The following is a 72,089-nucleotide window of genomic DNA, read 5'->3' as shown; positions in this document are numbered from 1 at the left end:
TGTGAATGTAAAAGGTATGATCAGTAAGTTCGCAGATGACACAAAAATTGGTGGGGTGGTAAATAGCGAGGAGGGTAGCCTCAGTCTGCAGGACGATATAGATGGGTTGGTCAGATGGGCGGAACAGTGGCAAATGGAATTTAACCCTGAAAAGTGTGAGGTGATGCATTTTGGAGGGACTAACAAGGCAAGGGAATACACAATGAATGGTAAGACCCTAGGTAAGACAGAGGATCAGAGGGACCTTGGTGTGCATGTACATAGATCCCTGAAGGCAGCAGAACAGGTGGATAAGGTGGTTAAAAAGGCATATGGGATACTTGCCTTCATTAGCCGAGGCATAGAATATAAGAGCAGGGAGGTTATGATGGAGCTGTACAAAACGCTGGTTAGGCCACAGCTGGAATACTGTGTGCAGTTCTGGTCGCCACACTATAGGAAGGATGTGATTGCTTTGGAGAGGGTGCAGAGGACATTCACCAGGATGTTACCTGGGCTGGAGCGCTTCAGCTATGAAGAAAGACTGGACAGGCTGGGGTTGTTTTCCTTGGAGCAGAGAAGGCTGAGGGGGGACCTGATTGAGGTGTACAAAATTATGAGGGGCATAGATAGGGTAGATAGAAAGGAACTTTTTCCCTTGGTAGAGGGGTCAATAACAAGGGGGCATAGATTCAAGGTAAGGGGCAGGAGGTTTAGAGGGGATTTGAGGAAGAACTTTTTCACCCAGAGGGTGGTTGGCATCTGGAACTCACTGTCTGAAAGGGTGGTAGAGGCAGGAACCCTCACAACATTCAAGAAGCATTTGGATGAGCATTTGAAATGCCGTAGCATACAAGGCTACGGACCAAATGCTGGAAAATGGGATTAGATTAGACAGGGCTTGATGGCCAGCGCGGACGCGATGGGCCGAAGGGCCTCTTCCCGTGCTGTATAACTCTATGACTCTAGGGTCTTCTGACAGCGCTTCTCCTACCTCCACTTAAGTGAGGAGCAGTGTCTGAGGAGGCTACGCTTCACCAAGGAGGTGGTCACAGAACTTAGCCACCTCCTGCAACCAGACCTGCAGCCTGAGAGCAGGGTGACCACAGTGCTCCCAGTGGCAGTCAAGGTCACCGTGGCCGTCAATTTCTCCACCTTCTGATCCTTCTAGTCTGCAGCAGGAGACGTAGCTAACATCTCACAGTTCGTCGTCCATTGCTGCATCCGGAAGGTCACTGAGGCTCTCTACACCAGGAGAAAGGACTATGTTGGCTTCTCTCCCAGCAGAGAGAAGCAGGACAAGCATGCATGTGGCTTCGCCAGGATAGCAGGGTGCCATCGATTGCACACACATGGCTTTGTGGGCACTGTATAACAATCCTAATATCTTTCTTAATCACAAAGGCTACCATTCACTTAATGTGTAGCTGGTGTGAGGTCATGCACAGCGAATCCTCAATGTCAATGCCCACTATCCTGGCAGCAGTTATGAATCCTTCATCCTGCGTCAGTCCGGTGTGCCAGCAATCTTCCAGCCACCACGTCAAACCCAAGGGTGGCTGCTTGGAAACAGGAGCTATCCGCTCTCCACCCGGCTCAGGACTCTCCTCCGTAACCCCAACACTTGTGCCCAGCACTCATATAATGAGAGCCATGCTTCCACCAGGAACATCATCGAGCAGACCATCAGGCTACTGAAGTAATGGTTCCACTGCCTTGACCACTCGGGAGGTGCCCTCTAGTACTCAGCGGAGTGGGTGTCCCATTTCGTGGTGGTTTGTTCCATGCTCCACCACTTGGCCATCATAAGGATGCAGCCCTTGCCACCAGGGATTGCACCACCACCTCAGGAGGAGGACAAGGGAGAGGAGGATGAGGAGGAGGACGAGGAGGAAGAGGCCAAGGACGAGAACAAGGAGCAAAAGGAAGATGAGGGAGGGAGGAGGCGGGCAACCAATCGTCCATTCGGGTGGGCTGTCCGTGAGCGTCTCATCAGACTCTGATTCCAACGAATGTAACCCCAGATCCCCGTTGCTCAACACATCCCCATCATACCATTCCTGTCTCACGGAATATCGTAGCATTCTCCTGGGCACAAAGCTGAAATGAGAGACACCACAAAAGATTCCATACAAAATTAATAAATTTATCAATAATCACATCACATATATTTACAATAATAATACTATTAACTAATAATGCTTAAGCAATCCCTAGTGTCTGTCTTTCGTGTGGGTTTTCCCAACCTAGTGCTCCTACAAAGTGCTCCCCCAGTGGCTGCAGCATGGCTGGTGGAAGGCGTTTCCATGCAAGAGACTTCAGATGGCCTTGCAGGATGACCTCGAGCAGCTCTGGACCTAGAAGGCCCTGCTGTAGACTGCACCACCTCGGCATGTCACTTTAATATCAGTTGTACGGAGGTTCCTGGAATCTATCATCAGGGACAAAGTGACTGAGCCCTTGAACAAAGTATAAGCTGATCAAAAAGAGTTAGCATGTATTTGTGGTGGGTAGGTCATGTTTGACTAATCTAGTTGAATTTTTTGAGGAGGTCACGAGCATGAAATTGGAGGTAAACGTGTGACATGGGTTGGGAACTAGGAGACAGAGTGTAGGGATAAAGCGAATGTTCTCTGATTGGCAGGATGTGACAAGTGGTGTTCCACAGGGCACAGGGATCTGTACTAGGGTCTCAGCTTTTCACCATATATATTGATGACTTGGATGAAGGAATAGAGAGTCATATATCCAAGTTTGCTGATTATACTAAGTTAGGAGGCACAGTAAGTAGTGCAGATGGCAGCACAATGTTACAAAGAGATATAGACAGCACCTCCCAAGCCTGTGACCTCTACCACCTAGAAGGACAAGTGCAGCAGGCGCATGGGAATACCACCACCTCCAAGTTCCCCTCCAAGTTACACACCATCCTGACTTGGAAGTATATCGCAGTTCCTTCATCGTCGCTGGGTCAAAATCCTGGAACTCCCTCCCTAACAGCACTGTGGCAGTACCTTCACCACACGGACTGCAGCAGTTCAAGAAGGCGGCTCACCACCACCTTCTCAAGGGCAATTAGGGAGGGGCAATAAATGCTGGCTTTGCCAGCGACGCCCACATCCCAGGAACGAATAAAAAAAAGACCAACTAAGTGAGTGGGCAAAACTGTGGCAGATGAAGTTCAATGTGGGGAAGTTGAGGTCATCCATTTCAGATCCGGGAAAAACAAACCAGAATATTTCCACTACAAGCCCACTGACTCCCACAGCTACCTGGACTACACTTCCTCCCACCTTGCTTCCTGTAAGGACTCTATTCCATTCTTCCAGTTTCTCCATCTCCGCCGCATCTGTTCTGACGATGCCACCTTCCATACCAGTGCTTCCGATATGTCTTCCTTTTTCCTCAACCGAGGATTCCCCTCTATCGTGGTTGACACGGCCCTTGACCGTGTCCGTTCCATCTCCCGCACTTCTGCTCTCACCCCTTCCCCTCCCTCCCAGAACCACGATAGGGTTCCCCTTGTCCTCACCTTTCACCCCACCAGCCTCTACATTCAATGGATCATCCTCCGCCATTTCCGCCACCTCCAACGTGATCCCACCACCAAGTGCATCTTCCCCTCACCTCCTGTTTCAGCATTCCGAAGGGACCGCTCCCTCCGCAACACCCTGGTCCACTCCTCAATCACTCCCAACAGCCCCTCCCCTCCCCATGGAGCAACTGCAGGAGATGCAACACCTGCCCTTTTACCTCCTCCCTCCCCACTGTCCAGGGCCCCAAACACCCCTTCCAGGTGAAACAGCGATTTACTTGTACTTCTTGCAATTTAGCATACTGTATTCGCTGCTCACGATGCGGTCTCCTCTACATCGGGGAGACCAAACGCAGATTGGGCGACCGCTTTGCGGAACACCTCTGTTCAGTCCATAAGGGTGACCCCGAGCTTCCAGTTGCCTGTCACTTTAATTCTCAGCTCCACTCGCACTCTGACCTCACCATCCTCGGCCTCTTACACTGTTCCAATGAAGCTCAACATAAGCTCAAGGAACAGCACCTCATCTTTCGATTAGGCACTTTACAGCCTTCTGGACTCAACATTGAGTTCAACAATTTCAGATTATAACCCCTGCCCACATTTTTCAGGTGGCTGTTGTTGATTCTGCCATCCCCATTTGCAACATTTAATCTCTCCTGCCTCCTTCCCCAGCACAGACTGTTCCTTCAGCTCCTCCCTCCCCTCCCCTCCCCTCCCCCCTTTCCCTGTCTCTGCACCTGCTTAAAATCTGTTACATCTCGAACCTTTTCCAGTTCTGATGAAGGGTCACAGACCTGAAACGTTAACTCTGTTTCTCTCTCCACGGATGCTGCCTGGCCTGCTGAGTGCTTCCAGCATTTTCTGTTGATATTTCAGAATAGTTTCTTAATGGGGAGAGACTAGGAGCTGTAGAGGAGCAAAGGAATTGAGGTGCCCATGTGCACTAATCACTAAAAGCTCGTGCACAGAGACAAAAATAAATCAAAAAGGCTAATTGAATGTTGGCATTTATGTCAAGGGGTTTAGAATACAAAAGTGAGGAAGTTATGCTTTAGTTGTACAGCACCTTGATCAGGCCCCATTTGGAGTACTGCTTTCAGTTTTGGGCACCGCACCTCAGTAAAGATATAGGAGGCTAAATTGGATAGCCGGCGAAAACAGGCATGGGGATCACGATGCCTGATTAACCCGCAGCCGTTACTTCTGATGTAGGCTGCACGAGAGCCTAGTGCTACCTGCTAATTTAAATTATAGAAGCTTTCAGTCAGTGCTAAATGTGCTGTTGAATGGCTGCATGCCTCAGCAGGGAAGCCTAGGTTTCTGTGAGGCTAGCACCACTTAAAGCTAGCCTGCAATACTTAAAGCCAGCCTGCACCTCTTAAAGGGGAGGTGCATTCTGGTTGGAGCAGGTGCTGGCACTCTTTGTGGAGGAGAATCTGAGCTGGAAGAAGACTGAATAATGAGGCAACAGGGGAGAGAGTGTGCTCCAAGGTTTTCTGACGCTGCACTGGAGACCTTGGTGGAGGAGGTGGACAGGAGGAGAGGAGGCAGCAGGAGCTTACCAGCAGGGGACAGACATGGCTGCATGTCCCAACCCCAGGAGATGGTGGTTGCCATCATTGGAGTGTCCATCGCTGAGGCTGTGGCCTTTGGTGGGGCTGAAATTATCGAGGATGCAGGTATCCTCATACCTAACCCTCCTCCTCACATCCCACTTCCCCCTCATCCCACCATCTCTTCTGATTTACAAGCTGCAGATGGTATACAATTATAGAATAGTACAGCACAGAAGGAGGTCATTTGGCCCATCGAGTCTGTGCCATGTAGGCATGCACCTCTTGCTTGCCCCCCTCCCCTCACCACAACCCTACCCTTGTGCCTTTCTCCTTTCAGATACCCAAGAACTGCAACCTGGCCAGCTAGTGTTGGAGGAGCAAAACTGGAAGAGGAAGAAAGCAGTGATGCTGAAGACAAAGCACCATCACTTGATTTCGCACTTGCAGCCACCAGCTCAGGTAATGACAGTGCGCATAATTTAGAGGCTAGCTTTGAGGTGGTATCTGCATGTGGTGAGTTACTGGGCACAAGTGGCCTGCAGCCAGGGCAGGGGGTAAGGGTAGCACAGGTACCAGCTCCCCGGAGGGCAAGGTCACACACGAGTTCTTCTGCAGAGGACTCAGATGAGGACTTCGATGGGGCAGGCCACAGAAGAAGGCTGATGGGTATGCACAATGAAATGCTTGGTGAATTGGCAGGCCTGCAAGAAATCCGGCGTGTAATGTCGAGGAGCATGGAGGAGTCCGGCACCAACCTTGTACAGGGCTTTGCACAGAGCTAGGAGCCCATTCTTTCCAGCATGGAAGTGGTGGCCAACTCCATTAGTGCACTTGTTGACCCAACCAAGGTGCAGCACCTGATGGCCGATGTCTCAGCTTCCATTGCAGCAGAAGCAGAAGCCACCCAATGTCTGAGTGCTGCAGTGGAAGCTCAGACTTCTGTCATGGAAGGTCAGCTTGCTGCCATGCAAGCCCAGACTCTGCCATCATGGCTGTGGTTACTAGTGTTCAAAGGGGCTTGCAGGGTGTCACAGCAGTCCAGCAATCTGTCCTCCAACAGATTACTAGGATTGCTGAGGCACCTCCCCGGGGGATGGCAGTGGCTCCGTGGAGCACGAACCTGTGTCCTCTCTCAGGATGACAGCATTCGTCCTCCCACTTCTGCCACTCCGTCAGTGCCCTTGCTGTTGCCTGTCATCCAGCTAGCCCAGACTGCTGCCGCTCATGCTGAAATGGTGCAGTCCGAAGCCGGGCCTCCTAGGCCCAGAGATGCTGGAGGTCATCCTCCAAGGCCACCTGCAGTCTCCCTCACTAAAAGTCATCAGCCTTCCACCAGCCATGCTGCAGTCTCTGGGGGAGCACTGCATAGGAGCACTAGGACAGGCAAAGGCACACGATGACACACTAAGGGAAGGCACAAGCGGATGCTGTGATGGTCAGTAACAGAGGGAAGGTAAGGTGTGGGACACTTGTGCCAGAATTTTCTCGGGTTCGTGCGGGCGCAATCGGAGGTGGGTTGGGTGGGAAATTTGAAAAAAGTCCTAGCGGGTCGGGAACCCGCTGTCATCCCGCCCCCACATGCCTTTCCCTCAGGCGCGTTTGTCGGTGCAGCAGTGACCCGACTGGCAGAAGTGGGCAATCTAATTGAAATCATTATAAGCTTGTTGTCAGACACTTCTCCCTTTCCCCCCCTACATTTCAAATTTCCCTGCATGGCCACAGGATTCACGCAGCTCAGGAACAATGTCTATCAAACTGAGGTGGGAGTTGAGTGGCCATTGCGCCAGGTGATTACTTGACAGCATCAAATGTAATATAAAAGCTCCAACCTCACAGCTGATGACTTTCCTCAGGCAGACTTCATTGCCAGCACAGATTGAGCTTTCTGCAGGCTGCAAGTTTTTCCAGCAAAGTCTCCATCCAGTGTCACCTCATTGGAAGAACCTCTCTCACCAATGACAGATTGCTTCTGTCAAATCTACTTGACTTGCCATCTATTCCATCAGCATGGGTGCCATTTATAGTCTCTCACTTTGCTCCTCAGAATCTGACCATGATAAGCCCCAACACCAGCAGCACCAAGCACACCAGCAGCACCAACAACACCACCAACCTTCTCCGCAACCATCTGATGCTGCACAGGACAGAGGGCAGCAGCACCCGGAAGGCCAGGGATGGCTTCATCTGGCCAGATTTACTTCACTTGACGCTGTACACCCAAATGGCTGCCACATGCTGCGCCAGGTTGACACCACAGCACAGCAACACCATAAGGGACCCCTACAATGGCCAAGCCATTCCTTTCACACTGACCACCATTGCTGGAGGTTCCGTTATGTCTCACCAGTCACAAGCCACTTCCAAAGGTGCACACAAATGTGTCTAAGACAGGAAAGTGGTGAAAATAAAGATTTTAATGTTGACAATATATTAACGGAAACTTGCTATTAACATTGACTAAAACACCCAAGTGGCTACACTTGTGAATCTACTTCTGTATCATCTTTCTCTTCTGCGTGCTTCTACGAGGTGCTACCCCTGTGGCTTCAGCAGAGGTAGAGGCAGCCTGCTCACTTCCCTGCTGCGATTGCTTCAACACTCTTGGCAGATGTTCTCTGGGTTTTGGAGCCTGTGATGGCCCCGGCAAAGTCTGCTCCTCCTGCGACTGTGCAGGGGAAGACTTGGCCATCGCGATCTGAGGAAGCATGTGGGGCTCTGACTAAGAGGGTGGCAATGGGGGAGAGATGTAAGTGCATTGAAAGGATCCCACACTCTCACCGTCATCCCTCTCATGGGCCACTTCCCTGCTAGCAAGGAGCTGGAGAGCACCTTGCTGCACATCAGTGAGGCCATGAGGACCCACGTCTATGCTGACATCCTTCCTAGACAGGAGGTCTATGAGCCACTGCCATCTGTGCTCCATAGATAGTCATCTATTCTCCATAGATAACCACCTATTCTCCATAGATGGCATGTGCTCCTGTGAGAGGCGCTTTAGCTGCTCCATGCAGGTTGCCATCCTATCCATGGAAGAGCTTACAGTCACCATGGCCTGCGACATGGTGGTGCTCATGTTGGAGATGGACTCCTCCATTCTCTGCACATTTGTAGACATCGCGCTCGCAAAACCTGTCAGAACCTCCTTCACTTCTTGCTGCACGTCCAGGATTGCCCTCTGTCTGGATGGCCCCGAGGCTCAGCGTCTCCATGCAGCTGAGCAGAACTGAGAGCATCCTGCGCCCTCCAGAGAGGAGCCTCCAACATCTGCTCTTGCTCAGTTATGAGACACCAGGTGACTACACTACTCTATCTCACGTAGGACCCACCGAGGTGTGCTTATCTTCGTTGATGCTAGGTGCACTCATGTCTGGTGATGGTACGCCCTCAGAGGCTGGAGGCTCCTCTGAGGAATGGTTTTCCTCTTCCTCCTGGGCAGTGGCTCTTGATGGACCTGTGGGAGAGTAAAGAGATAAGTTAGATATGTTATATGAAGAATGGGTTCACATACCATTAAGCTCATGATGACCATTCAGTAGCTGATGGCATCAGTCCCCATATGAGTGACTGATGTATGCTATGCAGCTGTATGATATGTAATTCTGTCACCAGGTTGCTGAGATGTCCCCCTTGCTCCATCTCCAACTTCCAGCTACTCGGCCACTCCTGAGGCTTCCAACGCAGCCTCCTCTGCTGTTGTGAGGGTCGCAAATAACGGAAGGCCACCTCCAGTTCTCTCCCTCTTCCTCTTAGTCATAGTCATAGAGTCATAGAGTTTTACAGCACAGAAAGAGGCCCTTTGGTCCATCGTGTCCGCGCCGGCCATCAAGCCCTGTCTAATCTAATCCCATTTTCCAGCATTTGGTCCGTAGCCTTGTATGCTATGGCATTTCAAGTGCTCATCTAAATGCTTCTTGAATGTTGTGAGGGTTCCTGCCTCTACCACCCTTTCAGGCAGTGAGTTCCAGATTCCAACCACCCTCTGGGTGAAAAAGTTTTTCCTCAAATCCCCTCTAAACCTCCTGCCCCTTACCTTGAATCTATGCCCACTTGTTATTGACCCCTCTACTAAGGGGAAAAGTTCCTTTCTATCTACCCTATTTATGCCCCTCATAATTTTGTACACCTCAATCAGGTCCCCCCTCAGCCTTCTCTGCTCCAAGGAAAACAACCCCAGCCTGTCCAGTCTTTCTTCATAGCTGAAGCCCTCCAGCCCAGGTAACATCCTGGTAAATCTCCTCTGCACCCTCTCCAAAGCAATCACATCCTTCCTATAGTGTGGCGACCAGAACTGCACACAGTATTCCAGCTGTGGCCTTACCAGCATTTTGTACAGCTCCATCATAACCTCCCTGCTTTTATATTCTATGCCTCGGCTAATGAAGGCAAGTATTGTGCGCTCTCTTCTCCTGCAAGGAGGGAAAGAAGAGAAGGTGAGTGAGAGTGATGGAATGAGTGTAATGGATGAGTTACATCTTTAGAGGGAGACTATGATGGATTGGGGTGGCAATGCCAAGTGGGCTCCTTGCGTGTTGTTAGTTGGTATGTTTGCATTCGGATGAAGTTGAGTGTGAGGGATGGCGAGTAAAATGGGGATGTGATAATGTAGATAGAGAGAGAGGGATGGGTAGATGTGCAAGGTATGTTGGTGTGAGTAAGGATGTGCAGGAGTAGGGTTGGGAAGGCGGAGTGATGGGAATGTGATGAGAGGCACAGCAGGATGAACTTGAGTGTGACTTTGTACTCTACTTTCCTGATCTAATGACATTATTGAAACGTTCCCGGCACTGCCCCAGGTCCTCCTGTACACATCCCTGCCGGTGACCTCCTCTACTATTTGGAGCCAGGCTCTTTTTGTCTCCTGGGAAGGTCTTTTCCACCCATTGGAAGGGAAGAGGACCTCCCTGCGTGCTCGGACTCCCTCCACGAGGACATGGAAGGAGTAATCAGAGAACCTGGGTGCGGCCTTCTGCCTCTGTGCAGCCATCTCTCCAACTGTTTGGAGCAATGAAAACCTCCAGTGTGCTGCCTGCACATTCCTAGATGAACCTTCAAATGCAATGTGGCCATGGCCCCTTTAAAGATACCGGCTGAAAACGCATCACGGATGATGTCATCAGACCCACACCATTTAATTGGGCCGGGTAACGAGCAGGGTGGGCTTAATAGGCCCCATTATCGCAAAGTCGTTTTCTTCAGTGGGATGGAAGCAGCAACAGGGTCGCGACCCGCCACACCGACCGCCCATACCCGACCCACCCAGGTACAGAAAATTCCAGCCTTGGTGAATGTGGAACTGGGGTTGCGTTTACTGGTATCACAGCCAGGTGAGTCAGTCACGGACAGCCAGCCAGAAAGGGGCTGTCTGGGTTGCCTCCTCCCTTCCTCTTCCTCCTCCTCCTCCTCCTCCTGAACTGGTCACCGTATAGCTGGTGGCAATGACTGTGTCCTCATGATGGCAATGTTGAGCAGCATGCAGTAGGTTACCACAAATCTCGACACCCGCGCTGCCGAGTACCGCAGGGCTCCTCCTACCAGCAGTCCAGGCAGTGGAAGCGTTGCTTCAGCACGCCAATGGTCTGCTCAATTATATTTTTGCGGCAGCATGGCTTTTGTTGTTGGAATGCTACCCATGTATGCATGGGTTGCGCACCGGAGTCATGAGCCATGTCATAAATGGATAGCCTTTGTCACCCAGTAGCCACCCTCTAGTTTGTTGTGGTGGCTTAAATGCAGATGGCACAGTGGACTACCACAAAACGAAGGCACCATAACTACTGCTAGGATACCGGGCATTCACCTGCATAATTTGCTGAATATGGTCACACACCAGCTGGATATTGAGGGAGTGGAACCCCTTTCATAGAATCATAGAAGTTACGGCACAGAAGGAGGCCATTCGGCTCATCGTGTCTGTGCCAGCCAAAAAAGAGCTATCCAGTCTAATCCCACTTTCCACATAGCCTGGTAGGTTATGGCACTTCAAGTGCATATCCAAGTACTTTTTAAATGCGATGAGGGTTTCTGCCTCTACCACCCTTTCAGGCAGTGAGTTCCAGACCCCCACCACCCTCTGGGTGAAAAGAATTCTCCTCAACTCCCCTCTAATCCTTCTACCAATTACTTTAAACCTATGCCCCCTGGTTATTGACCTCTCAGAGTTTACATGCGGCACCTGCAAAGCGGCGTGCATGCATTCAATGGCACCCTGCAGCATGGGGAAGCCTGCAATCCTCACAAAGCCATGTGCTCACTTCACCAGCTGCTCTCTGGCCAGAGAGAATGAAATGTATTCAGAGCCTCAGTTACCTCCCTTATGCAATGGTGCACAGCAAACTGGGATATGTTGCAAATATCTCCTGCTCCAACCTGGAAGGAGCCTGATGCATAAAGGTCCATGGCCACCGTGACCTTCACAGCCACTGGCAATGCGGTCCCCACCCTGCTCTTAGGTTGCAATTGTGGCTGCAGCAGGTGGCAGATTTCAGTAAGGACGTCCTTGGTGAAGTGCAGACATCTCACACACAGTTCCTCGCTGAGGTTCAGGTACGAGTATTGCTCCCTGAACACACTGGGCGGATATGACCTCCTGCTGAGAGCCCTTCTCTCCTTCCTCCTCCTCCTCCCTTCCTCCAGCAACTTGTCCTGCTCTATATCGCCTCTGCTCCTCTTCTTCTTTCGTATGGTAGTAGCAAAACAAATCAAATGTCAATATCTAAGTTAGATACTCAGGCCAAAGCTTCTGGTGTAACAGCGTGGATATCTTGTAGGCTGCCTGTGAATTTCCTCTGAGGACAATGCTCAATGATGTGCTACAGGGTCTGATTAGGAGCTCCACAGTCGCATAATGGGGATGCTTTAATCTTCCATCTATGGAGAAGGTGACAGCATCTACCATAACCAGTTCTGAGGCGGTTGATAGTTGTCCACTGTTTGCGAGGAAGGTTTGCTCCTTCAGGTTGTACTGTGGGGTCCTCTATAAGGAATTCATTCTATATGTCACAGTTCTTCCAAGCATTTCACCATTGGTCATCAAGGCTGAGGGGAGATTGCTGAAGGGCTTCGGCGACAGTCCAAAATGGCCTTCTAGATTTGAGGTGGGTTGGTGGTAGGTTATTCAAGTCGACCTGAATCTTCGCTGGTGTAGCGGTTGTATTCCCTGGAGACTGCATATTCGCGGCGTAGGTGTGGTGGTGCGATGTTTGCAAGCACGGGCAGCCATGGTGTTGGTGTCAATAAAAGCATACCAGTGATAATTCTCATAGTAGAATTCAGCTGGACATCAACAGATTTGACATGCAGACTTGATAGCCATGCCGGAGGGCAGTACACCTCTGTAGAGTACACCAGGGGATGTGCTGCCATATGGAGCAATAGTGCTGTTGAAGTACAGATCAACCATGATATAACTGAATGGTGGAACAGGCTTGAGGGGCTGAATGGACTACTCTTGCTCCTATGTTCCTAGAACCTTGTTCAAGAGCTTCAACTTTAGACGTGCCAAAGGGTTAACAACAGTTCAAGTTCACAAGCTGCTCTTCTGCAATAATTAGTGTCTGTACATACAGTTCTGCATAAGTTCAAGACTTAGAAAGTCAGCCAGGAAACTATTATTAGTCATGAGAGATGTGCATACAAACATAAGATAGGAGAATGAAAATAGCATGGACTCCAACAACACTGGAAATCTAGTATAAGTAAATTCTTGACAAAGTCTTAATACAGACTCATTTTTCAGACGGGTAGGAAGGAACACTGAGAAAATTTAGGGACAGGTTGCGCGTACACACCTTTATTATTGATCCCACACTCCAACCTGGAACGTGAGCTGATATCAAACCCAATGCATTATTTTTGAGGATTTAACCCTTTCCCTTCCAATTGTTTTTGAGCTGTTTCATTTTAATTCTCTGCTGAATTACAGGGTTTGTGTTTCACAGCTAACAGCAGACAAAGGAAGGTTGTGGTACAAGTGCTGGATGTTGTGAAGTGCTCATGTATCCAAACAGGAATCCTCATTGTATTGTTACTTAATTACTTTATATCTACTGATGTGATTTGCTGGTTATTATGTTACTAAGCGTTCCTTTCAGTAACTGTCTATTTGATTAACACAGAGATATATTATCGTAGAATCACAGAATGATAAAGCACAAAAGGAGGCCATTTGGCCCATTGTGTCTGTGCTGGCTCTTTGAAAATGCTATCCAATTAGTCTCATTCCCCTGCTCTTTCCCCACAGCACTGCAATTTTTTCCTCTTCAAATATTTATCCAATTTCCTTTTGAAAATTACTATTGAATCTGTTTCCACCACCCTTTCAGGCAATGCATTCCAGATCATAACAACTCGCTGCATAAAAAATGTTTCCTCATGTTGCCGCTGGTTCTTTTGCCAATTATTTTAAATTTGTGTCCTTTGGTTACCGACCCTCCTGCAACTGGAAACAGTTTACATTGAATTACATAGAATATACAGCACAAAAACAGGCCATTTGCCCCAATTAGTCGGTGCTGGTGTTTATACTCCACACCAGTCTCCTCCCATTCCATCTACCTCATCTCAGCCTTTTAGCATATCTTTCTCCTTATTTACTCTATCTAATCCTTTCATGATTTTGAGCACCTCTATTAAATCTCCCCTTAACCTTATCTGTTCTAAGGAGAACAACCCCGGCTTCTCTAGTCTCTCTGCATAACTGAAGTCCCACATCCCTGGTACCATTCTAGTAAATCTCCTCTGCACCCTCTCCAAGGCCTTGACATTCTTCCTAAAGTGTGATGCCCAGAACTGGCCACAATGCTCCAGCTGGGGCCGAAACAGTGTTTTATGAAGGTTTAGCATAACTGCCTTGCTTTTGTACTCTATGCCTCTATTTATAAAGCTAAAGATCCCATATACCTTTTTAACAGCCTTCTTAACTTGTCCTGCCACCAGTCCTGTATTAAAGTTCAGGTCATTAAAATATATCAAAAAGAGCAGTGCTCCTAATACCTGAGGGACACCCCGTTCAGAAAAGGGAAGAGGGATAAAACCGACAACTACAGGCCAGTCTGTCTAATGTCAGCGGTGGGGCAACTTTTAGAGACAGTAATCCAGAATTAAATGAATTGTATACTTCATCCAGTCTGAAAACAACTGTTCACCATTACTCTCTGCTTTCTGTCCCTTAGCCAATTTCATATTCACGCAGCCACTGCCCCTTTAATCCCATGGACTTCAATTTTGCTAACAAGATTATTATGTGGCACTTTATCAAATGCCTTTTGAAAGTCCATATACACAAAATCAACCGCACCACCCTCATCAACCCTCTCTGTTACTTCATCAAAGAGCTCAATCAAGTTAGTCAAACATGATTTGCCTTTAATCCATACTGGGTTTCATTTATTAACCCAATATTTTTCCAAGTACCAATTAATTTCATTCTGGATTTCTGTCTCTAAACGTTTCCCCACCACCGACATTAGACAGACTGGCCTATAATTGCCAGGTTTATCCCTCTTCCCTTTTTTGAACAGTGGAGTAACATTTGCAATCCTCCAGTCCTCTGGCACCACTCCCATATCTAAGGAGGATTAGAAGATGATGACCAGAGCCTCTGCAATGTCCACCCTTACTTCCCTCAGAAACCCAGGATGCATCCCACCCAAACCGAGTGATTTTTCTAATTTGAGCACTGTCAACCTTATAAGTACCTCCTTCTTTATTTTTATCCTATCCAATTTCTCTAATACCTCCTCCTTCACTGTGACATTGGCAGCATCCTCTTTCGTGAATGTAGATGCAAAGTATTCATTCAGTACCTAGGCCATGCCCTTTTCCTCCACAAGAAGATCTTCCTTTTGGTCCTGAATCGGCCCCACCTTTCTTTTGACTATCCTTTTACTATTCATATGTTTATAAAAGACTTTTGGGTTCCCTTTTATGTTACCCGCTAATCTATTCTCATACTCTCTCTTTGCTCCTCTTACTTCCTTGTTCTGTTCTCCTCTGTACTTTCTGTATTCAGTTTGGTCCTCTACTGAATTATGAACATGACATTCCTTTTCTGTTTCATTTTCATCTCTATATCTTTAGTCATCCAGGGAGCTTTAGCTTCCTTTCCCCCTTGCGGGAATATGTCTAGTCTGTACCCGAACTATCTCCTCTTTGAAGGCCTCCCGTTGCTCATTTACTGTTTTATTGCCAATTTTTGATTCTAACCCACCTGGGCCACATCCCTTTTCAACTCACTGAAATTAGCCCTCCTCCAGTTGAGTATATATTCATGTTTGATTTTTCCTTGTCCTTTTCCTTAACTACTCTAAACCTAATGACATTGTGATCATTGTTTCCCAAATGCTCTCCCACTGAAACATACTCAACTTGCCCCACTTCATTCCCCAGAACCTGATCCAGCACTGCTTCCTTCCTCATTGGGCAGGAAACATATTGGTGAAGAAAGTTTTCTAGTACACATTTCAGGAATTCCTCCCCCTCTTTGCCCTTTAAACTGTTATTTTCCCAGTCTATATTAGGATAACTGAGGTAAATTATAAGAAATAAAAGTTACATGGATTTGTCTATGGAGCAAATAGTTTACTAATGTACAATGCATTCAACCGTGGGAGGATTTGCAATGGAGGCAAATGGTTAAATGTTCAATTGGATCACATGCTTGCATATGAATTAAATGATTGTGGGTTCAAGCACCACCCCAGTATTTGAGCTTGCAACCTAGGGAGACACTCTAGTGCAGTACCGAGGGAGTGCAGTATTTTGAGGTGTTAAACCTGTTCAGATGGATGTAAAAGTTCCCACAGCACTATTTGAAGAGAAGGGGGGTTCTCTCAGTGACCTGGTCCAACATTCCTCCCTCAACCAACAAAATAGATTAATTGGTCAGTCATCTCAGTTGTTGTTTGTGGGATCTTGTTGTCCACGTATTGACTGCCATGTTTGCCTATATAACAATTGTGACTGGACTTCAAAAAATAATGATTTGGCTGTGAAGCGCTTTGGGACATGACCGGGACTATATAAATGCAAGTTCTTTCTTTCAGAGTTTTTTTAATTGTAATGGTTTGTTGCAAGTTTATTGTTCATTTAATGATTATGTAACAAGTAGTAAATTCTTGGTAAAAGTTCTAATGGAGGTAAATTTCTGACCGTGTAACACATTGTTATGATATAGTGGTGCTGGTTTATACTTCCCCTTGTGCCTGTAAACAAGAGCTTACCAACCTCTTTGCATAACTGTCAATGATCTGACAAAATGACACTAGTCCCAGATAAATACTGTAGAAAACCAGAATGGGCTATATTTATTTATTTGTTCTCAGGGTATGGGTGTCGCTGGCAAAGCTGCATTTATTGCTCATCCTTAGTAGCCCTGAGAAGGTGGTAGGCCTTCTTCTTGAAGCGCTGCAATCCGTGTGGAGATGGCGCCCCCGCAATGCTGTTAGGTAGGGAATTCCAGGATACTGATCCAGCGACAATGAAGGAATGGCAAAATATTTTCTACTCGGGATGATGACTTGGGGGGGAACATGGAGGTGATGGTGGTCCCACAGCATTGCTGTGGTAGTGGTCACTGGGGGAGGGAGATGCTGTTGAAGTAAATTTGGTGAGTTACTGCATTGCATCTGTAGATAGTACATACTGCAGCCACGATTCTCCCAGCAGTCCCACCAGATATGCATTGTATGTCTACAGAACACAGGTGTAAGTGCCATTCTGGGCCTCATGTAGGTCTTGGAGGAGATTTCGAACTGTAATCAATCCATTCAATTGCTGCTCCAATAAGGGTCTGTCATCGAGGGAGCAACTTCCAAGTGAAGAGTGAGGCACCAAAAGCTTCGGACACAAGGGCCTCTTTTGATAATTTTGCAGAAACAAACAGCCATTCTGAAATCCTGGCAGGCGGGCAGGTTGATACCCAGTGCTGACATCAATGGCGCAGGTGTCCACATCTAATATTTAAATAATTCAATATTTAAGAGGGGGTCATGGCAGGGTCAAAGCAGCAGGCATAATTCTGCAACATTTTCCACCCAATGAACTCTGAACGGAGGTGGACCAATGGACTGAATGGCCTTTTATTACTCCAAACTTTCTTAAGTGTTGTTTTTTAAATGGAGTTACATTTAGTTGTAATTTAGTGCGCTCTCAGTGGGCTGAGAATAAATGAGACTACAGGATGAGGTAAGAAAGAACCCGTGGCGCTTTTAATGTGCAGGGGCAATCATCTCCACAGATGTGGTCCTCTAACACTCCCTATCTAACCAGGGAGAACTCCCCTGCTCTTCTTTGAATAATGCCATACGATGTTTTACGTCCACCTGAGGGGGCAGATGGGGCCTCGGTTTAACATCTCATCTGCAAAACAGCACCTCTGGCAGTGCAGTAGTCACTAGGTACTGTAATGAAGTGGCAGTCTAGATTATGTGCTCAAATCTCTGGAGTGGGACTTAGAATCATAGAATCATAGACACTTACAACACAGAAGGAGGCCATTCAGCCCGCCATGCCTGTTCTGGCTCTTTGAAAGAATGTCGTGCAGTCCAATACCTCTGCTTTTTGTCCGTAACCCTGTAAGTTCCTCATCCTCAAGGACCTGTCCAACTCCCTTTTAAAATTATTTATGGAATCAGCTTCCATCACGTTTTCAGGTAGAGTGTTCAAGATCCTGACAACTCTGATGAAAAGTATTCTCCTCAACTCCCCTCTAGATCTTTTTCCAATGATTTTGAATCTATGGCCTTGAGTTATTGACCCACTCATCACAGGGAATACTTTTTCTCTATTTACCCAATCAAAACATCTCATGGGCCCATATTTTCCGATCGCAGACCTCCTGTGGGCGGAGGCCTGTGATCTGGAAAAATCTGCGCCCTTACCTGAGGGCTCCTGGGGCGCGCACAGTTCCGATGGTGGGCCTCACCAAACTCCAAGTGTGCAGGGCCCACGTATCCCGGGGCGCATGTAGTTCGCAGCATCCTTGGGATCATGTGGGCCATGGGGAGCCAATCACAGAAGGGAATCTCCCTTCATACATTTGATAGGAAGACCTGTCAAATATATGAATGGAGATCAATGAAAAAACATAGTAAAACTTTAAATAATTTTTTTTTAATCACATTTTTAAAATGACTTGAAATTACAATAAATTAAGTATTTTAAACAAAAATTTTAATTTTTGAAAAAAATAATTAAAGTATTTTACGGGGCTAAAAATAAACTTACCTTTTTTTAAAGTATTTTTAAATGATACATTGGTGAAAATTTTTTAAAAAACTTTTTTTCTACTCTTATCCTGGTAAAAGATGGCCTTATGCCTGCTTTTACCAGGCGTAAGAATTGTAAGGGTTTTCTGCGGGCAGAGGGTCTCCAAAAAGCGGAACTATCCGCCCGCAGAGGCCCTTCTCCAGGGCAGCCGGAGGATCTGTCAAGAGGATTCTTGACAGATCGGAAATGCCGGTTTTCAGCGCATGCGCTGTGCATGCCTGAAACCGGCATTTCCGATGTCCCTACGGGTGGTTACACAACGCGTACTCACCCGTAGGGATCGGAATATCCGGCCCATCATCTTGAAAACCTCTATTGGGTCATCTCTTAACCTTCTCTGTTCCAAGGAGAACAGTCCTAACTTTTCCAACTTCCTCATAGCTGAAGTCCCTCATCCCTGGTAACATCTGGGTAAACCTCCTCTGCACCCTTTCTAATGGATTTACATCTTTCCTGAAGAGCGTTGCCCAGAATTGGCCACAATACTCCAGCTGAGGCCTAACCAGTGGTTTATAAAGTCCTAGCATGATCTCTTTGCTTTTATATTCTAGTCCTCTATTTATAAACCTAAGTAACCCATATGCTTTTTTAACCACCTAATCAACTTGCCCTGGCACCTTTAAGGATTTGTGTACATGGACACCAAGGTCTCTCTGCTCATCCACACTTTTCAAAATCGTGCCATTTATAGCATACTGTCTTTCTATATTAGTCTTCTCGAAGTGAATCACTTCACACTTCTCTGCATTGAACTCTATCAGCCATGCTTCTGCCCATTTCACCATTCTGTCTATGTCATCCTGAAGCCTATATCTAGCCTCATCATGATCTACTACTTTGTCAAGTTTTGTATCATCTGCAAATTTATAATGCTGCTCCCTACACCCGAGTCTAGGTTGTTTATAAAAATTGCAGAGTAATGGACCCAAAACTGACCCTTGGGGAACACCACTGCAAACCACCTCCCAGTCTGAAAAACATCCATCCATCACCACCCTTCACTTCCCATCAGTGAGCCAATTTTGTTTCCAAAACAACACTTTCCCCTTAATACAATAGGCTTCCGACTTCTTAATAAGCCTCCTGTGTGGCACTTTGTCGATAGCCTTCCGAAAGTTCATATATACAACATCTACTGCATTACCTTGATCAACCTTCTGTTACCTCATCAAAGAATTCAATCAAGTTAGTCAGAGATGATTTACCTTTAACAAATCCATGCTGGCTCTCCTTGATTAGCCTATGCCTTTCCCAATGAGAGTTTATTTTGATGTTGATAATGGTTTCCAATAACTTCCCCACCATTGATGTTAGGCTGACTGGCCTGTAGTTTCCTGGTTTATCCCTCTCCCCTTTCTTGAATAGTGGTATAATATTAGCAACCCTCCAGTCCTCCGGCACTACTCCTGTATCCAATGAGGATTTAAAGATTGTGACCAATGCCTCTGCTATTTCTACCTTTGCTTCTTTCAGCAAACTAGGATGCATTCCATCTGGACCAGGTGACTTACCAACTTTTAGTAATGCTAATCTTTTTAGTACATCTTCTCTATCTATTATTATCCTGTTCATAAATTCCATCTCCTCTTTTAGTGTAACATTCACAACATCCACTTCCTTTGTGAAGAGAGATGCAAAATACTCATTTAGTAATTTAGCCATGTCCTCTGCCTCGACATGAAGATTTTCCTTTGGGACCTTAATAGGCCCAACTTTTTCCCTGGCAAACCGCTTACGCTTTATATCCTAGAAATTCAGGAGTATAGCACTGGCCGTTAAGGCCCATTTTGATGAAAAAATGGCGACTGACTTGCCTGCTTCTGGCGGGTCCTGCGACGGCTGCCATTTTCGCCAGCACTCGCTAGAAAAATGGAAATGAGGAAGATCATGATGTCAATGCGTGTGCAACGCTGATTTGACACACTATCTGCCTTTTTCAATGTCGCTGCTCCATTTACTGCCCTCCCTTAATCACGACCAGCTGATCAAGCGTTCAGCAGCAGGAAGGAGCCTCCAGCAGCGCTACTTAAAGGGATCATCAACAACAGCTGACATGGTTTCTCAGTTTGATTGGCTCTGTCTAAGTTTCTGCAGCCCTTGCAGCTTTCTAAACTTGATTAAAGTTGCTGAGGTCACAGGGAATGTTGCTGCAAGTAGAGAATGCCATGATTCTCATTTAAAGGCTTCTGCTCACACCGCTTGCTCACACTCATGGGGGGCTCTACTTGCAGTCCACTTTGCATTCGAGTATCTTTGAGAGAGGGAGTGGAGGCAGTGAAGAAGAGGAGAAGATGCTTGCAGAGGGAGGAGGAGGAGGGCTCTCAGCAGGAGGCCTTAACCACCTGGGGTCTTTCGAGAGTACTTTTCTTACATCCACTTAAGCCAGAAGCAGTGTATTAGAAGGCTCCGCTTCACCAAGGAGGTGGTCACAGAACTCTGCCACCTCCTGCAACCAGACCTACAGCCTCAGAACAGGGTGACGACAGCTCTCCCAGTGGCCCTCAAAGTAACTGTGGCCCTCACTTTCTTTGCCAGCCGATCCTTCCAGTCTGCAGCAGGAGACATAGCTAACATCCCACAGTTCACCGTCCATCGCTGCATCTGGGAGGTCACAGAGGCTCTGTACTCCAGGAGAAGGGACTTCATTGTCTTCTCTCTGAACAGAGAGAAGCAGGACAAGCATGCACGTGGCTTTGCCAGGATAGCTGGCTTCCCCATGGTGCAGGGCGCCATTGACTTCACACAAATGGCTTTGTGGGCACCGTAACCAATCCTGAGATGTTCCGTAACTGCAAAGTCTACCACACACTTAATATGCAGTTGTTGTGGGACCACGCCCAGTGCATCATGATGGTGGCATAGTGGTTAGCACTGTTGCCTCACAGCGCCAGGGACCCGGGTTCAAATCCGGCTTCGGGTGACTGTCTGTTTGGAGTTTGCACATTCTCCCCGTGTTTGCGTGGGTTTCCTCCGGGTGCTCCGGTTTCCTCCCACAGTCCAAAGATGTGCAGGTTAGGTTGATTGGCTATGATAAATTGACCCTTAGTGTTAGAGGGATTAAATACGTGGGGTTACGGGGATAGGGTGGGATATGTGTTGGTGTTGGTGTAGGGGTTACAGGGATCGGGTGGGATATGTGTCGGTGCAGGCTCGATGGGCCAAAATGGCCTCTATCTGCACTGTGGGGTTTCTGTGATTCTGTGATCTGTGAATGCCTACTATCCTGGCAGCAGTAATGATGCCTTCATCCTGTGCCAGTCTGGTGGGCCAGCAATCTTCCAGCCACCACATCAAACCCGAGGGTGGCTGCTCGGATACAAGGGCTATCCGCTCTGCACCTGGCTGATGACTCCCCTCCACAACCCCAACACTCGTGGCCAGCTATGCTGCCACCAGGAACATCATCAAGCAGACCATCAGGGTGCTCAAGCAATGGTTCTGCTGCCTTGACCACTCGGGAGGAGGAGCACTCCAGTACTCGCCAGAGCAGGTGTCCCATTTCGTGGTGGTCTGCTGCATGCTTCACCACTTGGCCATCATGAGAGCGCAGCCCTTGCCACCAGGGATTGCGGGACCACCTCAGAAGAGGAGGAGGAAGAGGAAGAGGAGGACAAGGAGGAAGGGAGGAGGCAGGCAGCTGATTCCCATTCTGGACAGGCTGTCTGTGAACGCTTCATCAGACTCCGGTTCCAGTGAATGAAACATAGAAACATAGAAACATAGAAGATAGGAGTAGGAGTAGGCCATTCGGCCCCTCGAGCCTGCTCCGCCATTCAATGAGATCATGGCTGATCATCCAAATTCAGTACCCTGTGATGCGCTATCAATTACTCATAAAAGACTGAGAGTTAAGAGAGTAACTAAAGGCTTTTATTAACAAAAGAATGAAGGTCTGCCTCGAGTGGTCGACCGGTCCAGAATACAAAGGGGCTGGGGAGCAGTCACCTTTATACTAGGACTTGTGGGAGGAGTCAGCCGAGGCATGTCCAGGCATGTACACAGTGGAATACAAACAGTGGTTTACCACATTCACCCCTTGTTTAAAATTGAGTCCGGCGGGGTGAAGTGTATTAAAAGTTAGTGTATTGGAGTCTCTCTGGAGGTCTTGTCTGCCGCTGTGATCGGCGTGGCGACGGCAGGGGTAGTGGAGCTTCCGGCGTCGAGTCCCGCGTAGGCTGTGGCACAGGCGTGTCGTCCTCGTAGGTGTCGAGCGGGTCGCTGGGCCCAGGCCTGCCGTCTGCTGGGGCTGGGTATCGGATCGTGGGGGGGGGGTGGTAGTGAGTAGTGGGTTACTGCGGCCCCCGAGGGTGCAAGGTCTCTTATGGAGACTGTGTCCTCCCGCCCGTCCGGGTATGCAATGTAAGCATACTGGGGGTTGGCGTGGAGGAGGTCGACCCTCTCGACCAGGGGGTCCATTTTATGGGTCCTCACGTGCCTTCTCAGTAGGACCGGCCCTGGGGACGTCAGCCATGGCGGTAGCGATGTCCCCGATGTGGACTTCCTTGGGAAGACAAACATTTTCTCATGAGGGGTGGCGTTAGTGGCAGTGCAGAGCAGTGACCGAATAGAGTGGAGTGCATCGGGGAGCACATCCTGCCAGCGGGAGGTTGGAAGGCCCCTAGACTTTAAGGCTAGCAGGGCGGCCTTCCAAACTGTCGCATTTTCTCTTTCCACCTGTCCGTTCCCCCGGGGGTTGTAACTGGTGGTCCTGCTTGTGGCAATACCCCTAGTTAGCAGGTACTGACGGAGTTCGTCGCTCATAAACGATGAGCCCCGGTCGCTATGGATATAGCTGGGGAAACCAAACAGGGTGAAGAGGTCGTTCAGACATTTAATGACCGTGGCACTGGCCATGTCCGGGCAGGGGATGGCGAACGGGAAACGGGAGTACTCATCAATAATATTGAGGAAGTACACATTGCGGTCGGAGGAGGGGAGAGGCCCTTTAAAATCAACGCTCAGGCGCTCGAAGGGGCGAGTGGCTTTTATCAGGTGGGCCCTGTCTGGTCTATAAAAGTGCGGTTTGCACTCAGCGCAGACTTGGCAGTTCCTGGTCATGGTCCTGACCTCCTCAATAGAGTAAGGCAGGTTGCGGGCCTTGATGAAGTGGAAGAACCTGGTGACCCCCGGGTGGCAGAGGTCATTGTGGAGGGCCCGCAGTCTATCGATCTGCGCGCTGGCGCAGGTGCCACGCGATAGCGCATCCGGGGGTTCATTGAGCTTCTTGTCATTTTTGATTTTGCCCCTCTGCTTGTTGTTAAACATGAAAGCAACTGAACGTTGGTCAGTGAGCAGGGTAAATCGTTTTCCGGCCAGGTAGTGCCTCCAATGACGCACAGCCTCCACAATCGCCTGGGCCTCCTTCTCAACAGCGGAGTGTCTGGTCTCCGGGCCTTGGAGGGTTCGTGAAAAGAAGGCCACGGGTCTCCCCGCCTGATTGAGGGTAGCGGCCAGGGCAAAGTCGAACGCGTCGCTTTCCACCTGGAAGGGGATGGATTCGTCCATTGTGTGCATGGTGGCTTTGGCAATGTCTTCCTTGATACGGTGGAAGGCTAAGCGGGCCTCTGTCGTCAAGGGAAAAGAGGTGGACTTGATCAGCGGATGGGCCTTGTCCGCATAGTAGGGGACCCACTGGGCATAATAGGAGAAAAACCCTAGGCACCTCTTCAGGGCCTTGAGGCAGTGGGGCAGTGGGAGTTCCATAAGGGGACGCATCTGGTCGGGGTCGGGGCCGATGACTCCGTGTTCCACAACACAGCCAAGGATGGCGAGGCGGTTTGTGCGGAATATGCACTTCTCCTTGTTATATGTCAGGTTCAGGAGTTGGGCGGTACGGAGGAATTTTTCGAGGTTTGCGTCATGGTCCTGCAAGTCACGGCCGCAGATGGTCACATTGTCCAGATATGGGAAAGTGGCCTGCAACGCATTTTGATCTACCATCCGGTCCATCTCCCTTTGGAAGACGGAGACCCCATTGGTGACGCCAAAGGGAACCCTAAGGAAGTGATAGAGGCGGCCGTTTGCCTCAAAGGCAGTATACTGGTGGTCCTCAGGGCGGATAGGGAGCTGGTGGTACGCTGATTTCAGGTCAATGGTCGAGAAGACGCGGTACTGCGCGATCTGGTTGACCATATCAGCTATGCGGGGGAGTGGGTAGGCATCCAGCAGGGTGTAGCGATTTATTGTCTGGCTGTAGTCGATGACCAGGCGCTGCTTCTCGCCGGTCTTAACGACCACAACCTGGGCTCGCCAGGGGCTGGTGCTGCCCTCAATAATCCCTTCCTTCAGGAGCCGCTCCACTTCGGTTTTAATGAAAACCCTGTCCCCGGCACTGTATCGCCTGCTCTTTGTGGCGATGGGCTTACAGTCGGGGGTGAGGTTAGCAAACAGTGGGGGGGGGGTGACCCTGAGTGTGGAGAGGTTGCACCTGGTGCGCGGCGAGCAATTTGGGAGCTGCTGGCTGCGGACTGTGAGTGGGGGTAGGGGTCCACCGTACGCCATCGTAACACTTTTAAGGTGGCACTGAAAATCTAACCCCAGCAGGACGGCAGCGCAGAGGTCGGGCAGGACCAGAAGTTTAAAATGATCGTACACGGTCCCGTCTACTATGAGTGTCACTACGCAGTAGCCGCCGATGTCCGCCGACTGGGACTCGGAGGCCATAGAAATCCGCTGGTGCGCAGGCAGGACTGGGAGAGAGCAACGCCGCACCGTGTCGGGGTGGATGAAGCTCTCCGTGCTCCCAGAGTCAAAAAGGCAGATTGTATCGTGGCCATTTACCTTAATGTCCATTGTGGAGCTGGCCAGCTGGTGCGGTCTCGCTTGGTCCAGTGTAACGGATGCCAGCGTAGGGGTCGGTGTGTTGCTGCGGGTATCAGATGAGGCGGTGTTGGGGGCCTGCTGCGTTCCGGCTGTCGTCCAAGATGGCGGCGTCCATGATCCCCATGTGGCTGGAGGCGTCCAAAATGGCTGCTGTACCGGTGGTTCGCACATAGCCGGGGAGGCCCAAGATGGCGGCCCGCATGGCCCACACGCGGCGCTGCTGGGGTTTGGGGTGGCTTTGGCCCTGCAGACGCTAGCGTAGTGTCCCTTCTTCCCGCAGCCCGAGCAGATCGCGTTTTTCGCCGGGCAGCGCGCTCTGGGGTGTTTTGCCTGGCCACAGAAGTAGCATTTCTGGCCTTGGGGCACTGCTGTCTGGCCTTGGGACACTGCTGCGGTAGTTGGGCCGTTGCTGGGGTGTGGCTGGGGTGGCACGGCGCTATGAGGCGGTCCTACCGTGTCCCAGGCTGTCATTCCCCGCGGCGTCCACGGTGCAGAGGAGTAGGCATCCATGCCCCGGTAGGCTGCATCCAATGATAGTGCGAGTTCAGAGGCCTTGTTGAGGTCGAGGTCACTCTGCTCCAACAGTCGCTGTCGGGTGTAATTGGATCTGTGGCCCGCTACAAAAGCGTCCCGGATAAGTTCCTCCGTGTACACGGCGGCCTTTACATCCTTACAACCACAGGCCCGGCCAAGCACAGACAGTGCCTGAAGGTATTCCACGGTCGATTCCCCAGGTTGTTGTTTACGACTCCCCAGAAGGTGCCTGGCGTACACTTCGTTCACTGGGCGCGTGTACTGGTCCTTGAGGAGCTTGATAGCGTCCGCGTACGAGGTCGCGTCTTGGATGACCGAGTACACTCGGTGGTTCACTTTGGAGGTCAGGACATCCAGTTTGTCCTCGTCCGATTTGATTGCTGCGGAGGCGGTCAGGAATTTTTCGAAACACTTAAGCCAGTGAGTAAACTTGGTGGATGAGTCCGCCTACCGATGATCTAAGTCCAGGCATGCTGGTGTGAGGATCTTCTCCATTATAAAAATTTTGTTAATAAAATTGATGCGCTATCAATTACTCATAAAAGACTGAGAGTTAAGAGAGTAACTAAAGGCTTTTATTAACAAAAGAATGAAGGTCTGCCTCGAGTGGTTGACCGGTCCAGAATACAAAGGGGCTGGGGAGCAGTCACCTTTATACTAGGACTTGTGGGAGGAGTCAGCCGAGGCATGTCCAGGCATGTACACAGTGGAATACAAACAGTGGTTTACCACACCCTGTCCCTGCCTTCTCCCCATATCCCTTGATCCCTTTAGCCTTAAGAAATATATCCAACTCCTTCTTGAATATATTTAATGAACTGGCCTCCACTGCCCTCTGTGGCAGAGAATTCCACAGGTTCACCACTCTCTGGGTGAAGAAATTCCTCCTCATCTCAGTCCTAAATGGCTTACCTGTAGGGGTTCGCAAAATTCCCCTATTTTCCCTGAAGATCGGGAAATATTGGCCCACATCGTGGATGAAGAATTGTGTGTTTTGAATTGCCTCAGGTTTGGATCAATGTTTTTAAAGCATACTCAGAGCCATGAAAGACTGCTCTGAGATTGACAGCACGTGGACAACACCGGAATCGAGGAGTTCTGTGGAAAAATTCGCACACCTGAATGACAGTTCATTTTTATTAATAACATTGTTCCCTGGAGTTTGGTCAATCACAAAGATTTTAATGGCTGTCAGAGAAAGCATTGGCCAAGAACAGTGGGGCTTGGAAAAGCAGCTTGTACAGCTTGTAGTGTGTCTGTGTGAAAGACTTGTCAATCAAACCAGGGAGGTTCCCTTTGTGGAGAAGCAAGGTTTGTTTACACGAAACTGCAGGATGTTTATTTACTTAAGGGATTAGCCCACTTGAGACTAGCAGAACAATCGGCTCTGTTTACACAGAAATCCAAACCCATTCAAACTCCCTACACACACAATGAGGCCCATTGAAGCTGTGGAAAGGACTTTTGATATGCAACAGTTTAGGAGTGGATGGGTTTGAATCACCCATCACTCAGATAATATGGCAGTTGGATTCCTTTTGTTCAGCCCAGGGAACTCCGGATGTGGGCGGGTACATTCCGGCCCCAGAGTGTAGACACATTAAATCACTCCAACCACTTTGAATCAGCCAATCACAGCCTTTCTTTTGTGTATTGGTACTTTTGGGCGCAAGTTTTGCACACGGCCCTTTTTCAGCGCCAAACAGGTGTTGGCAGGATATAAAGATAGCTCCTGAGAAGCTATCTCTCTCTTACTTTGCTGGACCCCAGGTGAGCAGGTTTCTGACTCCTCAGCAAGGCAACCTAGTAAGGAGTTAGGGGGTGGTAATTAAGGGGAAATTGCTAAGATTGTTAAATTAACATTGTAGCCACTTACCCCTCATTTTTCCCATCTGCCTTCCCCCATTTAAGCAATTTTACTGTAATTACTGTGCTCGTGTGGTATAGTTTAAAATTTGATCATAGTTTCTTTAGTTTAATAAAAGTTTGACTTTCTCACACCCAGACCAGTTGTCCATTTTAATATATCATTAATTATAAGCCCTCCAGTCAGAACTGGAAGGTGGGGTAGTGATTTGAAACCGCTGTTTGGAAATTGGTTTACAGTGTAACAGCAAAAGGCTGCTGACCAGGTGAATTACCGTAAACCAGGTAAAAGGTTGGAATTGGTCAGAGTGCAGGCAAAGGCTGCCTGACCAGGTAAATTACCGTAAACCAGTTAAAAGATGCCCCCCTACAACCCCTTATCCTTAGACTGTGACCCCTGGTTCTGGACTCCCCGGCCATCAGGACCATCCTTCCTGCATCTAGTCTGTCCAGGCCTGACAGAATTTTATAGGTTTCGATGAGATCCCCTCCCAATCTTCTAAACTCCAGTGAGTATAAGCCCAATCGACACAATCTCTCCTCATACGTCATTCCTGCCATCCCAGGTATCAGCCTGGTGAACCTTCACTGCACTCCCTCCATGGCAAGAACGTCCTTCCTCAGATAAGGCGACCAAAACTGCACACAATACTCAAGGTGCGGTCTCACCAAGGCCCTGTACAACTGCAGCAAGACATCCTTGTTCCTGTACTCGAACCCTCTTGCTACAAAGGCCAACATACCATTTGCCTTCTTAACCGCCTGCTGCACCTGCATGCTTACCTTCAGCGACTGGTGCACAAGGACACCCAGGTTTCTTTGCACTTCCCCTTCTCCCAATCTATTGCCATTCAAATAATAATCTGCCTTCCTGTTTTTGCCACCAAAGTGGATAACCTCACATTTACCCACATTATACTGCATTTGCCATGTTTCTGCCCAATCACCCAACCTGTCCAAATCATACTGGAGTTTCTCGACATCCTCCTCACAGCATACCCTCCCACCCAGCTTTGTGTCATCTGCAGATCCACGATGCTCACCACATCCCCAAGGAAGGCTGTTGACTTTCAGTGGGGGAGAGTACAGATGGCCTTGCATGCCGAACTCGACCAGCTGTGGACCTAGAAGGCCCAGCTGTAGACTGCAGTGTAACGTCCGTGTATAATCAGACACAGACTGCGGAGAACAGTACAAATGATGTTTACTCAACATGGCTCAGACTGCAACTGAACTGTACAGATTACTACTCAGCATTATATACAGGTGTGGTCACTGCCGGTACTACAGTATACATGAGCTGTACAAAGTAGTTCCCCCCCTTAAAGGTACATACATTACAATTCCTCCCCTTTCAGATTAACAGTACCATAACACTCATTTAACAATTAAATATCAAACTAATTACAATTAACACTTTTAACATGCAACAATAGCTGAAAATAATCTATTTATAAATTCAGTCTTTGGGGAGGCTTCCTGATTCTTTCTGGATAGCGCCTTTCTCGAGTGTCTTGCTCTTGGTGCGGAGGCAATTCTGGCCCCCTGTCGTCGGTTGGTTCATCAGCTTCCGATGCTATTGTTTCTGGGGTAGATGCGACCTGTACGTCGGGTTCATCACCAGGTACGTATGGGCGAGGCATGGGGTTGACTTGTTCCTGTGACTCTAGGATCTGGTCAGCATGGCGACTCACGATGCTCTCCCCAACGTCCACTGTGTACATTAGTGGGCCCTGCCATGTGCATATCGGTCCTGGCTGCCATTTTTCTGTTCGGTAGTCGCGGGCCAAGATTGGTTGCCCTATATTGAAGCTCCTTGTTGGCTTCTCATGGATGTGCTGGAATTGCTTACTCTCAACATCTCTTCATACGTTTGGTCTGAGCAAATCCAGGCGAGATCTTAACCTTCGGTTAAAGAACATCATGGCTGGGGCCTGGTTGGTGACTGCATGTGTCGCATTCCGGTAGGCGAACGGGAAATTGTCCACCTTGTGCTGCAGCGGAATGTTGTCATTGTACATATCCTTTATTGCCTTCTGAAAGGTTTGTACGAACCTCTCAGCCAATCCATTTGTGGCTGGATGATACGGGTCGGATGTTTAATGCCTTACCCCATTCTTTTTCACGAACCTCCGGAACTCTTCGGACACAAACTGTGGTCCGTTGTCGGAGCAAACCTGTTCTGGCAAGCCATTCCTGGCAAAAATGGTCCGTAGGACTGCAATAGTTTTCTCCATGGTGGTGGAGGACATTTTGATGACCTCAGGCCATTTCGAGTGCGCATCCACGGCTATTAAAAACATTGAACCCATGAATGGACCAGCAAAATCAATATGCACCCGTTGTCATGGAGATGAGGGCCACTCCCATGGGTGTAGAGGGGCCTGTGGTGGTGCATTTTGGACTCTCTGGCATCCTGAGCAGCTCTTGGTCAGGTCCTCGATTTGTTTATCAATTCCCGGCCACCACACATAAGCCCTGGCTAGGCTTTTCATTTTTACCCCTCCCAGATGACCCTCATGAAGCTCATTGAGCACTCTATCCCTTAACTTGGGTGGAATTACCACTCGGGATCCACACATCAAGGTTCCCCCGGCACACTGACAGCTGTTCTCTCCTTGTCGAGAATGCTGGCAACAGTGAGTCGCCATGTGCTGGCCATCCCTTCACCGTCAAATCATATACCCGAGACAGAGTCGGGTCATTTGGGGTTTCCTTCTCGATACAAGCGTTAGTTACCGGTAGGTATTCAACTATAGTCGAATGGAATATTTTGACAGGATCCACTGCTGGTGCTTCCTCCGCAGTAGGCAGTGGCAGGCGTGATAGCCCATCAGCATTTCCATGCTGTTTCGTGCCCTTATATTCAATCTCATAGTGGTGCGCCCCTAGAAAAAGTGATCATCTTTGTAGTCGTTGCGCAGTCATCACCGGAACGCCCTTCTTTGGATTAAAAATGGAGACAAGAGGCTGGTAATCAGTCAGCAAGGTGAATTTCTGCCCGTGCAGATAGTGATTGAACTTTTTCACTCCCCACACTAGGCTGAGGGCCTCCCTGTCAATCTGGGCGTAGTTACGCTCGGCTGAGGTTAGTGATTGTGACGCAAAGGCTATTGGCCTTGCTGAGCCATCCGAGAATTTGTGCGACAGCACCGCTCCAATGCCGTAGGGTGACGCATCACATGCCAACCGAATTGGTAATGCTGGGTTGTAATGGGCCAATACCTCTTTCGATGTGATTAGTGTTTTGCTCTTCTGGAAAGCTCGTCTACATTCGTCACTCCACTTCCATGGCACCCCAGTTTGCAGTATGGTGTTCAGTGGGTGTAGTATTGTAGACAAATTTGGCAAGAACTTATGGTAGTAATTTACCAGCCCGAGGAACGACCTCAGTTGTGACACATCTTCCGGTGCTGGAGCCTTGACTACTGCCTCAATCTTCTCTGGGGACTTATGTAACCCCTCTTTATCGATAACGTGGCCACAATACGAGATTTGTTGTCTAATAAACTCGCATTTGGGGCGGTTAGCTCGGAGCCTATATTCCTGCAATCTAGTGAGCACCTGCTCCAGGTTGGCAAGGTGATCACTGTCATTTTCGCCCGTGACCAGGATGTCGTCCAAATAACACTGGGTCCCTGGGATCCCTTGCAGGACTTGTTCCATTGCCCTCTGCCAAATAGCCGGAGCTGATGCTACCCCGAATACCAGCCGGTTGTATTGGTAGAGACCTTTATGGGTGTTGATTGTGAGGTATTTTTTTGATGCTTCTTCTACCTCCATTTGCAGGTACGCCTGGGCCAGATCAATCTTAGTGAAGTGTTTCCCTCCAGATAGCGAGGCGAAATATCTTCAATCCGCGGAAGTGGATATTGTACGGTGTGAAGGACCGGGTTCACTGTTACCTTAAAGTCCCCACGGATGCGAACCTTCTTTGGTTCCCCAGGCGTGCTGCTCAACGACTTTTTCATCACAGGGATGATGGGTGTAGCCCACTTGCTCCAGTCTACCTTAGACAGTACACCTGAACGTTCCAGACTCTCCAGCTCTGCTTCGACGGCTTGCGTTTGGGCTTGCGTTTTCTTCAATTTTAATCGTCGCTGTCATGCCTTTTAGTGTTCCGAGTCCTTGATGGAACACTTCTTTCGCGTCAGTTAGGATCTTTGACAGTCACCCAGGTGTGATGTCGTCATCCTTTTTGTCAGCCACAGTCAGTGCCTGTATGGAATGCCAATCCAGTTGTATTTTCTGGATCCATTCACGTCCCAGTAATGGTGGTCCTCCATCTTGCAATACATACAGCTCTAGTTTTGGTGTTTCCTTACCGTTATATATAATGGTCACCCTTATTTTTCCTTTGGGGTAGACTTTTTGCCCCGTGTACGTCTTCAAAATAATTTTTGTGTCTCTCAAGGGTGTGTATGAGAATAGCCGCTCGTAGTCCCGTCGGTTTATGACTGTTAGGGCCGATCCTGTGTCCAATTCCATCTTTACCTGGACTCCTGCTATCTTGAGAGTGACCCAAATGGTTCGGTGATCCTCCGTTGTGATCACATTATGTAGTTCAGACAACTCAGTTCCCTGCTTTCGGAGTCATTATCACTCTTTTGTTCATCTGAACTATTCTCCGTCATCTTATGTACCTTCTGGTATTTTCCTTTGGTAGGTTTCTTATTGCTGGTTTTCTTTCCCGACCTGCAGACTCATGCTATGTGTCCTACTTTTCCACACTGTCTGCACACTTTGTCTTTGAACCAGTAATCATTCTGGTCGTGTGTTGTTCTGCCGCAGCGATAGCACTTCTCTGTTCCATACGACATTTCGTTTGTGCCATATTCTTGTGGTCTCTGTTGTATCTCTGCAGTGCCCCGTGCTGCTGCTTCATATGATACCGCAATGCTGAAAGCTTTTTCCAGCATAAGGTCCTTTTCAGATAAAAGCCGTTTCTGGGTTCCTTCACTTTGAAGCCCACACACAAACTTGTCCCTTAAGGTATCTGCCAGTCCCGCTCCAAACTGGCAGTGTTTCGATAGTTTGCGCAGTTCTGTTAAATAATCAGCATTGCTTTCATCCTTATGCTGGTTCCGTTTGTGAAACTTGAATCTTTCTGCTATCAGCAGCGGTGTGGGGTTTAAATGTTCCTTTAGTATCGTTACTATGTCTTCAAAACTCTTTTCCATTGGCTTCGTTGGGGTTGCTAGATTTCGCAATAAACCATACGTCTTTGCACCCATTAAATTCAACAATACCGACGCTTTCTTGTCATCTGACACCCCATTTGCCTTGCAGTACACCTCTATTCGTTCGACATATGTAGTCCAATCTTCGACTTCATTGTCAAATGCGGTGATACTGCCACTCTTCGGCATTTTGGGTGTGGTTTAAAATGGCGTCTCCCAATGGCTTAAAATGGCGTCCCCCACGCTTTCCTTCCTCCCCCGCTGCTGCCGACGCCACTCCCGGCGGTTCTCGTGGCAATGGCGGTGCCCTGTAGGTTTCGCGCGCTTCTCTCTCCCTCTCTCCGACGCTGCTCAGCCCCTGAACACCGGCTGCGCCCTGTGCACTCTGCCCTCTCTCTCTCTCTCCTGTCGACGCTGCTCGGCCCTTTGCTGTGCTGCTTGGTCGGGCTCTAGCCCGCCGCTGTCCGGGAAGGGTCTGCGCACTACCTGTTGCCAGCCCGTTTTGCTGGACCACCTTGACTGGAAAGCCAAGCCTGGCTCTCGACAGCCTCCCCCGTAATTCTCGAGTCTCTGCTGGATGACTGGGCGGTTGCCCGTGGTCGACGCCCGAGTCTCTGGCTTTGACCTCCAATCCACTGATCTCCAGGAACGAATCCTCGGGAGGAGATGCAGAGTTGCAGGTAGGTTCGAACCTGCCTCGTCGCCAATGTAACGTCCGTGTATAATCGGACACAGACTGCGGAGAACGGTACAAACGATGTTTACTCAACGTGGCTCAGACTGCAACTGAACTGTACAGATTACTACTCAGTGTTATATACAGGTGTGGTCACTGCCGGTACTACAGTATACGTGAGCTGTACAAAGTAGTTCCCCCCTTAAAGGTACATACATTGCATGCAGCACCTTGGCATGAGCAGCAGCAGTCTGGGCTGGCTGGCTGATAGGCAGCGGCAAGGGCAATGATGGAATCGCAGTGGTGGGAGTAGGAATGCTGCCATCCTGAGAGAGGACAGCAGGTTCTTGCCCCACAGATCCACTGCCACTCCCCCGTGGCGGCACCTCAGCATTCCTAGCAATCTGTTGGAGGACAGATTGCTGGCCTACTGTGACACCCTGCAAGCCCCTTTTGAGACTCGTAAACCCAGCCATGATGGCAGCAGTCTGAGCTTCCACTGCAACAGTGAGACATTGGGTCGTTTCCACCTATGCTGCAATGGAAACCGCAACATCGCCTATCACATGCAGCATCATGGCTGGGTCCACAAGTTCTCTCCTGGAGTTGTCCATCATTTCCATCCTGGAAATCATGGGCTCCACGCTCTGTGCAAATCCCCGTCCAATGTTGGAGCCAGACTCCTCCATGCTCCTTGACACTGACAAGAGGCTCTCTGGTAGGCTTGCCATTGCACCTAGCATTTCCGTGTGCATGCCCATCACCCTTCTTCTGAAGGCCGCCCCATCGAGGTCATCATCTGAGCCCTATGTAGCAGAACCCATGCGTGAACTCGCCCTCTGGGGAGCTGGCAGCCGAGCTATCCTTTCTCCCTGGCCTGGCTGCAGCCCATTCGTGCCCGGTGACTCACCATGTGCAGATCCCGCCTCTATACTACCCTCTAAATTCCACGCAGTGCCATTTTCTGAGCTGGTGTTTGCGAGTGTGAAATGCAGTGCCGGTGTCTCTTCTTCTTCTTCTTGTTCATCTCCTCCTTCAGTTTGCTCAACATGAGGGATAGGCTGGCCTGCTGGCAGTTCTTGGGTATCTGAAAGCAGAAAGGCACAGGGGTTGGGTTGTGGTGAGGGGAGGGGGGGAAAACAAGATATCCATGCATACACCATCAGCAGCTTGTAAGTGAGAAGAGATTGTGAGATGAGGGGGAAGTGGGATGTGAGAAGAAGGATTAGATATGATAATACCATCATCATCAGCAATGGCTTCAACTTCTCCGGTGGCCATGGACTCCGTCACTGCCCATCCAATAATTTCAAGCACCGATTCCTCCCAGTCGGTCAGGTTGTCTACTGCGGCTATCTCTTCCATGAAAGCCCTTCATTGCTCCATTACTGCTTTACCCTGCAATTGCCTTTTCCAATCTACTTCTGCTAGCTAGGTCCCTTCTTAAATCACTGAAATTAGCTCTGCCCCAGTTGAGCATTTTTACCTTCATTATTTTCTGTTGAGTGAGCGTCTACCAGCACCAAAAACATTTTGCCCCTAAAAGGTCCCGCACAGTCTATGTGAATTCTCCTCCAGGGTTTGCTGGGCCACTCCCAGGGATGGAGTGGTGCCCCGGCAGGTGCTTTCCTCTGTTCCTGACATATAGTGCATGACTTTACCTTTGACTCAATTTCAGCATCCAAGTTAGGCCACCACAGATAGCTCCTAGCCAGTCCTTTCATTCTAGTCATTCCTGGGTGCGATTGATGCAACTGTTCCATCAAAGTAGAGCGTCCCCGCTCTGGGACTATGATGCGTGCTCCCCATAGCACACATCCATCTTGGACACTGAGCTCGTGCTGTCTCTGTCTGTACAGCGCGAACTCCGGTCCCTCACGGTGATCTGTCCAGCCTTTCAAAACATACTCACGGACCCTTGACAGAACGGGGTCCTTGGCTGTCCAGCCCTTGATTTGCGCTGAAGTCATCAGGGGACTGATCTCCTGATCCAGCATCAGGACGTGCTCCTCAGGGGAAGTACTGCGAGGAGATTTTGAGAGGGGCAGGCGGCTGAGAGCATCCGCGTTTCTGTTTTCCTTGCCGGCTCTGTACGTGATCACATATTCATAGGCTCTTAGTATTACTGCCCATCTCATTATTCTCTGTGATGCCATTTGAGGCACCGCTTTCATCTCATTCAGTAAGCTAATAAGAGGCTTGTGGTCAGTACTGATTACAAACTTCCTCCCATATATGTACTTATGGAATTTCTTTACTCCAAATATAATGGCCAACCCCTCTTTATCAAGCTGTGAATAGTTCTTTTCCGCAGCTGTGAGCGTGCGTGAAACAAACCTGATGGGCCTTTCCGCTCCATCTGGCATGCGGTGGGCCAACACTGCCCCCACTCCATAGGGTGATGCGTCGCAGGACATTATCAGCTCCTTCTTCTCGTCATAATGCACTAACACCCTGCTGGACTGAAGTAGCTCCTTTGACTGCTGAAACGCTTTCGCTTGCTCTGGCCCCCAACGCCATGGCTCCTCCTTTCTCAGCAGTTTGTGCAGGGGTGCCAGCAGCATCGATAAGTTTGGAAGAAACCGGTTATAATAATTCAGGAGCCTTAGATAGGCTTTCAGTTCAGTCACTGAGGTGGGTGCAGGTGCATCCTGCACTGCCCGCACTTTCCCTGGTAATAGATGGAGGCCTGTGGCATCCACCTGATGTCCCAGGAATGTAACTTCCTTCTCCATGAAACTACACTTACTCCATTTCAGGCGTAGCCCCGCCTCTTCCAGCCGCTGTAGCACTTTGTCCAGTGTTTTTAAGTGATCCTGATTGTCACTTCCTGTTAGCAGAATATCATCTAAGTACACGGCCACCTTTGGAATGCCCTGCAGAATGCCCTCCATAGTCCGTTGGAATATTGCTGGGCTAGAACTGACACCAAATGGTAACCTGGCATACGTGAACAGCCCCTTGTGCGTGTTCACCGTGACAAACTTTTTTGATTCTTCATCTAGCAATATCTGCTGATACGCATGACTCATGTCCAGTTTGCTGAATCTTTCTCCCCCAGCGAGCGATGTTAACATGTCCTCCATTCTCGGAATGGGGTACTGTTCCAGTGATGATACTCTGTTCACTGTTAACTTATAGTCACCACACACCCTTATGTTACCGTCGGGCTTCAATACCGGGACTATTGGTGCCGCCCAGTCTGAAAACTTCACTGGTTCTATTACTTTGTCCTTTAGCAGGCGATCTAGTTCCGCCTCCACCTTGGTTTTCATTGCAAAAGGTACCGACCTTGGTTTAAAGAAACAAGGCGTGGCATCACTGGCTACATGAACCTTGGCTGTGGCTCCCCTTAAGGTGCCCAGTTCGTCCTTTAACACTAACTCATGCTTCATCAGCACTTCTTGCAGTGCCTCTGTACTGTCCTCCATTTTATTCATTGCCTGCCAGTCCACACTCAACTCACTGATCCACCCTCGCCCTAACAGGTTTGGCCCTGACCCTGCTACTGCTACCACCGTAAGCTCTTTGGTGACTCCTTTGTGTTCCACTTGTACTTCGGCCGCCCCCAAAATGTCCACCTTCTGTCCTGTGTAGGTTTTGAGACTAATGGGGCATGTACCTAGCTCTTTTGCTTCCCCCCATAGCTTGGCGTACTCAGTCTGTGGCATTATGGTTACACTACATCCGGTGACAATCTCAAACTTTACTTGACCTCCATTCACTATCAAATACTGAGTGAGAAAGGGTACGTTGGGCCTTGAAGTGTCTATACTGTATATAGTGAAAACCTCCTCACTAGACTCACTAGACTCTTCCTCTTGTATGTAATTTGCCCGCTTTGTGTACTTCTCCCTCCCCCCTTTAGCATGCTTTGCCCCTTTAGCACTGCTTCTCTCACTCACTGCCCTTTTACAGACTTTCTTTAAGTGCCCTATTTTTCCACAATTGTGGCACTTTGCCTTTGCAAACCTGCAGTCCTTTGCATAATGGCTCGTCCCGCCACACATAACCTCCCAGGTTACTACAAGATCATTGAAGCGTTTCCGGCACTGCATCCAGGTTCGCCTCACAACATCCCTGCTGTTGACCTCTTCTGCAATTTGGAGCCAGGCTCTTTTAGTCTGCTGGGGAGGTCTCTTCCACCCATCAGCAGGGAAGAGGACCTCCCTATGTGCTCTGACTCCCTCCACAAGAATATGTACGGAGTCATCTGAGAACCTGGGTGCAGCCCTCTGTCTCTGTGAAGCCATCTCTGCAAGGCTGAGCAATAACCAGATGTACTGCCTGCACATTAGTAGATGAACCTTCAAATGCAATGTGGCCAAGGCTGCTTGAAATATCCCCGCTGGAAATGAGTCATCGAAGGTGTCATCAGACCCGCACCGTTTAATAGGGCCGGGAAACGCGCAGGCCTGCCTTAATAGGTGCCATTAACGGAAAGTCGCTCTGAGAAGTGGGAAGAAAAGATGAACAGGGTTCCGTGCCGCCACGCCGACTGCCCGCACCCGACCCACCCAGGTAATGAAAATTCTGGCCATTATCTCACTGTTATTTGTGGGACCTTACAGTGTTCAAGTTGGCTGCATTTGCCTTCATTACAACAGCTAGTACACTTCAAAAGTGCTTTAGGTTGTCCTGAGCTCATGAAAGGCACTATATAAATATTCTGTCTTCTTTCTGTAATGTATGTACCTTTAAGGGAGAGAAGTACTTTTTACAGCTCTTGTATACTGTAGTACCGGCAGTGACTGTAGTGTATGTGCCTTTAAGAGCCCCAGGTGTGCTGTAATGCCGGTAATGGCCACTTGTGTATATCCGTTAGAACCCCCCCCAGACTTTGCTTAGTAAACACCTATGAACCAACTCCTGTCTTCAGTGTCTTTATCAACACACGGACACTACAGTGGTGACGACGTGGAAACGGACTTACCTGCAATTCGGCAGCACCTCCAGGACATTGATTCCTCGGACATCCAGAAAACTCAAGAAAGTGAGAGAAGCTGTGGTTTCACCAGCTGGCCAAGCTGGTGGCAGGTACTGCGCTAATTCTTCCTGGGCGTCAGGCTGGGGCTCCAGCGGCTGGCTCTACAGCTGAGACAGGCAGCGAAATCGGAGGCAAGCAATAACGGACTGGGAGGTAGCACTCGGGAGACGGCCGGCGCGGCAAGCAGGTCAGCGTTCAGACCTGCAGAGAAAGTCCGGCAGGAACGAGTCTCCAACTGTAAACAAATAAAATTAAAAAAATAATAAAACAAAGAACGGAAACCGCGGGAAACAGCGTTGTCATTGGCAGCAGCGGCGGGAAAGCGCGGGAAGCGCCATATCTTTGCTGCTGAAAAGAAAGAAAAGCGCGGGAAGCGCCATATCTTTTCTGAAATGCCTAAGTCTGGCAATATTGATGCTTTTGATAGCGAAATAGAGGATTGGACCACATACGTGGAAAGAGTAGAGGTATATTGCACTGCAAATGGAATAGAAGATGAAAAAAAAGCTTCAGTACTGCTGAACCTAATGGGTGCAAAGGCATACGGGCTGTTACAAAATTTAATCACTCCAGCCAAACCAAAGGACAAGAATTTTAAAGAAATTGTTGATACCCTGCAGGAGCACTTAAACCCAACAACGCTGCTGATAGCGGAACGATTCAAATTCTTCAAGAGAAATCAACACAAGAATGAAAGTAACGCCGATTACCTAACCGAATTAAGAAAGCTATCAAAGTACTGCCAATTCGGGGCAGGACTAGCAGATTATCTTCGAGACAAATTCGTTTGCGGTCTCTTAAGTGAAGGAACACAAAAAAGGCTGCTTTCTGAAAAAGATTTAACATTGGACAAAGCTTTCAGTATGGCTGTATCATACGAAGCAGCAGCAAGAGGAGCTGCAGAAATACAACAAAAGACACAGGACTTCGGCACCCATGAAATGATACAGGGTTTCGAAAGGTGTTATCGCTGCGGCAGATCCACCCATAACCAGAAGGACTGCTGGTTCAAGGACAAAGCATGCAGGCAATGCGGAAAGATTGGACACATTGCACGGGTATGCCGATCTGGACAAAATAAATCCACAGACAGAAAAAAAAAAATCAATAAAGGAAAGTACAGGAAGGTACAAATGATGACGGACAGTAGCTCCGAAGACCAGAAGAGTGATAGCGACTCCGAAAACAAGAGACTAAGCTCTCTCAAATTACATAATGTAATTGCCAAAGATGATTACCAAACCATTTGGGTTACCCTCACGATAGCAGGGTCCCCTGTTAAAATGGAGCTAGATACAGGATCAGCTCTAACCGTAATAAATCGACGGGATTACGAGAGGCTATTTTCGCATATACCTCTAAAAGACACATCCATTATCTTAAAAACATATACGGGGCAGAAAGTATACCCCAAAGGAAAAATAAAGGTGCCTGTTGTATACAACGGCAAAGAAATACAAAAGTTGTATTTATACATTCTACAAGATGGTGGTCCACCGTTGTTGGGACGTGAATGGATCAGAAAGATACGTTTAGACTGGCACTCCATTCAGGCACTGACGGTGACCAGTAAGAAAATAAACAATGATGACATCATACCTGAACGATTAAAAGACATCTTGGCCAACGCCAAAGAAGTGTTTCAAGAGAAACTAGGAACCTTGAAAGGCATCACCGCCTCGATAAAAGTGGAAGATGCAGCAATTCCCAAATTTTTTAAGGCAAGACCGGTGCCACACGCAATTCGTCCAGCAGTCGAGGCAGAGCTGGAGAATTTGGAAAAGGCAGGCGTATTATCCAAAATAGATTGGAGCGAGTGGGCAACACCCATCGTTCCAATCATGAAAAAAGCATTGAATAATGATAAATCTGAAGAACAGAGAAAAATTCGCATCTGTGGAGACTTCAAGGTGACTGTAAACCCAGTCCTTCACACAGTACAGTATCCTCTTCCGAGGATAGAAGATATTTTTGCCTCACTATCCGGAGGGAAACGTTTCACCAAAATTGACTTGGCACAGGCATATCTACAGATGGAGGTTGAGGAGGCCTCTAAAAAGTATCTCACGATAAACACACACAAAGGCCTGTACCAGTACAATCGACTGGTTTTTGGAGTAGCATCAGCTCCAGCTATCTGGCAAAGAGCTATGGAGCAAGTCCTGCAAGGGATTCCGGGGACTCAATGCTACCTAGACGACATCCTTGTAACAGGAGAAAACGACAATGAGCACCTTGCCAATTTGGAGCAGGTGCTCACTAGGCTGAAAGAACGGGGCCTACGAGCAAATCGCCCCAAGTGCGAATTTTTCCAAAATCAGATATCATATTGTGGCCACATAATTAATAAGGAAGGGTTGCATAAGTCACCTGAAAAAATTGAAGCGGTCATAAAAGCCCCAGCACCTGAAAATGTTTCACAATTAAGGTAGTTCCTGGGATTAATAAGTTACTGTCATAAATTTTTAACAAACTTATCAACTCTTCTACACCCTCTTAATGAACTTTTACAAACAGGAGTGATTTGGAAATGGAACGAAGACTAAACGTGCCTTCCATAAATGCAAAGACTTAATCACATCCGAAGAAGTTTTGGCTCATTACAACCCATCACTGCCAATCAGACTGGCATGCGATGCATCCCCTTATGGCATAGGAGCAGTATTATCCCATAAATTCCCTGATGGCTCAGAACAGCCGATAGCTTTTGCGTCACGCTCATTAAACTAAGCTGAGCGTAACTATGTCCAAATCGACAGGGAAGCACTCAGCCTGGTATGGGGAGTGAAGAAATTCAACCATTACCTACACGGACAAAAATTTACCTTGTTGACTGACCATCAACCCCTCATCTCCATATTCAACCCTAAAAAGGGTGTTCCCATTATGACAGCGCAAAGGCTACAGAGGTGGTCCCTTTTTCTAGGGGCACACCAATACAACATAGAATACAAAGGATCAAAACAGCATGGGAATGCTGACGGTTTATCGCGCCTACCGTTGTCAACGGTAGAAGAGGCACCTACAGTAGACCCAGTAGAGATGTTCCACTCTACCATAGTGGAATGTCTACCAGTAACAAATTCTACCATTGAAAGGGAGACGAATGATGACCCGACTCTCTCACGGGTCTACGATTTAACAGTGAAGGGATGGCCAGCACATGGCGAACCACTGTTGCCAGCATTCTCACAAAGAAGAGAACAGCTGTCAGTGTGCCGAGGAACCTTGATGTGTGGATCCAGAGTGGTGATTCCACCCAAACTCCAGGATAAAGTGCTAAAGGAGCTTCACGAGGGGCATCTGGGTGGAGTGAAAATGAAGAATCTAGCTAGGGTGTTTGTATGGTGGCCAGGTATCGATGGAGACATCGGTGAAATGACCAAGAGCTGCCTAGGATGCCAGAAGGTCCAAAACGCTCCACCACAAGCCCCTCTACATCCATGGGAGTGGCCCTCATCTCCCTGGCAAAGGGTACACATCGACTTTGCTGGTCCATTTATGGACTCAATGTTCTTAATCGCAGTTGATGCACACTCCAATTGGCCGGAGGTAATAAAGATGTCCTCCACCACCACGGAAAAAACCATCACAGTATTAAGGACCAAGGGCTAAAAATTAAGTTTGGGGCGCCAAGCTCGCCTGGGCGCCGGAATTACCGCTGCGTGCGGAGCCACTTGCGCCATCCGGATATTCAGTTTCTGCGCCCCAAATGGAAGCGGGCCGTTAAACGAGGCTTCCCACGCCCCGCTTGGGGCGCTGAAACTGAATATCGGCTGCGGTACTGCAGGCCTTCCTCCCACTGTTAAGGGGGAGGTGCCTGCAACAGCGCGATCCCCGCTCGCGAGTGCCGGCAAATGAGCCCGGCACCAAGGAGAAGTGCCGGGCTCTCGGGAAACAGCCGGCAATGCCGCGGGGTGGGGGGTGTAGGAGGCCGGGGACGGAGGTGCGGGCAGGCGGGCGCCGAAAAAGCGGCCGGCCGCACCTCCACCTTAACTAGCGCCACTACCGCCACAGGTAGGCCCCTGTGTACCGGTCGCTATTTGCGGCCGGCGCTGAAGAGGCGGGCGCGACCAAATATGGCCATCGGGGCGATTGCGGGGCGCTGCGCACACTGATGACGTCATCGGTGGCGGCGCAGCACTACAGGCGAATGCCGCCATTAGCGCCCCACTAAATATCGCGGTAGGTGTGGCCAGTGGCGCAAAAGCCGCTGAGTGCCCTCTTTGGGCGCAAACTGGTGGCGCAGGCCACTGAATTTCTAGGCCCATATATGCCAGGAATGGGCTGCCGGAACAGATATGTTCGGATAATGGACCGCAATTTGTGTCCGAAGAATTCAGAAAGTTCTTTAAAAAAATGGGGTTAAGCACTACACGTCCGCCCCATACCATCCCGCCACCAATGGATTGGCTGAAAGGTTTGTCCAGACCTTCAAGAAGGCCATTAAGGCCATGGGTAATGAAGACATAAAACTTCAGCACAAGGTGGATAACTTCTTATTTGCATACAGGAACGCAACACATGTGGTTACAAACCAAACTCCCGCCATGATGTTCTTCAATAGAAACTTAAGATGCCGGCTGGATTTGGTCAAGCCCAACATCAGAAGGGACGTGGAGAACCGGCAGTTTCAAGGCATGAATGAAAGGCCAACTAGAACCTTCCAGATAGGTCAACAAGTTTTGGCCCGGGACTACCGTACCGAGAAATGGCAGCCTGGAACTATTTGCACATGACTAGGACCGCTGATGTATACCGTGGACATCGGAGAAAGCATAATAAGGCGTCATGCTGACCAAATCATAAAGTCATCCGAAAAGGGACAACCTACACCACAACTCTATACGTCTAACGATGAAGTAGAGATACCTATATCTACCTCCGATCCGGTGATACTGGAACCCCGGACCGAGTCAGGAAGCCTCCTGAGAGACTGACTTATAATTAATTAACTACAGCAATGTGTATATTATTGTTCTTATAACATGTAATTAATAATTACTTAAAATATGATGTACTGGTTAACTAAAAGGGGAGGAATTGTAGTGTATGTGCCTTTAAGAGCCCCAGGTGTTAAGTCCGTGAATGATTGAGACACGGACCAGCAGGAGTGAAAACAAACAAGCCTTTACTGGTGGAAGTCAATAGTGAAACTAACAAACAGAGGCTCTCTAGCGCCTTTTATACAGGGGTGGTCACTGCCGGTACTGCAGTCTGAGACCAGTTATTCTCTTAAAGGTACATACACAACAATTCCTCCCCTTTTAGATAAACAGTACATAACATTCATTTAACAACTAAATGATAACGAATTACAATCACAATTACTGTTGCTAGATACATTGGTTAAGTTTAAGCAATTATAAGTTCAGTCTTTGAGGAGGCTTCCTGATTCTGTCTGGATAACGCCTCTTTGGGGTATCAGGTTCTTCTGGCAATGTTGCATCGGGATCAATGTCTTTGTTTGGTTCATCTGCTTCCAATATTACCGGTTCTGCGGTAGCTGCAATTGGAACGTCAATTTCATTACCAGGTATATCAGATCGTGCTGTGGAGTTGACGTTTTCCAGTGACTCTAGAATCTGGTCAGCATGGCGTCTTACAATGCTCTCCCCAACGTCCACGGTATACATGAGAGGTCCTTGTCGTGTACAAATCGTTCCTGGCTGCCATTTCTCAGTGCGGTAGTCCCGGGCCAAAACTGGTTGACCTATCTTAAAACTCCTGGTCGGCCTTTCATTCATATTCTGAAACTGCCTGTTCTCCACATCTCTTCGGACGTTTGGATAACCAAATCCAAGCGGCATCGTAGTCTTCAATTGAAGAACATCATGGTTGGAGTTTGGTTGGTAACCGCATGTGTCGCATTCCGGTAGGCAAACAAGAAGTTGTCCACCTTGTGTTGTAGGGGTATATCTTCATTACACATTGCCTTGATAGCCTTCTTGAATGTTTGGACAAACCTCTCGGCCAATCCATTGGTGGCTGGATGATATGGGGCAGATGTGTAATGCTTAACGCCATTGTTCTTTAAGAACCTCCGGAACTCTTCAGACACAAACAGTGGTCCATTGTCAGAGCAAATCTGTTCAGGCAGCCCATTCCTGGCGAATATGGTTCGCAAAACTGTGATAGTTTTTTCCGTGGTGGTTGAGGACATTTTTATTACCTCTGGCCACTTTGAATGTGCATCCACCGCAATTAAAAACATCGAGTCCATGAAGGGACCAGCAAAATCAATGTGCACCCATTGCCATGGAGATGAGGGCCACTCCCATGGATGCAGAGGAGCTTGTGGTGGGGCGTTTTGGACTTTCTGGCATCCTGCACATCTCTTGGTCATCTCTTCGATTTCTCTATCGATTCCTGGCCACCACACAAATGCTCTGGCTAAGTTCTTCATTTTTACCCCACCCAGATGACCCTCATGAAGCTCATTGAGTGCTCTCTCCGTCAACTTAGGTGGAATTACTACTCTGGATCCACACATCAAGGTTCCTCTGCACACTGACAGCTGTTCTCTTCTCGGCGAGAATGCTGGCAGCAGTGGTTCGCCATGTGCTGGCCATCCCTTCACCGTTAAATCATAGACCCGTGATAGTGTCGGGTCATTCCGTGTTTCCTTTTCTATGTTTGCATTCGTCACAGGCAGACATTCGACTGTGGTCAAGTGGAATAACTTCATTGGATCCACTGCAAGGTCTTCTTCTTCCACCGTCGGCAACGGTAGGCGTGACAATCCATCAGCATTTCCATGCTGTTTAGTCCCTTTGTACTCGATGTCATATTGGTGTGCCCCTAGGAAAAGGGACCATCTCTGCAGCCGTTGTGCCGTCATTATCGGTACGCCCTTCTGAGGGTTGAAAATGGAGACAAGAGGTTGATGATCGGTTAGTAGAGTAAATTTTTGACCGTGCAGGTAGTGATTGAACTTCTTCACCCCCCACACTAGGCTGAGGGCCTCTCTGTCAATCTGAGCGTAGTTACGCTCGGCAGAAGTTAACGAGCGTGATGCAATAGCTATCGGCCTCTCTAACCCATCAAGGAACTTATGTGACAGTACCGCCCCAATGCCGTAGGGAGACGCATCACACGCCAGTCTGATCGGCAGTGCTGGGTTGTAGTGAGCCAATACTTCCCTTGAAGTGATTAAGTCCTTACTCTTCTGAAAAGCACGCTTACAATCATCGCTCCATTTCCATGCTACCCCCGTTCATAGCAGGGCGTTCAGTGGGTGCAAAATTGTCGACAAATTCGGCAAAAACTTATGATAGTAATTCACCAATCCGAGGAATGGCCTCAGTTGCGACACATTTTCAGGCGCTGGGGCCTTAACAACCACTTCAATTTTGTCAGGGGACTTATGTAACCCCTCTTCATCAATCACGTGGCCACAATACGATATCTGTTTCTTAAAAAATTCGCACTTGGGGCGGTTGGCTCGCAGCCCATGTTCCCGTAGTCTAGTGAGCACCTGTTCTAGGTTGTTAAGGTGTTCACTGTCATCTTCACCTGTTACAAGGATGTCGTCGAAGTAACACTGAGTCCCCGGAATCCCTTGCAGGACTTGTTCCATCGCTCTTTGCCATATCACCGGAGCCGATGCTACTCCGAATACCAATCGATGATACTGGTAAAGACCTTTGTGAGTGTTTATCGTGAGATACTTCCTAGAGGACTCTTCAACCTCCATCTGCAAATATGCTTGTGCTAGGTCAATTTTTGTAAAACACTTCCCTCCAGACAGTGAGGCGAAGATGTCTTCTATCCTTGGAAGAGGATATTGTACTGTCTGAAGGACAGGGTTCACTGTCACCTTGAATTCCCCACAGATGCGAATCTTCCTTGGCTCTCCAGACTTATTGCTTAACGTTTTCTTCATGACAGGAACGATGGGTGTCACCCACTCGCTCCAGTCAACCTTAGACAATACGCCCGCCTTCTCCAGATTCTCCAGCTCTGCCTCGATGGCTGGGCGAATTGCATATGGTACCGGTCTTGCTTTGAAAAACTTGGGAACTGCATTCTCTTCTATTTTTATCGAGGCGGTTACGCCTTTAAGCGTGCCCAGTTCTTGTTGAAATACCTCTTTGGCGTTAGCTAAGATTGTTGACAATCGTCCAGGAGTGACGTCTTCATCTTTTTTACCGTCCACCGTCATTGCATGAATGGAATGCCAATCTAAGTTTATCTTCCTGATCCATTCCCATCCCAATAACGGTGGTCCACCATTTGGCAGTATGTAGAGATACAATTTCCGTATTTTCTTGCCATTGTATTCGACAGGCACCCTTATTTTTCCTCTGGGGTATACTTTTTGCCCCGTATACGTCGTCAAGACGATGGATGTCTCTCTCAAGTGTATGTGTGAAAATAGCCGCTCGTAGTCTCGTCGATTCATGATGGTTAGCGCTGATCCTGTATCCAATTCCATTTTAACTTGGGACCCTGCTATCGTGAGGGTGACCCAAATGGTTCGGTGATCCTCTTTTGCGATTACATTGTGAAGTTTGAGACAGCTTAGTCTCCTGTTCTCGGGTTCACTATCGCTCATCTGGTCTTCGGAACTACTGTCCGTCATCTTTTGTACTTTCTTGTACGGTTCCTTAGTAGCCTTTTTGTTGTCGCTGGTCTTCTTCCCAGACCTGCAAACTCGTGCAATGTGTCCAATCTTCCCGCATTGTCCGCATATTTTGTCTTTGGACCAGCAGTCCTTCTGGTCATGGTTAGTTCTGCCGCAGCGATAACATTTTGCAAATCCCCGTGTCATTTCGTGGGTGCCGTATTCCTGTGGTTTTTGTTGAATTTCTGCCGCTCCCCTGGCTGCTGCTTCATACGATACTGCCACGCTGAAAGCCTTATCTAGCGTCAGCTCTTTTTCTGAGAGTAACTTCTTCTGTGTTCCTTCACTCAGGAGTCCACAGACAAATTTGTCCCGTAGGGTATCTGCCAGTCCTGCTCCGAACTGGCAGTGCTTTGATAGCTTGCGTAGTTCCGTAAGATACTCAGCATTGCTCTCATCTTTGTGCTGAGTTCTCCTGTGGAATTTAAATCTTTCTGCTATCAACAGCGGTGCAGGGTTTAAGTGTTCCTGTAGGACAGCAACAATTTCGTTAAAACTCTTCGCCTTCGGTTTGGCTGGAGTAATCAGGTCCCGCAATAGGCCGTACGTTCTAGCGCCCATTAAGTTTAGCAATATCGATGCCTTTTTCCCCTCCGCTATTTCGTTTGCCTCGAAATATACCTCGACTCTTTCCACATACGTGGTCCAGTCCTCTAATGTATTATCAAAAGCAGTGATACAGCCAGTCTTCGGCATCTTGCAAATCTAAAATGGTGCCTCCCGCACTTTGCCTTCTTCCCCGATTTAACAAAATGGCACCTCCCGCGCTTTGCCTTCTTCCCCGCTGTTGTTAGCGCTGCTTTCCACGGTTTCTTGCACGTTAAATATTGATTCTTTTTCTTTTATTATTTTCCCGTCGTGGAGCGGACCCTCTGGGACACTTCCCTCCCTCTTCTTAGGTCCGAACGCTGCCCGGCTTCGAAGCACCGGCCGCGCCCTGTGTGCTCCACCCTCTCTCTCTCTCTGCCCCCCGACTCGCTGCCCGGCCCCGTTGAAAAGCCACCCGATCGAGCTTCAGCCCGCCGCAGCCCAGGAAGGATCAGAGCACTACCTGCCACCAGCCCGATTAGCTGGGAAACCACAGACCGAGGAACCCAGCCTGGCTATGGAAAGTCTCTCTTGCAACTTTTCAAACCGATGGTTGACGGTCGACGCCCGTTTCTCGAGTTTCTTTGGACTCTATTTTTTTTTTTCTTTCTTCTGAGTCGTCTGAGGTGCTGCCGAGTTGCAGGTAAGTTCGTTTCTTACTCGTCGCCAGTGTTAAGTCCGTGAATGATTGAGACACGGACCAGCAGGAGTGTAAACAAACAAGTCTTTACTGGTGGAAGTCAATAGTGAAACTAACAAACAGAGGCTCTCTAGCGCCTTTTATACAGGGGTGGTCACTGCCGGTACTGCAGTCTGAGATCAGTTATTCTTTTAAAGGTACATACACAACAGCAGGTGTGCTGTAATGCCGGTAATGGCCACTCGGGCTATATAAGCCTGTATATTGTGTATATCCGTTAGAACCCCCCCCCAGACTTTGTTTAGTGAACACCTATGAACCAACTCCTGTCTTCAGTGCCTTTAGCAACACACGGACACTACAGTGACCACACCTGTATATAAACCCTGAGAAGTGATCTGTACAGTTAGTTCTAGAGTAACCCTCATTCAGTAAACACCTGTTGTACCGTTTCTCCTGCAGTCTGTCTCTTATTATACAAAGACACAACATTGGCGACGAGCAGATTCGAACCTACCTGCAACTCTGCATCACCTCCCAGGGATTCGCTCCTGGAGAAAAGTGGAAGGAGGTCGAGTTCAGAAGCACGGGCTTCGACCACGGGCAACCGCCCAGTCATCCAGCGGAGATTTGAGCATTGCAGGGGAGGCTGTCGAGAGCCAGGCTTGGCTTTCCAGTCACGGTGGTCCAGCAAAACGGGCTGGCAACAGGTACTGCGCAGACCCTTCCCTGACAGCGGCAGCTAGAGCCGACTGAGCGGCACAGAAAAAGGCCGAGCAGCGTCGACGGGGGAGAGAGAGAGGGCAGAGCGCACAGGGCGCAGCCGGTGTTCAGGACCGAGCGGCGTCAACGGGGAGAGAGACGAGAGAGAGCAGAGCGCAGCCGGTGTTCAAGGGCCGAGCAGCGTCAACGGGGGAGAGAGACGAGAGAGAGCAGAGCGCAGCCGGTGTTCAAGGGCTGAGCAGCGTCAACGGGGGAGAGAGGCGCGCAGGAAAACGTGAGGTGCTGCCATTGCCACGAGGACCGCAGAGAGCGGCATTGGCAGCAGCGCAGGACCAGTGCACGAAACCCACAGGGCGTCGCCATTTGCCACGAGGACCATTGGCAGCAGTGCGGGAGATGCCATTTTAAGTCACAGCGGGGAAGAAAGGAAAGCGCGGGAGACGCCATTTTAAGCCGCAGCGGGGAAGAAAGGAAAGTGCGGGAGACGCCAGTTTAAGCCAGTCTAACCACACCCAAAAATGCCAAAGAGTGGCAGTATCACAGCGTTCGACAATGAAGTCGAAGATTGGACGACATATGTCGAACGCATAGAAGTATACTGCAAGGCGAATGAAGTGCCAGATGACAAGAAAGCGCTGGTATTGTTGAATTCAATGGGTGCAAAAACGTATGGCTTACTACGAAACCTAGTAACACCAGAGAAGACAGTAGAAAAGGATTTTGAAAACATAGTGTCAATCCTACAGGACCACTTAAACCCCACATCGCTGCTGATAGCAGAAAGATTTAAGTTTCACAAAAGGAACCAGCATAAAGATGAAAGTAATGCTGAGTATTTAACGGAACTGCACAAGCTATCGAAACACTGCCAGTTTGGAACGGGACTAGCAGGTACTTTAAGGGACAAGTTTGTGTGTGGGCTTCAAAGTGAAGGAACCCAGAAACGGCTTCTATCAGAAAAGAATCTTACGCTGGACAAGGCTTTCAGCATTGCAGTATCACACGAAGCAGCAGCACGGGGCGCTGCAGAGATATAACGGAGACCGCAAGAATATGGCACAAATGAAATGTCATACGGAACAGTGAAGTGCTATCGCTGCGGCAGAACAACACACGACCATAATGATTGCTGGTTCAAGGACAAAGTGTGCAGACAGTGTGGAAAAGTAGGACACAAAAACAAGAGTCTGCAGGTCGGGAAAGAAAACCAGCAGCAAGAAATCTCCACAGGAGAAGTACAAGAAGGTACATAAGGTGACGGAGAGTAGTTCAGACGAACAGAAAAGTGATACAGACTCCGGAAGCAAGAAGCTGGGTTGTCTGAAACTACATAATGTGATCAAAACAGAGGATCACCAAACTATCTGGGTCACGCTCAAGATAGCAGGAGTCCAAGTGAAAATGGAATTGGACACAGATCAGCCCTAACAGTCATAAACCGAAGGGAATACAAATGGCTGTTCTCACATATACCCTTGAGAGATACAAAGATTGTCTTGAAGACGTACACGGGGCAAAAAGTCTACCCCAAAGGAAAAATAAGGGTGAACGTTATATATAACGGCAAGGAAACACCAAAAATGGACATATATGTATTGCCAGATGGAGGACCACCACCCCTAGGACGTGAATGGATCCGGAAGATTAGGGTTGCAAAATTCTGGGAATTTTTAAAAGAGGAAACTTTCCATGGGAATTTTCGGGAATTTATGGGAATTTTGGGAATTTATGGGAATTTATGGGAATTTTTAGTTTTTTTGCACACTGATGGTTTTTGTCTCTGACCCTTATATTATCTTTGTCGTCAAAATAGACATACTGTTCCATACAAATAAAAACAGGCTTTCAAAACTTTATTTAGGTTATAATTTTGAACTTTATTGAACCCCCACAAAAAAGACACACTAAAATAAAATAAAAAGAGCGTCAGCTTATTTAGCCTGTAATTTGTCCTTATTTTGTCCCTTTGAGTCTTCTACTCATGAGTCTTCTGAGTCTTCTACTCCTCATTGCTTCTCCTGATTCTCTGACTCTGGCTCTGAAGTGTCCATTTCCTCCTCTGTGTCAGTGTCTAGCTGTGTGGTGGACACTTCTGTATCTGGCTCAATAAGTTGTAGGTTCGCCCGGATAGCCACCAGTTTCTCCACTCTCTTGTTAGTCAGCCTGTTGCGCACCTTTGTATGCGTATTCCCAAAAAGTGACCAGTTTCGTTCAGAGGCCGCTGATGAAGGTGGGATTTGGAGTATCACCGATGCAATAGGTGACAGGGCCTCAGATGCACAAAGTCCCTTCCACCAGGTATGTGCACTGATATGCTTGCATGATTCCCATATCCCATCCCCATTCCAAAGACCTTGCTTGGTAGAGAACTTTGTCAGACTTCCCAGAACTTTGCCCACATCCAGATTGAGATGGTGTGAGAGGGTAGAAATCACACTGTAAGCGCTGTTGATCTGTTCTCCAGAAAGTATTGGTCTCCCAACATGCTTTGGGTCCAGCATGTATGCTGCAGCATGAATCGGCTTGACACAAAATTCTTGACGCGTCTGTATGAATTGAACAATTGCCTTCTCCTCTGCTTTGAGCAGCAGGGATGTGGGTAGGGCAATGCTGATTTGTTCTTTTAAATCAGTAAAAAGCCTGAGAACATCTGACAAGACAGCGTCATCTCCTTCAATCTGAGCAATTGCAGATGCTACTGGTGAGAGTAGTTTAAGGCTGCTAACCACTCTCTCCCAAAACACATCATCCAGCAGTATTTTCTTGATGGTGGTTTCCATATCCCCAGACTGGGATATTGCCATTTCTTGCAGCGACTCCTTACCCTCCAGAAGGCTGTTGTACATTATGACAACACCACCCCATCTAGTGTTGTTGGGCAGCTTCAGTGTGGTGTTCTTGTTCTTTGTCATTTGCTTGGAGTTGTAGGTTGCTGCAACTACCTGTTTTCCCCTGACATACTTAACAACTTGCTTGGCTCTCTTGTACAGTGCTTCCATGGTTCTCAAACCCATGATGTCCTTGAGGAGCAGGTTAAGCCCATGAGCTGCGCACCCAATAGACGTAGTATGAGGGTAGGCCTCCTCCACTTGAGCCCAAGCAGCCTTCATATTCGCAGCATTGTCAGTAACTACTGCAAAGACCTTTTGTGATCCAAGATCGTTGATGACCGCTTTCAGCTCATCAGCAATGTATGCGCCTGTGTGTCTGTTGTCCTTCGTGTCTGTGCTCTTGAAGAACACTGGGAGAGGAGTGGAGACGATGTAGTTTATGATGCCCTCCCCTCGTACATTTGACCACCCATCTGAGATAACTGCAACACAGTCTGCCATCGCTATCGTTTCTTTGAGCTTTCCTTGGACTCTGTTATACTCAGCCTCCAGCAAATAAGTAGACAAAGCATGTCTGGTGGGAGGACAGTATGCAGGGCGAATAACATTGAAAAATCTCTTCCAGTACACATTGGCTGTGAGCATGAGGGGTGAGCCTGTTGCATATACAGCTCGAGCAAGGCACTCATCTGCATTCTTCTGGCTGTGGTTATCCATTGTATCAAAGAACCTTCCAAGTGGGCCAGGAGTTGCTGATGATAAGGAGCCTGATGCTGAATGAGAACCATCATCTTCTTGAATGGAAGCAGAGGAACTCTGGGCTGACTGCTGTGAGCTTTGAGTGAAGTTGTTGCATTTGGATAAATGCTGCTGCATCTTTGTGGCATTTTTTACATATGGCTTTCTACAGTGTTTGCACATGTACACAATCTTTCCATCTTTAATGCCTGGGGTAAAATGCTTCCACACATCCGACGGTAAACGTGGCATTGTTCTATGCAGAGAAATAAAGGGCATTCATCTCTGTGTCGAACAGCGGTCGATCAGCATGATTGCAACAGGGTGAGTACATTTTTGCTGATGCTCCATGTGATGGAAGCATGACCTGTACACACACGACGCTACATCACCAATAGTGTATTATTTTGTATATTTTAAATTGAAGGACAACAGAGTTCAACAAGTAACTGGTTTATTTGGTATAAAGTCTGATTTACTTACTGCATCATCACAACATCAGCAGAAAACAAAATGACTTCCCTCAGGACCCCTAACCTGGACCTTAAAAAAACTATAGTAGTCTTACAGATGCCTGCAGGCCAATCACAATTCGATATGCAAATATTACAAATAGAGGGAGCTAATCGCTCATCCACTCATCCAACCAATCAGGACACATTTGTTCACAGTCACACACAAAACTTGTAATTATTAAAACAAGCCAAGTAAGAAGATAAACATATATTGATTAAGAAATTCCTTAATAATTAAGATTCCATCTCTGTTAGTAATTTTAAGAGAGGACCTGTGGAAAAAAAAGAAAGAAATACAAAAAAAACAATATTATGCTAGCATGTGCTTTTTTGGGCAAAATTCCCAAAATTCCCAAGCTAAGCTTCCCGTGGAAAATTTCCGGAAATTTACTGGAAATTTACCGGAAACTTTCCACCCCTTTGCAACCCTATGGAAGATACAGCTAGATTGGCGTTCCATACAAGCACTGACTGTAGATGCCAAAAAGGATGACGACGTCACACCTGGACAAATGTCAAAAATGCTAACTGACGCACAAGAAGTGTTCCAGCAGGGACTCCAGACCGGTACCTTATGCGATCCGCCCAGCCGTCAAAGCAGAGCTGGATGGTTTGGAACGTTCAGGAGTACTGTCCAAAGTGGACTGGAGCGAGTGGGCTACACCCATTGTTCCTGTAATGAAGAGGTCGTTGAGTAATACGCCTGGGGAATCAAAGAAGGTTCGCATCTGTGGGGACTTTAAGGTGACAGTGAACCCAGTCCTTCACACTGTACAATATCCGCTTCCGAGGATTGAAGATATTTTTGCCTCGCTATCTGGAGGGAAACGCTTCACTAAGATTGATCTGGCCCAGGCGTACCTGCAAATGGAGGTAGAAGAATCCTCAAAACAGTACCTCACGATCAACACTCATAAAGGTCTCTACCAATACAACCGGCTGGTGTTCGGGGTAGCATCAGATCCGGCTATTTGGCAAAGGGCAATGGAACAAGTCCTGCAAGGGATTCCAGGGACCCAGTGTTATTTGGACGACATCCTGGTCACGGGCGAAAATGACAGTGGTCAACTCACCAACCTGGAGCAGGTGCTCACTAGATTGAAGGAATTTGGGCTCCGAGCTAATCGCCACAAATGCGAGTTTTTCCAGAAGCAGATCTTGTATTGTGGCCACGTTATTGATAAAGAGGGGTTACATAAGTCCCCTGAAAAGATGGAGGCAGTAGTCAAGGCTCTAGCACCGGAAAATGTGTCACAACTGAGGTCGTTCCTCGGGCCGGTGAACTACTACCATAAGTTCTTGCCGAATTTGTCTACAGTACTACACCCACTGAACACCCTACTGCAAACGGGGGTACCATAGAAGTGGAGTGACGAATGTAAACGAGCTTTCCAGGAGAGCAAAGCATTGATCACATCAAAAGAGGTGTTGGCTCATTTCAACCCAGCACTACCAATTCGGTTGGCGTGTGATGCATCACCCTATGGCATTGGAGCGGTGCTGTCGCACAAATTCCCGGACGGCTCGGAGAGGCCAGTAGCCTTTGCGTCTCGGTCACTAACCTCAGCCGAGCGTAACTACACCCAGATTGACAGGGATGTAGGGGGTTTCTCTTGCTTGCTCTGGTCTCCTGCCAGGCTTCTTGCAATAATTACCCGTGAGTGGTTCGACCCACTCGCCCCTACGGTTCTCGACCTTGGACTTAGATGCAGGGAGCTGTAGTGCAGAAAAACTCAATAGACCAGGTCGAATAGCACGAAATGGATGCCTTTATTGAACAATTTGCAGCATTATAAAATACATGTCATATGCACAGATTAGAGCAACTACAAGCATGCACACATCTATAAACTTAGCTCTATGGAAATGGGGAACACACGGCACATCGTAAAAGGGGTAACACATTACAACTACCCTTAACCCCCTCCCCTAGACCTAACTAAGTTTCGATTTGAGGAACTCGGGATCATGCTCACCATTTTAAGAATTGCGAAAAGGGGTTTGCAGCCTTTCGACACAGCTTTCCGTCGTCATGTGTGTTTGGAAAGTTCTGGCGCAGCTTGTTTTCCTCTTGGTTCTCCTGCGATGTAGGCAACCGGTACAGCCTTGGTGAGCGCTCGCCACGGATGAATCCGTTACCGACGTGATTTTGAGAACTGGATGCACATGGGTGAATCCGTTACCGATGTGATGTTGAGACACTGGAGTGCCGGGCCCTGAGTGTCTTCTTCTCCGGCCTGGGTCGTCGATCTCCCGATGGTCTTACTCGGGGCGGGACGCTGGTCCCAAAAAGCTTTCTTTATACAGTCATAATTGTCCTTCTGATTTGAAGCAGAGCTGGAGTACAGGGTGTCTTCTTCTTCGGCCTGGGTCGTCGATGATCTCCCGACAAAAGTACCCGGGCCACCCTCGTCGTCTTCTCGTCGTGGCCGGGCCTTGCCTGCCCGAGCACCGAACACGGTCCGAACCGAAGTGCTGCTTGGTTCCGATGGAGTCTGTCCCGAAGCGTACCGATGGAGAACTCACTGATGGACTTTACTCAATCCACAGTTATACTTTTTGGAACCATTCTTATCTCCCGCCAAATCATAGTCCTGTCTTTGTAATAATTTTGGCGGGCAGAACTCTCTGCAGGGGTGTTTTGTCTTCATAACGGGAGTCGGTGATAGCTTAACTGGCCTTCCTGGGCCGATAATGTCTTTGCTTTGTCACCGTAACTCGGCTTGTATATTGATCGGTCTGGAGATTGCCCTTGATGGCTGTTAAACGGCTTTTCTTTGTACAGTAAATGGGTAAAAGTGTTCGTTCAATTGTCCGCCCATTTCTTGATGGGTCTCATCCTGCTACCCAAATCTGTCCTGTACTTGTAATCTAATCAATATGTATACTCAGTTCCATGAGTTTCGGTTTCCCGAAACTGGTTTTCGCGGGCTTTAATGTCCTCAATCCACAAGCCTGTCTGGCTTGCAGTAACAGAAATTCAAATGGTCCCAGAAGCTGGTCATGAGGCCTGGTGGCCATTTTGTGTGCCCTTTTATCAAAGGTTTCTCTGTACAAGCTTCTTTTGGTCAATAAAGCTGTTTTATTAACCCTAATTTCCTGCGTGATTATTTATGAAAATTTCACGAATCTTACAGGGAGGCCCTCAGCCTAGTGTGGGGAGTGAAAAGTTCAATCACTATCTGCACGGGCAGAAGTTCACCTTGCTGACTGACCACCAACCACTTGTCTCCATCTTTAATCCAAAGAAGGGCGTTCCGGTGATGACTGCGCAACGGCTACAAAGATGGTCCCTTTTTCTAGGGGCGCACCAATATGAAATCGAGTATAAGGGCACGAAACAGCATGGAAACGCTGATGGGCTATCACGCCTGCCACTGCCTACTGCGGAGGAAGCACCAGCAGTGGATCCTGTCGAAATATTTCATTCGACTATAATTGAATGCTTGCCAGTAACTAACGCTGGTATAGAGAAGGAGACCCGAAATGATCCGACACTGTCTCAGGTATATGATTTGACGGTGAAGGGATGGCCAGCACATGCGACTCACTGTTGCCAGCATTCTCATCCAGAAGAAAACAGCTGTCAGTATGCCAGGGGACCTTGATGTGTGGATCCCGAGTGGTAATTCCACCCAAGTTAAGGGAGAGAGTGCTCAATGAGCTTCACGAAGGTCATCTGGGAGGGGTGAAAATGAAAAGCCTTGCTAGGGCTTATGTGTGGTGGCCGGGGGTCGATCAGCAAATCGAGGACCTGACAAAGAGCTGCTCAGGATGCCAGAAGGTCCAAAATGCACCACCACATGCCCCTCTACACCCATGGGAGTGGCCCTCATCTCCATGGCAACGGGTGCATATTGATTTTGCTGGTCCATTCATGGACTCAATGTTTTTAATAGCCGTGGATGCGCACTCGAAATGGCCTGAGGTCATCAAAATGTCCTCCACCACCACGGAGAAAGCTATTGCAGTCCTACCGACCATTTTTGCCAGGAACGGCTTGCCAGAGCAGATTTGCTCTGATAACGGACCACAGTTTGTGTCCGAAGAGTTTCGAAGATTTATGAAAAGGAATGGGGTAAGGCATTACACATCCGCCCCGTATCATCCAGCCACAAATGGATTGGCTGAGAGGTTCGTACAAACCTTTAAAAAAGCAGTAAAGGCCATGTGCGATGACGACATTCCACTGCAGCATAAGGTGGACAATTTCCTGTTAGCCTACAGAAATGCGACACATGCAGTCACCAACCAGGCCCCGGCCATGATGTTCTTTAACCGAAGGTTGAGATCTCGTCTGGATTTGCTCAGACCAAATGTACGAAGAGATGTTGAGAGTAAGCAATTCCAGCACATCAATGAGAAGCCGACAAGGAGCTTCAATGTAGGGCAACCAGTCTTGGCCCGCGACTACCGAACAGAGAAATGGCAACCAAGAACGATATGCACACGGCAGGGGCCACTAATGTACACAGTGGATGTTGGGGAGAACATTGTGAGACGCCATGCTGACCAGATCCTAGAGTCACAGGAACGAGTCAACCCCATGTCTCGACCATACGTACCTGGTGAGGAACCCGACGTACAGGTCGCATCTACCTCAGAAACAATAGCATTGAAAGCTGATGAATCAACTGACGACAGGGTGCTAGAAGCGCCTCCGCACCAAGAGCGAGACACTTGGGAAAGGCATTATCCAGAAAGAACCAGGAAGCCTCCCCAAAGACTGAATTTATAAATAGACTATTTTCAGCTAATGTTGCATGTTAAAAGTGTTAATTGTAATTAGTTTGATATTTAATTGTTAAATGAGTGTTATGGTACTGTTAATCTAAAAGGGGAGGAATTGTAATGTATGTACCTTTAAGGGAGATAATTACTTTTTACAGCTCCTGTATACTGTAGTACAGGCAGTGACCACACCTGTATATAAACCCTGAGTAGTGATCTGCATCGTTAGTTCTAGAGTAACCCTCATTCAGTAAACACCTATTGTACCGTTTCTCCTGCAGTCTGTGCCTTGTTATACACAGACACAACATGCACCATGCTGTATCCCTGCCCTGAGATTCCAGTAACCTGCATCGAGCTGTATCACTCTGTGTCCTGAGACTCCAGTAACCTGCACCGTGCTGTATCTGAGTCCTGAGACTCCAGTAACCTACACCATGCTGTATCCGTGTCCTGAGACTCCAGTAACCTGCACCATGCTGTATACCTGTCCTCAGACTCCAGTAACCTGCACCGTGCTGTATCCATGTCCTGAGACTCCAGTAACCAGCACCATGCTGTATCTGTGTGCAGACACTCCAGTAATCTGCACCGTGCTGTATCCCTGCCCTGAGACTCCAGTAACCTGCACCGTGCTGTATCCATGTGCAGTGACTGCAGTAATCTGCACTGTGCTGTATCACTGCCCTGAGTCTCCAGTAAACTGCTCCGTGCTGTATCACTCCATGTCCTGAGATTCCAGTAACATGCACCGTGCTGTACCGGGTCCTGAGACTCCAGTAACCTGCACTATGCTGTATACCTGTCCTGAGACTCCAGTAACCTGCACCGTGCTGTATCCCTGCCCTGAGACTCCCGTAACCTGCACCGTGCTGCATCACTCTGTGTCCTGAGACTCCAGTAATCTGCACTGGGCTGTATCTGTGTCCTGAGACTCCAGTAATCTGCACCATGCTGTATCCGTGTCCTGAGATTCCAGTAACCTGCACCGTGCTGTATCCGTGTCCTGAGATTCCAGTAACCTGCACCGTGCTGTACCGGGTCCTGAGACTCCAGTAACCTGCACCGTGCTGTATCCCTGTCCTGAGACTCCAGTAACCTGCACCGTGCTGTATCCCTGCCCTGAGACTCCCGTAACCTGCACCGTGCTGCATCACTCTGTCTCCTGAGACTCCAGTAATCTGCACCATGCTGTACCGGGTCCTGAGACTCCAGTAACCTGCACCATGCTGTATCCGTGTCCTGAGATTCCAGTAACCTGCACCATGCTGTATCCGTGTGCAGAGACTGCAGTAATCTGCACCGTGGTGTATCCCTGCCCTGAGACTCCAGTAACCTGCACCGTGCTGTATCACTCCGTGTTCTGAGATTCCAGTAACCTGCACCATGCTGTACCGGGTCCTGAGACTCCAGTAACCTGCACCATGCTGCATCCGTGTCCTGAGATTCCAGTAACCTGCACCGTGCTGTATCTGTGTCCTGAAACTCCATAAACCTGCACCGTGCTATATCCGTTTCCGCAGATTCCAGTAACCCGCACCGTGCTGTATCCGTGTCCTGAGACTCCAGTAACCTGCACGGTGTTGTATCCATGTCCTGAGAATCCAGTAACCTGCTCCGTTCTGTATCTGTGTCCTGTGACTCCAGTAACCTGCACCGTGCTGTATCCGTGTCCTGAGACTTCAGTAACCTGCACCATGCTGTATCCGTGTCCTGAGCCTCCAGTAACCGGCACCATGCTGTACCCGTGTCCTGAGTCTCCAGTAAACTGTACCATGCTGTATCCGTGTCCTGAGACTCCAGTAACCTGCACCGCGCTGTATCCTTGTGCAGAGACTCCAGTAATCGGCACCGTGCTGTAACCCTGCCCTGACACTGCAGTAAACTGCACCGTGCTGTATCACTCCGTCTCCTGAGATTCCAGTAACCTGCACCGTGCTGTATCCGTGTCCTGAGACTCCAGTAAACTGCACCGTGCTGTAACCCTGCCCTGAGACTCCAGTAACCTGCACCGTGCTGTATCCGTGTCCTGAGACTCCAGTAATCTGCACTATGCTGTATACCTGTCCTGAGACTCCAGTAACCTGCACCGTGCTGTATCCGTGTGCTGAGACTCCAGCAACCTGTACTATGCTGTATACCTGTCTTGAGACTGCAGTAACCTGCACCGTGCTGTATCCCTGCCCTGAGACTCCCGTAACCTGCACAGTGCTGTATCACTCTGTGCCCTGAGACTCCAGTAACCTGCACCGGGCTGTATCAGTGTCCTGAGGCTCCAGTAACCTGCACCGTGCTGTATTTGTGTCCTGAGACTCCAGTAATCTGCACCGTGCTGTATCTGTGTCCTGACAGTCCAGTAACCAGCACCGTGATGTATCCGTGTCCTGAGTCTCAAGTAACCTGCAGCATGCTATATCCGTGTCCGGAGATTCCAGTAACCCGCACCATGCTGTATCCGTGTCCTGAGACTCCAGTAACCTGCACCGTGCTGTATCCGTGTCCTGTGACGCCAGTAACCTGCACCATGCTGTATCCGTGTCCTGAGATTCCATTAACCTGCACCGTGCTTTATCTGTGTCCTGAGACTCCATAAACCTGCACCGTGCTATATCCGTTTCCGGAGATTCCAGTAACCCGCACCGTGCTGTATCCGTGTCCTGAGACTCCAGTAACCTGCACGGTTTTGTATCCGTGTCCTGAGAATCCAGTAGCCTGCTCGGTGCTGTATCCATGTCCTGTGACTCCAGTAACCTGCACCGTGCTGTATCTGGGTCCTGAGACTCTAGAAACCTGCACCATGCTGTATCCGTGTCCTGAGACTCCAGAAACCTGCACCATGCTGTATCCGTGTCCTGAGACTCCAGAAACCTGCACCATGCTGTATCCGTGTCCTGAGACTCCAGTGACCTGTACCGTGCTGTATCCGTGTCCTGAGACTCCAGTAACCTGCACCGTGCTGCATCACTCCGTCTCCTGAGATTCCAGTAACCTGCACGGTGCTGTATCTGTGTGCAGAGACTCCACTAAACTGCACCCTGCTGTATCCCTGCCCTGAGACTCCAGTAACCTGCGACGTGCTGTATCCGTGTCCGGAGACTCCAGTAACTTGCACTATGCTGTATACCTGTCCTGAGACTCCAGTAACCTGCACCGTGCTGTATCCGAGTGCTGAGACCCCAGTAACCTGCACTATGCTGCAATCCGTGTCTTGAGACTGCAGTAACCTGCACCGTGCTGTATCCCTGCCCTGAGACTCCCGTAACCTGCACAGTGCTTTATCACTCTGTGCCCTGAGATTCCAGTAACCTGCACCGGGCTGCATCCGTGTCCTGAGACTGCAGTAACCTGAACCGTGCTGTGTCTGTGTCCTGAGACTCCAGTAATCTTCACCGTGCTGTATCTGTGTCCTGACAGTCCAGTAACCAGCACCGTGATGTATCCGTGTCCTGAGATTCAAGTAACCTGCAACGTGCTGTATCCATGTCCTGAGATTCCAGTAACCTGCACCATGCTGTATCACTCTGTGTCCTGAGATTCCAGTAACCTGCACCGTGCTGTATCCGTGTCCTGACACTCCATAAACCTACACCATGCTATATCCGTGTCCGGAGATTCCAGTAACCCGCACCATGCTGTATCCGTGTCCTGAGAGTCAAGTAACCTGCACCGTGCTGTATCCGTGTCCTTGAGACTCCAGTAAACTGCACCGTGCTGTATCCGTGTCCTGAGACTCCAGTAAACTGCACCGTGCTGTATCAGTGTCCTGAGACTCCAGTAAACTGCACCGTGCTATATCCGTGTCCTGAAACTCCAGTATCCTCCACCGTGCTATATCCATGTCCTGAGAATCCAGTAACCTGCACTGTGCTGCATCCGTGTCTGCAGACTCCCCCAGTAACCTGCACCGTGCTGTATCACTCCATATCCTGAGACTCCAGTAACCTGCACCATGTTGTATCACTCTGTGTCCTGAGATTCCAGTAACCTGCACCGTGCTGTATCCGTGTCCTGAGATTCCAGTAACCTGCACCTTGCTGTATGCGTGTCCAGAGCCTCCAGTAACCTACACTGTGCTGCATCCGTGTCTGCAGACTCCCCCAGTAACCTGCACCTGCTGTATCACTCCATATCCTGAGACTCCAGTAACCTGCACCATGTTGTATCACTCCGTGTCCTGAGATTCCAGTAACATGCACCGTGCTGTATCCGTGTCCTGAGATTCCAGTAACCTGCACCAAGCTATATCCGTGTCCTGAGACACCAGTAACCTGTACCGTGTTGTATCCGTGTGCTGAGACTCCAGTAATCTACACCGTGCTGTGTCCGTGTCTTGAGACTCCAGTAACCTGCACCATGCTGTATCTGTGTCCTGAGTCTCCAGTAACCTGCATAGTGCTGTATCCGTGTGCTGAGACTCCAGTAACCTTCACCGTGCTGTATCCGTGTGCTGAGACTCCAGTAACCTGCACCGTGCTGTATCCGTGTCCTGAGACTCCAGTAACCTGCAGTGTGCTTTATCCGTGTCCTGAGATTCCAGTAACCTGCGCCATGCTGTATCCGTGTCCTGAGACTCCATAAACCTGCACCGTGCTTTATCCGTGTGCAGAGACTCCAGTAACCTGCACCGTGCTGTATCCTTGTGCAGAGACTCCAGTAACCTGCACCGTGCTGTAGCCGTGTCCTGAGACTCCAGCAACCTGCACCGTGCTGTATCCGTGTGGAGAGACTCCAGTAATCTGCACCGTGCTGTATCACTCCATGTCCTGAGACTCCAGTAATCTGCACCGTGGTTCACATTGGGACCAATGACATGGCTAGGAAGAGGGATGAGGTCCAGCAGCAAGAATTTAGGGTGCTAGGTAGCAGATTAAAGAGCAGGACCTCAAAGGTTGTAATCTCTGGATTACTCCCAGTGCCACATGCTAGTGAGCATAGGAATAGGAGGATAGAGCAAATGAATGCGTGGCTAAAGAGTTGGTGCAGGAGGGAGAGCATTAGTTTCCTGGATCACTGGGCCTGCTTCTGGGGAAGGTGGGACTTGTACAAGTCGGACGGGTTGCACCTGAACCAGAGTGGGACAAATATCCTTGCGGGGAGGTTTGCTAGCACTGTTCGGGGGGGTTTAAACTAAAATGGCAGGGGGTTGGGAACCTGAGCAGGGAGACAGAGGAAAGGGAAACAGGGATAAAATCAAAAGATAGGAAGGAGAAAAACAAAAGTGGCAGTCAGAGAAATCAACGGTTTAAATCAAACGTGGCCACAGTAAATAATAATTCTAATAGGTCTAAGAGCGTTAAAAAAACAAGCCTGAAGGCTTTGTGTCTTAATGCGAGGAGCATTTGTAATAAGGTGGACGAATTGGCTGCGCAAATAGAGGTAAACGAATATGATTTGGTTGGGATTACAGAAACGTGGCTCAAGGATGGCCAAGACTGGGAACACAACATCCAGGGGTATTCGATATTCAGGAAAGATAGGCAAAAAGGAAAGGGAGGTGGGGTAGCGTTACTGGTTAAAGAAGGGATTAATACAATTGTAATGAAGGATATTAGCTCTGATGATGTGGAATCTGTATGGGTAGAATTGAGAAATACTAAGGGGAAAAAAAAATTAGTGGGAGTGGTATATAGACCTCCAAACAGTAAGGCGGAGGTTGGGGATGGCATTAAAAGGGAAATTAAAGAAGCATGCAATAAGGGCACAGCAGTCATCATGGGTGACTTTAATCTACATATAGATTGGGCCAACCAAATTAGTAACAATACTGTGGAGGAGGAATTCCTGGAGTAGCAGCTGGAGGGCAGCATGGTGGCATAGTGGTTAGCACTGTTGCCTCACAGCGCCAGGGACCCGGGTTCGAATCCGGCCTCGGGCGACTGTCTGTGTGGAGTTTGCACATTCTCCCCGTGTTTGCGTGGGTTTCCTCCGGGTGCTCCGGTTTCCTCCCACAGTCCAAAGATGTGCAGGTTAGGTTGATTGGCTATGATAAATTGACCCTTAGTGTTAGGGGGATTAAAATGTGTGGGGTTACGGAGATAGGGTGGGATATGTGTTGGTGTAGGGGTTACGGGGATCGGGTGGGATATGTGTCGGTGCAGGCTCGATGGGCCGAAATGGCCTCTATCTGCACTGTGGGGTTTCTGTGATTCTGTGATTCTGAGTGTTTACGGGATGGTTTCCTGGACCAATATGTCAAGGAACCAACCAGAGATCAGGCTATCTTAGACTGGGTAGTATGTAATGAGAAAGGATTAATTAGCAATCTTGTTGTACGAGGTCCCTTGGGTCGGAGTGATCATAATATGATCGAATTCTTCATTAAGATGGAGAATGAAGTAGTTGACTCAGGGACTAGGGTCCTAAATTTAAATAAAGGAAACTACGATGGTCTGAGGAGCGAGTTGGGTAGGATTGATTGGGGAATGGCACTCAAAGGGTTGACGGTGGATAGGCAATGGCAAACATTCAAAGACCAAATGGATCAGCTACAGAATTTGTTCATCCCAGTTTGGCATAAAAATAAAACAAAAAAGGTGACTCAACCGTGACTAACAAGGGAAATTAGGGATAGCATAAGATCCAAGGAGAGGACATATAAATTGGCCAGAAAAAGCAATAATCCTGAGGATTGGGAGCAGTTTAGGATTCAACAAAGGAGGACAAAGGGATTAATTAAGAAAGGGAAAATAGAATATGAGAGTAAGCTATCAGGGAACATAAAAACTGTCTATAAAAGCTTTAATAGATATGTGAAGAGAAAAAGATTGGTGAAGTCAAGCGTAGGTCCCTTGCAGTCAGAATCAGGGGAATTTATAATGGGAAACTGAAATGGCAGACCAACTAAATTCATACTTTGGTTCTGTCTTCACAAAGGAGGACACAAATAACCTCCCAGAGATGCCGGGGAACATCGGGTCTGATGAAAGGCTGGAACTGAAAGAAATCAGTATCTGTAGGGAAATGGTGTTAGGAAAATTGATGGGACTGAAGGCCGATAAATCCCCAGGGCCTGATAATCTACATCCCAGGGTACTTAAGGAAGTGGCCCTAGAAATAGTAGATGCATTGCTGGTCATCTTCCAGATCTCAATAGACTCTGGAACAGTACCCATGAATTGGTGGGTAGCCAATGTTATCCCACTATTCAAAAAAGGTGGTAGAGAAAAAGCGGGGAATTATAGTCATAGAGTCATAGGCCTAGAAATTGAGTGGGCTTTGCGCCCATTTTGTGGCGCTAGAGGTCATTGCGCTGGACTTACAGCCGGTTCAGAAATTCCCTGGGGCCCTACCATCGGTTGTGCTGCGCCGGCACCGATGACGTCATCGGTGTGCGCAGCGTCCCGGTTGCCGTGGTGACGGGCCCCAGCGCCGAAATTGAGTTGCGGCCGCCTCGCCCGTGGCAGCCGCAACTAAGACTCTGGCAACCGAGTCTTACAGGAGTTTGCGCCTGCCCGCACCTCCCTCCCCGGACTCCTCCACCCCCCCCCGCGGAACAGATGCTTCTGGGCTGTGAGCCCGGCACTTCCCCGAGGTGCCGGGCTCATTTTTGTGAAGATTTTACCGGCCAGCGGGCGGGTGCAGGCAGCTCCTCCTTAACTGAAGGAGGAGGCCTGCACTTCCCGAGCCTGCCGCACCGCATCGGGCGCCGCAGCGCCGGAATAGCGCCGCAATGCGGCAGGTAGCGCCCATTTTCAGGTGCAAACACCCTTCAGTAGCGCCGGCAGCCGTTTGGGCACGGCGCTACTGAATTTTTGGCGCGCGCAGGGGGACTTAGCGCCGGCGCTAACTTTCCGGCGCTAAAGCCCTGGCGCGGCGCCAACTGAATTTCTAGGCCATAGAGTTTTACAGCACGGAAAGAGGCCCTTCGGCCCATCGTGTCTGCGCCGCCCATCCATCCCTGTCCAGTCTAATCCCATTTTCCAGCATTTGGTCCATAGCCTTGTATGCAATGGCATTTCAAGTGCTCATCCAAATGCTTCTTGAATGTTGTGAGGGTTCCTGCCTCTACCACCCTTTTAGGCATTGAGTTCCACATTCCAACCACCCTCTGGGTGAAAAAGTTCCTCCTCAAATCCCCTCTAAATCTCCTGCCCCTTACCCTGAATCTATGCCCCCTTGTTATTGACCCCCCTACTAAGGGGAAAAGTTCCTCTTTGTCTACCCTATCTATGCCCCTCATCATTTTGTACACCTCAATCAGGTCCCCCCTCAGCCTTCTTTGCTCCAAGGAAAACAACCCCAGCCTGTTTAGTCTTTCTTCATAGCTGAGGCGCTCCATCCCAGGTAACATCCTGGTGAATCTTCTCTGCACCCTCTCCAAAGCAATCACATCCTTCCTATAGTGAGGTGAACAGAACTGCACACAGTACTCCAGCTGTGGCCTCACCAGCGCTTTGTACAGCTCCATCATAACCTCCCTGCTCTTATATTCTATGCCTCGGCTAATGAAGGCAAGTATCCCATATGCCTTTTTAACCACCTTATCTACCTGTTCCACTGCCTTCAGGGATCTATGTACATGTACACCAAGGTCCCTCTGACCCTCTGTACTTCCTAGGGTCCTACCACTCATTGTGTATTCCCTTGCCTTATTTGTCCGTCCAAAATGCATCACCTCGCGCTTTTCAGGGTTAAATTCCATTTGCCACTTTTCCGACCATCTGACCAACCCGTTTATATCGTCCTGTAGCCTGAGACTTTCCTCCTCGCAATTTACCACCCCACCAATTTTCGTGTCATCTGCGAACTTACTGATCATACCTTTTACATTCTCATCCAAATCATTTATGTAGATCACAAACAACAAGGGACCCAGCACCGATCCCTGAGGTACCCCACTGGACACAGGCTTCCAGTCACAAAAGCAACCTTCGACCATCACCCTCTGCCTCCTGCCACTCAGCCAGTTTATGATCCAACGCGCCAAGGCACCCTGGATCCCATGGGCTCTTACCTTCTTGACCAGTCTCCTATGCGGGACTTTGTCAAAAGCTTTACTGAAGTCCATGTAAACCACATCCACAGCATTTCCCTCATCCACCCCACTAGTCACCCCCTCGAAAAATTCAATCAGATTTGTCAGACATGATTTACCCTTGACAAAGCGATGCTGACTATTCCCGATTAATCCTTGCCTCTCCAAGTGGAGACTAATTTTGTCCCTCAGAATTTTTTCCAATAATTTCCCTACCACAGATGTTAGGCTCACTGGCCTGTAATTCCCTGGTTTATCCCTGCTACCCTTCTTGTATAATGGTAGTACATTAGCTGTTCTCCAGTCCTCTGGTACATCCCCTGTGGCCAGAGAGGTTCTGAAAATTTGTGTCAGAGCCCCTGCAATCTCCTCCTTTGCCTCCCACAGCAGCCTGGGATACATCTCATCCGGGCCTGGGGATTTATCCACTTTTTGGCCTGCTAAAACCGCTAGCACCTCCTCCCTCTCGATGCTAATATGTTCAAGTATGTCACAATCCCCTTGCCCGATTTCTATGTCCGCATCGTCTTTCTCCATAGTGAACACAGATGCAAAAAATTCATTTAAAACCCCGCCTACATCATCTGGCTCTACACACAGATTGCCACTTTGGTCCCTAATGGGCCCTACCCTTTCCCTGGTTATCCTCTTGCCCTTAATATACTTATAAAACATCTTAGGATTTTCCTTTATTTTGCTCGCCAGTGTTATTTCATGGCCCCTCCTCGCCCTCCTAATTCCTTTTTTATGTATGCCCCTGCACTTTTTATACTCCTCTAGGGCTTCTTCCGTCTTTAGTCTTTTGTAACTGCCAAAAGCCCCCCTTTTATTTCTAATGCATTTTTGTATATCCCTTGCCATCCAAGGTTCCCTTTGCTTGTTGGTCCCACCCTTGACCTTTACAGGAACATGTTGGCGTTGTACTCTCTCTATTTCCCTTCTGAAAGTCTCCCACTGTTTTGATGTGGATTTTCCTATAAGTAGCTGCTCCCAGTCCACTTTGGCCAGATCCTGCCTTATCATATTAAAATCGGCCTTCCCCCAATTTAGAACCCTTATTTCCGGGCCGTCTTTGTCTTTTTCCATGACCACCTTAAATCTCACCGAATTATGGTCACTGTCGCCAAAATGCTCACCCACTGATACTTCCACCACTTGCCCGGCTACATTCCCCAGAATTAGGTCCAGTACCGCCCCCTCTCTTGTAGGACTTTCTACATGTTGGCTCAAAAAGCTCTCCTGGATGCACTTTAAGAATTCTGCACCCTCTAAGCTTTTCACACTCTGACTATCCCAATTTATATTGGGGAAGTTAAAATCCCCCACTATTATTACCCTATTATTTTCACACTTCTCTGAGATTTACCTACATATCTGTTACTCTATCTCCCCCTGACTGTTTGGGGGCCTACAGTACACTCCCAGCAAAGTGCTTGCCCCCTTTTTGTTTTTAAGTTCTACCCATAAGGCCTCATTAGAGGAACCCGCTAATATATCATTCCTCCTTACAGCAGTAATTGACTCCTTAATTAATATTGCAACACCCCCTCCCCTTTTACACCCCCCTCTGTCTTGCCTGAAGATTCTATACCCCGGAATATTGAGCTGCCAGTCCTGACCCTCCCTCAACCATGTCTCCGTGATAGCAACAATATCGTACTCCCATGTGCTCAACAACAACTTCAGTTCATCCACCTTATTTGCAAGACTCCTTGCATTAAAATAAATGCCTTCCAGCCCTGCCATATTCCCTTTTGCCTTCACATATTTGCTCTGCCTTCCCAGCTGACTTGTTTTTTCCTCTGTATTTGGCTGTAAATCACCCCCTACTATAGCTCCACTCTGTACCCCATCCCCCTGCCAAGTTAGTTTACACCCCCCCCAGCAGTGCTAGCAAACCTCCCCGCAAGGATATTGGTTCCCCTCTGGTTCAGGTGTAAACCGTCCGACTTGTACAAGTCCCACCTTTCCCAGAAGCAGACCCAGTGATCCAGGAAACTAAAGCCCTCCCCCCTGCACCATCCCTTTAGCCACGCATTCATCTGTTCTATCTTCCTATTCCTATACCCACTAGCACGTGGCACCGGGAGTAATCCAGAGATTACAACCTTTGAGGTCCTGCTCTTTAATCCTTCACCTAGCTCCCTAAATTCTTGCTGCAGGACCTCATCCCTCTTTTTCCTATGTCGTTGGTACCAATGTGGACCACGACCTCTGGCTGTTCACCCTCCCCCTCCAGAATGCCCTGCAGCCGCTCAGTGATATCCTTGACCCTGGCACCAGGGAGGCAACAAACCATCCTGGATTCACGCCTACGGCCACAGAAATGCCTATCTGTTCCCCTTACTATAGAATCCCCTACCACTATTGCTCTCCCACTCTTTTTCCCCCCTTCCTGGGCAGCAGGAGCACCCCCAGTGCCAGGAAGTTGGCTGCTGCTGCCTTCCCCTGGTGAGTCATCCCCCTCAACAGTATCCAAAGCGGTATACTTGTTTGAGAGGGGAATGGTCACAGGGGTCTCCTGCACTACCTGCCTGCTTCTATTGCTCCGCCTGGTGGTCACCCATTTCCTGTCTTCCTGTGCAGCCCTTCCCTGCGGTGTGACCAACTCACTAAACGTGCTATCCACGAACATCTCAGCATCGTGAATGCTCAACAACCCATCCACCCGCAGCTCCAGCGCCTCAATGCGGTCTGCTAGTAGCTGCAGATGGATGCATCTCTGGCACACGTGGTCATCAGGGGCACCGGGGTCCCTGAATTCCCACATAGAGCAAGAGGAGCATATCACGGGGCTGGGCTCACCTGGCATGACCTTCCCTTTACTTAATTTAAATTAATTTACTATCACCAATTAAAAATATCTCTGAGGCGCTTGTATAGTCTACCAACAGTCCCTGCTACACCAGAAAGACCCTGGTAACTATAAACTACAGAGTTAAAGTTTAAAAAAGAGAAATACTCACCAACCAATCACTTACCTGCTCCCTGGTGACGTCACACTCTGATGACCTTTTACCTCTCTCCCCGCTGCTGAGTTGGTCGGGCCTCGCCGCTCTCCGGTTTTTATACCGGGCTCCGACTCACTGCTCCCGCTGGTCCCGACTGGTCTCGGGCCTCGCCGCTCTCCGGTTTTTATACCGGGCTCCGACTCACTGCTCCCGCTGGTCCCGACTGGTCTCGGGCCTCGCCGCTCTCCGGTTTTTATACCGGGCTCCGACTCACTGCTCCCGCTGGTCCCGACTGGTCTCGGGCCTCGCCGCTCTCCGGTTTTTATACCGGGCTCCGACTCACTGCTCCCGCTGGTCCCAACTGGTCTCGGGCCTCGCCTCTCTCCGGTTTTTATACCGGGCTCCGACTCACTGCTCCCGCTGGTCCCGACTGGTCTCGGGCCTCGCCTCTCTCCGGTTTTTATACCGGGCTCCGACTCACTGCTCCCGCTGGTCCCGACTGGTCTCGGGCCTCGCCTCTCTCCGGTTTTTATACCGGGCTCCGACTCACTGCTCCCGCTGGTCCCGACTGGCCTCGGGCCTCGCCTCTCTCCGGTTTTTATACCGGGCTCCGACTCACTGCTCCCGCTGGTCCCGACTGGTCTCGGGCCTCGCCTCTCTCCGGTTTTTATACCGGGCTCCGACTCACTGCTCCCGCTGGTCCCGACTGGTCTCGGGCCTCGCCGCTCTCCGGTTTTTATACCGGGCTCCGACTCACTGCTCCCGCTGGTCCCGACTGGTCTCGGGCCTCGCCTCTCTCCGGTTTTTATACCGGGCTCCGACTCACTGCTCCCGCTGGTCCCGACTGGTCTCGGGCCACGCCTCTCTCTGGTTTTTATACCGGGCTCCGACTCACTTCTCCCGCTGGTCCCGACTGGTCTCGGGCCTCGCCTCTCTCCGGTTTTTATACCGGGCTCCGACTCACTGCTCCCGCTGGTCCCGACCGGTAAGCCTGACATCGGTAGTGGGGGAAATGCTAGAGTATATTATCTATATATATAATAGTATACATCTGTCTGTCTGTCATTCCGTCTGTCTGTATTGACTAAACTCGAAAGTTATAGAGCGTACCTACACATGTGTTACATCGAAAGAAAGCTTACGATTCCAGAACCGTCATAAGCATATTTACTTTTCGGTCGGATGAAAATTGTTCGCGCGTTATGCAAAAAACCTTCAAAATTAAACTCATTATCTGCTAATTAGCATTGATTGACTGACGTCAAGGTCGACCAATCCTGTGCCGTCACGATTGACCAATCCTTCAGTTCAGTCGCCTGATGGTTGGCCAATCGCTGTGTCTGTGGGTGGGACTAATGCTTTTCAACTCAGGCATCGGGCAGCCATTGCTTCACTACTTCCAGCTCAAAATCTGCTAATCCAGCTTCTAAAAAGTTAGCATCTTTTTTAAAAATAACATCACATTTACCAAAAACGTTTTATAAGTACTTTCACTTTCATCTTTGAAGCTATTAAAAGGTAGAAATGTTGCCCGGCAGCAGATTCACAAAGGGACACAGAGACAGGCCCCAAAGCCTGGGACTTGATTTAAAACGTTGCACGGCAGCAGATTCACACAGGGACAGACAGACAGGCCCCAAAGCCTGGGACTCGATTTAAACCGCCCGGCCCAAAACAGCCCTGGCAAAGCCGGGCTCCCCCAGCTAGTAAAAGATGTAATAGCAGAGCACTTGGAAAGCAGTGACAGGATCGGACAAAGTCAACATGGATTTACAAAAGGCAAATTATGCTTGACTAATCTACTGCAATTTTTTGAGGATGTAACTGGTAAAATAGATGAGGGAGAACCAGTGGATATGGTGTATTTGGACTTTCAGAAGGCTTTCAATAAGGTCCCACATAAGAGATTAGCATGCAAAATTAAGGCACATGGGATTGGGGACAAGGTATTGACTTGGATAGAGAACTGGTTGGCGGACAGAAAGCAAAGAGTTGGAATAAACGGGTCGTTTTCCGAGTGGCAGGCAGTGACTAGTGGGGTACCGCAAGGATCGTTCCCAGGACCCCAGCTGTTAACAATATATATTAATGATCGGGACGAGGGAATTGGATGTAATATCTCCAAATTTGCAGACGACACAAAGCTGGGTGGGAGGGTAAACTGTGAGGAGGATGTCATGACACTCCAGTACGATTTGGACAGGTTGGGTGATTGGGCAGAAACATGGCAAATGCACTATAATGTGGATAAATGTGAGGTTATCCACTTTTGTGGCAAAAACAGGAAGGCAGATTATTATCTGAATGGCAATAGATTGGGAGAAGGGGATGTGCAAAGAGACCTGGGTGTTCTTGTGCACCAGTCACT

The sequence above is a fragment of the Somniosus microcephalus genome, chromosome 7, assembly GCF_052327205.1.
Source record: "Somniosus microcephalus isolate GS21.2 chromosome 7, FLI_Smic_1.0, whole genome shotgun sequence".
Classification (NCBI taxonomy): Eukaryota; Metazoa; Chordata; class Chondrichthyes; order Squaliformes; family Somniosidae; genus Somniosus; species Somniosus microcephalus.
This window is presented reverse-complemented; position numbering follows the sequence as displayed.